This window comes from Amborella trichopoda, chromosome 3, assembly GCF_054954075.1.
Source record: "Amborella trichopoda isolate Santa Cruz 75 chromosome 3, AtrichopodaSantaCruz75HAP2 v2.0, whole genome shotgun sequence".
Lineage (NCBI taxonomy): Eukaryota > Viridiplantae > Streptophyta > Magnoliopsida > Amborellales > Amborellaceae > Amborella > Amborella trichopoda.
In genome coordinates, this window is record NC_142338.1 from 8,656,933 (window position 1) to 8,729,021 (window position 72,089).

Sequence of the window (72,089 nt, forward strand, 5' to 3'; positions counted from 1 at the left end):
GAAGAAGAAGATGACGAGGAAGATGAGACAGTGAGAATTCCATCAAGTCACAGGAAACCAGCAAAGATCTCAAAGCCTCAATGGAAGGTCCCCGATGAGATGATTGGCGTTCCTGTACCCCGAAAGGCTCGGTCTGGTAAAAACACCATCACTTCTCTACCTACTCCACTTCTTCTTTTCATCCGATTCCGAGCTTCTGATCTTTCTTTCTCTAAAACTTTCTATGTTCTTGTTGCAGCATGTATTAAGAGGTCACATGAGACTTGGGCCTCAGGGTGTGGAGGAGGAGGTGGTGTGGTTTCCGACCATATCCATCGCCAGTCTTCAACTTCTCCTTCTCCAGGAGGAGCTGCTTCAGTTTCTCCTTCTGAATCTAATGCCTCTAATATGAGGAAGAGAATGGTGGGTGCATGGTTTGGAGACCTGTAAATTTTTGGGTTTTTGATTATTTGGCTTGATCTGAACTGGCCTTTTTCTTGTTTGGTTTCTAATGCAGAAACCCATGGGGACCAAGCATCGCCCACCTAAGACCTCCAAGGTCTCCCCCCCCCCCCCCTTCTCTCTCTCTCTCTCTCTCTCTCTCTCTCTCTCTCTCTTTCTCTCTGGTTTCTTTCCTGTTGATGGAGATTTGGGGCCTGAAAGGGAAGCTTTATTTTATGCAGGCTTCTATCCAGGAGATCGAGGTCGAGGTTGCAGAGGTCCTGTTCGGATTAACAAGGCAAATCGTGAACAGTAATAACCACTGTAATAATGTCTCTTCTAGAACTGATTTCTACAAGGACAATGGATCCAACCAAGAGGCTTCAAAAGTATCTTCTTCTTCCATGGCCTCTTCTCCGATTTCCCCTCCTTTGCCTTCTCAGCCCATCTCCATCACTCAGAATTCTACTTCAAATGCACATTCTCCGGCTGTTGGTGTGTTGCTTCTCTCCCTAAAACAGATACACACTCTCTCTCATTTAAACTTAATGGGTTGCAAGATCTTGGGTTCTTAACTTGAATTTGTATTTGTTTGCAGCCCCAAAGAGGAAGCGACCAAGACCGGTGAAACAAGAGGACGAGAGTCATGCGGTTACTGGTAGTTCACCATTTGATTCAGGCAATAATGTTGGGACTTTTAATACCCAGAATCCCCCTTGTACACCTGCAACCAAGCTTGTTGAGGAGCAAGGACCTCAGCCTGTAGTCGCAAAATCGGAGGCTTTGTCTCCTAAATCAGATGCAGGGCTTGGTGATAATCTGGGGGTTTCTCAAATGGCTACCAAGCCAATAGATCCGGATACCAAACCTCCCCCATCGCCTGAGAAGAAGCCTTCTGTTGATGAAAAAGATGCTAAGGCTTCAGAGAAGCCAATTAAAGAACGGATTGACTTGAAGGATGCAGATACAGTTGTGAAGGACTCCCCTTCTTCAGCTAAACCAGAGGATGAATCAATAAACAGGTAAGCTTATAAGCTTCTTGCATGCATTGGTGATTGGCATTTTGGGCCATCCTTGTTTTTCCTTTTTGGTGGGATCGAATAATATGGATGTTCTGTTCTTATTGAGATTTTACAGGGTTTCTTCGAGTAATCCTGGTTGTGAGAGCTTGAGGGAGGAGAAATTCAAGATTGACCTGATGGTATGCTTTTCATGCGCTGCACGTTAGAGAGATATTCATATTTGGTTTCATGGTGAAGTAATTCATAGAGTGAGAGAATTGCCATTTGATTGCAGGCTCCTCCTGCAAGATCTTTGCTGGACGTGGAAAGTGATGGGGTGACAGATCTACCACAAGAAGATCCTCAACCACCCCAAGCTCCTGAAAAGGAAAAGGTAAAGGTAAAAGCAATTCAAGTAAATATTAGACATCGATATATTTTTGGCTTTAATCTGAGGAATCGGCAATATACAATTGATGGTTTTTTTTTTCATATGCAGGTTGTGGAATCTGTGGTGGAAGCACGGACAAACGCAAAGAAGGAAAGTTCTCCAGAGGAGAAAGATTTGGAATCAGTGAATAAGGCAAATGTAGAGGAACGGGAAGAGAAGAAGCTACAAGTGGTCAAGGAGAGGATCCCTGATCTCCATTTAGATGCAGAGAGATTATCAGATAAAGATTATAGCAGCAAGCAACAGCTTCAGAAGCAGGGCAAAGTGATGAAAAATGAGATAAAAGTTCCAAAGCAACCAGAGAAAATTGGTACTAATTCAATGCTCTTTGCTCATATGAATATCTGTGTGTGTTGGCTACAATGAGTTCTGTCTATGAATTTCATTTTTCTCCATTTCTTTACTTTTCAGGTCAATCTTCGTCTTCTGGTATCAATGCCGCTGTCACAACTTCCACCTCAATGGCGTTGCCCATGACAGTTGCAGGCTGGCCTGGTGGCATTCCTCCTCTTGGGTATGCTCTCTCTCTCTCTGGCAGGGGGGACCGCTTTCTCTCTCTCTCTCTCTCTCTTTCTCCCTTCTCCCCCCTCTCTCTGACACACATGCACACACACGCCTGCATGCAAGCACACCCCAAAAGGAGAGGTCTTTGCAGTAGTCCAGTAGCCTGAGTAGAACTAATTTTAGCAGGTACCTGGGTCAAGCCCCTGCTAATTGGTCTGGAGTTTCATCTCTTCAAGCAGTTGTGTCCATGGAGGCGAACACAGCAACCCCAACCTTACAGGTGCCTCTCTCTCTCACTCTGTGTGTGTGTGTGTCTAATCCCCCCCTCTCCCCCCCCCCAAACACACACACACTCACAAATAAGAGACCCACATTTGGCGTTTTCCACATTTGAAACTGATTATGGAAGTTGTCTTTTGGTGTTGAAGCCACAGCCACCCTTAGTTTTGCCCCAACCGAGACCAAAACGCTGTGCTACGCATTTCTACATTGCCCAAATCATACACTATCACCAACAACTGGCTCGAATGAATCCTTTTTGGGCAGGCTCTGCACCTGTGTATGGCACCAAGCCTTACAATCTTAACATTTTGCCTCCCACTGAGGGTGTGATCCTTGGTGGACCTTTGCCTGGACCCTTTGCTTCTGCTACTGGTAGAAACATGAACCCATTGCAAGATAAGGGGCAGGCACCACCTTCTGTTGCTGCATTTTCAGGCAATGGCCATGGTTCTAAAGAGAAACCCGCTGCAATGTTCATAGACTCTCAGAGAAAACCTCCCCTTATTCAGCAGGCACCTCCCCAACCTGCTTCTGCAACTAGTATGCAGGTACAGGTCTTGTGTTCTTTTTGGCAACAAGAAGCAATCTTTGCTTTGTGGATCTGATTTTCATGGAAATTCCAACTTTTTTTTCCATCATAAAAAATGTAGGTTTTTTTTAAACCATAAACAAGTGGGTTTTCTTGTCACTGTAGATATTTTGCAGAGCAATGTTCTTTGCTAACTTGCTTCTTATTTTAAATTTTTTTTTATTTGAAATTTTGATTTTTTTTTTCCAGCATGGGCCTGCAATTATCTTCCCTTTGAACCAGGCAGCTGCTGCTGCTGCAGCTGCTAGACCAGCAGGATCGAAGCCTAATTCAACTACCAACGTTGGGAGCTCTGCAACTTCAGTGGGTGGTTCCAATTCAGTTTTGGGACCAGCAGGGACATCCCCCTCTATGAGCTATAGCTTTGCAAACTTGGGCGCCAATGAAGCTCAATATCTTGCCATGTTACAGAGTGGGGGCTATTCATTTCCTATCCCAACCCATGTAGGAGCTGCAGTTGCAGCTGCATATAGAGGAAGCCATGCCCATATGGGTCAACAAGCAACACCCTTCTTCAATGGCTCCTTCTATTCATCACAAATGCTCCACCCCCCTCAAGTCCATCCTCAACCTCAACAAACTCATCCTCAACGTCCCCCTCCTCAACAGGCTACACAGCAAAACCCCAGCACCTCAAGTGGCTCCTCCTCATCGCAAAAGCATCAGCAACAACACAGGCTCCAAGGCACCTCTCATGGCTTCTCAACCTCAAAGCAACAGAGACCATCATCCCCTTCTCCCTCTAATTCACACCACCACTCTAACCTTCACCTACCCCCTCAAGCACGACAGCTCGAGAACAATGAAGCAGGGGGAGAGAGCCCCTCTAGTGCAGATAGCAGGGTCTCACTTGTTCAAAGGGGTTTCTTTAACCAGAACAACACGAACCCCACCTTCAATGTCATGCCCATTCACCCACAAAGCTTTGCCCTGATGTCTTCGGCTTTAGGACCCAACAAACCTGGTGAAAAGCCACAACAATCAGGTGACCAACATCTCCAGTTTGGTTTGAAGGGTATGGAGCTCACTGCATCTCAGGCATTTGCCATGTCCTTTGGCCCAGACTTCTCATCAATGGCACAAGGCCACACGGTGTTCCAAACCCTGCCTGAAGCTGCCAGGCACCATTACCAGCTTGCCCATAGGCAGGCTATGCCTCCCCAAAAGCATCACCAATCTGTTAATGCTGCTACTACACAAGAAGAAGGCAAGACCCCAAGTGATTCAATCACAACTGGTGCTAGCGAAGATGACCGAAAAGCCCCTGTAAAAGGCCCACCAGCTCCTCTCCAACCACACCATTCATTGAACTTCTCAAGGGCAGATGACTCATCCCCAACTCACTTGTCTAGTTCAAGCGTCGGTGACAGCTCATCTCGCACCCTAAACCTAATCCCGGCACCCTCAAATGGCTCTCGAGCCTCTTCCACTCGTTCAACCCCAACTTCCCAAAAGCACCAGCACCCTCAACCTCAAACCCAAACTCAACCTCAAACCCAAACTCAACCTCAGATGATTACACGCAACAAACAACAGGCGAGCAATGTGGGTGCTAGTAGTGGTGTTGTTTCTTACAGTGATAGGCCTTCTCCTAGTGTAACCAAGCTCCCTGCTACCCTTTCAAGCTTCCCTCAGGGCCTTATGCAAAGTGGAGGAGGGGCAGGGACCCCGCAGTCTCCTCAGTGGAAGACGGCAGCTCGAACCACTCAGGCTCCTATCTTGTTGCCTTCACCTTCGCCTTCGACTACTGTAACAAGGAACCTACACCCTCAGTCAAGGGCCTCACAAGGAGGGCCCACACCTGCCACCACATCAGCAGCCTCGCAGATATCATTTGGAGTGAAGTCAGTGGGGCCAATGGTGAGTCCTAGCCCTTGCCCTATTCCGAGCCCTGTGGTCACTGGGTCCCCTTCGTCTTCCTCAGTCTCAAAGGGGGGGAGCCCATCGTCTAGGGCTAAGGCAGTGGGCCCACCTCCTCAAGTTAAGAGCAACACATCATCCATCGGCACGGTCGCTGGGTCGGGCTCAGGCTCAAGTTCGGCCTTGGGCAGTCGCAAGTTACCATCGCCTGTTGGTTCCATATTGGGCCATCCCCATATTGGGTCTGGACCGGGGCCTGGACCTGGACCTGGACCAGGCTCGGTTAGGCCTCAAACACCTGTGTTGGCAGGCCTGAAGACACAAGGCCAGCCCACCCCAACTCAAAAACAGGCTTTACAACATGCACAGCTTTTCTTCTCCAACTCTTACTTACCGGGACAATCTTCTCAATTATCTCACCAGAGCACCTCAGCTGCCACCTCTGGTTATATTCCAAAGTCGTCAGCTTCTCCACAAGCTCCTTTTGGCAATAGTAATAATAACCCGAATCAGAGGAGGGCCGGTGAGCAACAAACTACCCCTTCTCCAAACCCTTCAGTCACTGGTGCACTATCTCTTGGCCCTCCAACCCTAACCCTGGCTGCTGCTGCTGCTGATCCTACGAAGGCAGCAGCCCCTATGAAGAATTCACCTGTGTTGCATACGCAGTACAAGAGCTTGGCTGGCATTCCTTCTTCTCATCCGGCCATGGCTTTTCCTTATTTTTATCCTCACACTCAAACTCACACAGGCCACACAGTTATGCCTGTGAAATCGACTGAGCAGAAGCCTACAGCAAGTAAACATTGAAAGTGACTTATGGGGTGGCTATGAAATTGGGTTGGCTAGACCTCCAACCAATGCCATGAGAAAATAGATATTCATATAATCATATGAAGAAATGGACCCATTCTTCTCATGCCTCGTGGATAGAGTGGAGAGAAATAGAGGACTCGAGTCAGGGAAACAGGGGGGTTTCTCTTAAGAGAAGGGGAGATTGCCCAAGTACAGAATGTGGGGTGGTCTCAATTCGGTGCGTGAGAGCTTTGTGATGAGGCCATGGTGTTTTGGAGCTTCCATGGCTGCAATTTAGAGTCACGCCACCATTTAAAATGATCCAATTGAAGAAGATGCTGTCCTGAGAGCTGAAGGGGTTTGCAAGGGATTTCAGTTACATAGAAGCAGAGATAGAGAGTAGAGGATGATTGCCGTTGCCATAATTTTTGGTATATATTTCCTTAACCGTCTTCCCTTTTGTTCCTTTTTCCTCTTAGAAATTTTTTGTATGATATACTCAAAACTACCCTGGCCCTGAAGCTAATTTTAACTGTAGATTCGCCATAACTACTATATATATATATATATATAGATATCTCTCTCTCTCTGCTTCCCTTAAATGTGATTCACAGGATTTTTTTGGGCTTACTTTATTTGTCAGGAACAGGTGGTATATATATATATATATATACACCTTGCAGGCTTTTGATTTTGATAAAGTCAAATATGGAAAGGCAGCATATGGGGCCTGTCTCCCTCAGGGTACTATCTGCTTTTATCCTTCAATCTTTTCCACCACCCCACTTCTCTCATGTTTTGTTTTCAAGAATCTTCAATGACATTGAATGTGAAAACAAGGCTCTTCTTTTTTACTGGCATATGTCCACTGTAATGTGAAAAAGGTAGTAAAGACGCTCAAAGGTGGCTCTTTGTCTGGTCATAAAAGAGAATGTGAGGGCGGGAGGGGAAAAATGGGTTTGCAGAGTGTGGAGCCGCCCTCACCTCCTTGTGGTAGTTGAGACCCCTCACTGTTGCGACCGACCACCTAGGGTTTATGCATACGTACCATGCCATGCCATGCCATGCATGTCAACCAATGAGTTGGCTTCTTGGGTCCTTGGGATTGGTGGGTGGGTTTGTGGAATGTATGTATGTATGTATCTATGCATGGGCGTGGCATTATACGCGTGGAGATAGATTTTGGTGGGGCAGCTGACTTAAGTGGGGACCCACATAAAAACTAGGCCTTTGAACTACAATAATAAGAAAAGGTGGACTCTATGTGAAGGGCCCCCACCATTCATCTAGCCCACTCTTAAAGACTTTCTCGTGTCACGTGCTCTTAAACAAATAAGAACTTGTTTGGGGAGAGAAATACAAATCAACAAAATACTTTCCAAAACGTCCTTGAAAGGTGTAACCAGCTTGCCTTTGGAAAAACAAAAACAAAGCAAAGCAAAATTCTTGCTACTATGACCGTCGTACGGTCAACCTGCTTTTTGGCCCCTGTTCCATGGTCCACCTATGCCTATGGTTCCAACTTGCAAGCAAAATTCAACAAAAATCCAGTGGAATTGAACAGAGGACTAAATGGTGGTTTTATCATAATGGTACATCATCATTAACCATTCCCTTTTTTTTCTTTTATGTTTCAGTGAGGACTCGAACCTAAGAGGTGTATATATGTAATATGGGCATGTATACTATGCTATGCTCCCTCGGGAACATAACTTACTTCTATTCCCCTGGTGAGAAGACCTATTTGGGTGGATATTTTCAATTTGAAATTATGGGAAGCGCATGTGGTTACTAAATGATTATTCTAAAAAAACAATTTGTAATTTGAGTTTTTTAATACTTAGATCTCACCATCTTGAAATAAATTTGATGGTCTCTATTCAATCTAGAGACATTACTTTTTTTCAAGTGCATAGAGGACATAATTAGAAAAATGTTGTCTTATTGAGGTAATCTATAGGTTGACAATGTTACATCTGCAAAATTTGGGGTTTAAGATGGGTTTTACTCAAGGGAGTAAATGTACAAAAAACTCGTTAGAATATCTTTTGGCAATATATATCTATAGAGGAATGATTTTATGCAAACGTTGTATAGTAGTATAATGCAACCATGTTAAAAAATTATGTTAGAGATATTTGTTTGACATGAATTTTTAAATGGACACTCTTTTCATTTTGAAGAACAATCACAAAATTATTTTTTTAAAAAAATACTCTAGAAAGTTTTCATTTTAGTCCAATAAATATAAGCTTTTATTTTATTGAGATCGTTAGAAATAGGCTTCAAAAGCATATGTTTATTCCTAAAGTTTTTATATAGCATTATCATCATTAGATTAATATTGTTAAAAAAGAAAAAGTGATTTTGAATTTATTAAGGCTTAAATCTTGAAATCTTCCAAATGGATGGTCGAGATTTATTGTTGGATGGGTACTAATTTTGACCATATCTAGAGCGTAAATAGAATTTTTATTTTGTAGGATTGATTATGAGGATGAAGAGAAAGCGTGTGCAAAATTTGAGGTCATACAAATACTAAAAATATGATTTTCTAGAAATGTGGTTGCATTATACAACTATAGTTGTATTGGATCATTTCCCTAGTTTGATAGTCAACGTACAACACTCTCACCCTATGTTTTTCATTTCAAAGTGGACTCAAAACTGAGGCCATGGTGCTTGGGCATGTGAATCCATGGCTCTACGGTAAAATATGTGATGAGAGAGACAGATGATGTTTTCTCAAAAAAAAAAAAAAGAGAGAGAAATGATGCTCTGCCCTTTATGTTTTCTTAATTCCAGAGAGAGAGAGAGAGAGAGAGAGATAAAATGCTCTGCCCTTTATGTTTTCTTAATTCCTCTTGAATATATCTGATATGAACCTTCTACCAACAGTAGTCAATACAAGGGTCATTTCTAAAATATCTGAGTTATCGTGTTTATTCTTCTTTTAAACCCCAAAAAGTATGGTTGCTCAACTATTCCTGTTCAACCTCTTATAATAGATGTACAACCCCATTTGCATCTCAATTACACACACAACCACCATAACCATAGTTGGAAAGTTCAAAACTCCAAAATAATTCATCATCCCAACTGAGAAATTTTCAAATATTTGAAATTTAACCCCACTGTTTTTACTCTCTTTCCATGTCTTAACTCTCATTGCAAGATTTCAGCTTTTCAACCATCCAAAGATTACAGCCTTCTTTTTCAATACCCAACCACTTGTGCCGCCAAGACAGCGACCTTGTGGAGAGGATTCTTCTGCATGGTCCAATACTGTGCAACACTTGGCTTTGCATGCTGATAGCCCAAAATTGGCAGTCCACTTCATTACAAATTAATTTTATTTGGCTTATTGTATATTAGTGTAACATTATTTTCGGAAACTAACACATGCCCTAATTTTGAAAAGAAAGCGCCAAGAAGCTTCCTCCGTCTTCCTGGATGCCAGCTGAGTTAAGCGTTCAATAATTAGTTGTTTGGGGCCCAAAAAAAATCGTCAGCATAAATTAGGCCACACTGCGCGATTTCCATAAATAAATTCATCGATTTTGCTTTTGTTGTTTCTAAAGTAAAGAAAATGTATGGCAAGCTTTTGGACAAATGTTAGTTGGAGCTCCATAATGCTAAAAATCTTTCTAATTTAGAAGCAACAGTTTTGCTTTATCGTCGGCATGCATCCAGAACTCTTGAGACTGGCCCCAGCACCATATCCATTAGGAATCTTATGATAACTCATGAAATGAATTTTAAATGTGTTGCTTCATAAAGCAGCAAGATAAAAGTCAGTAGGAAGGTCCACTAGGCCTCTGTTTCTTATTTTGGGTTTTTATGAAGGCCTAGGTTCATGTCCACTCCCACCAAAATTTTCCTATAATGTGATACACACCCGTGCGCGCACACACAAGTACATATATATGCATGTATATAGTGCCATACACATACAAATGCATTACCTATATATCTGTGTCTGATGGGATTCTCCAATTGTGGTTGCCACACAGATGAATCACCATCCACCCAATTCCACTAGTCGTTATCTGTAATCAAATACATTATTTAGACACACTTGTATGAATATGTGTATGCATGGATTTGTCCTGCATATCTATAAAACTAAGAGATCAAATCTGAGCTGATGAATAAGGACTGAAACCTTCATCGCTTATCTTGCGTTGCTGAGATTGTCACTTGCTGAGGAGTGCATGGAGGTCCTAACGAATGTAAAGTCAAGGAATTAGAGTTAAAGAAGGATGTTAAAAGCACAGAGAAACTTGTCTTTATGATGCTGTGAATAAGAAAAAGTGTGAACGCAAGCAACAGCTCACAAAAGGAGGCAACCTATAACAAGGGTGCCCTGTACAACAACCCACCAAGGGCCCAAAAAATGCTCTACAGCAAGAAAGGAAAAAGCAAGATACAATAAATGTGGAAGAAAAAAAAAGGGGTGGGACTAAGAGCTCAAAAAGTCGCCAAAATTCCCCATGGTAGTATTGGATTGGGCTCCTTCCCTAGCTAGAGCGTCGGCTGCTGCGTTGGCTTCCTTGATGATATATGCCTCCATGAGATGCATACTCTTGCAAATGAGCGAAATTTCGTCAAAAATATGGTCGAGTCTCCAAGGGTAGGAACCATATTCAGAGGCCCAGGCGATGACGTTCCTAGAATCCCCTTCGACTATCAACTCGGAACTCCAGCTAGGATTGGATTTCCAAAGGCACTCCAAACGAACGAGAGCCTCTGCTAGGGTGGAATCTGCAGTTGCAATGGGGAGGGAGAAGCCTGTAAAGAGCTTGTGGTTTTCGGCCTAAAAGACCAAGGTTCGGACTCTGTCAGTCAGTGTGCCCACTATGGTTCTCTCACCCCTAAAGATTCTATCGTTTCTTTCTATTCAAATGACCCATTGCATGGCAGCCATCGCGGCCCTACATAGGAGATTTGCCTGACCTAGGCCAGGGGGTGTGAAGGAAGGCTGCGTAGAGGTGAGGAACCGATTGCGGTGTTACCCACAACCAATTGAACAGTTGAAGGTTGCTCCACAGGGCTCTTGCAATATCACAATGGATGAATAGATGTGCGTTAGTTTCTTTGGCCTCCAAACACATTAACATCTATTGGGTAATGGGAGACCCCTTCTTGATATGGTCGATCGTCAAAGCTATTTCATGGAGAGCGATCCAGCTGAAGTCCTGGATCCTGGGTGGAATGAAGAGAAACCAGGCTTTAGTCGCTATGGAAGGAGGGGTTGCTGTTTGGGCTGCTGGTACGGTGATAGTGCGGAAAAGGGACAAAATCCCTGATGCAGCCGATGTTCAAATGATCTTGTCAGCCCCATTAGGGGGAACGAACACGGCATAGGAGCTCTGCCATTGCCAAAAACTCCTCCAATTCATTGCCAGCAACGGGCCTTCTAAAGTTGGGAGTCTAAGATCTAGCTGGACCCGAGGTGCTGAAATTGTTGGCCACAGTAGTGTGGGCGCCACGAGCAAGAAGGAAGAAGTTGGGAAACTGGTACCTAAGCGGAGCATGGCCTATCCAGAGATCGGAACATAACTTCACCCTATTGTCCTCCCTCGGACAAAAGTGAATGTGTTGTAGGAAGAGATTGCGGTAATGGAGTAGGGACCTCCAAAGACCCAAGATGCTGCCACTATTCCTGTATGTAGGGAGCCAGGTTTCGACTCTGTGGAAATATTTGTGGCGTATAACTTCCCTCCACGGTTGGGTTGAGTGGCATAACGCCACCACCACCTGCCAAGAAGTGAAATCTGAGGCTGTGGATACCCAATCCATCTTGGACCTTCAGCATGCACACCTTGGGCCACGATAAGAGGTGATACTTGTAGCATCATTCTCCCAACCAAAGCCCTCATCAGCTTCTCTAAGCGAGAAGCTACAGAGGTAGGGATATAAAAAAGGGACATTTGAAAACTAAGAGAGGGCGGCCTTTATGAGGGTGAGTCTGCCAGCCAAAGATAGGCACCTTTCTTTCCAACCTGCCAGCCTCTGAACAAATTTGTCAATTATGTGACTCCATCGAGTGAGTCTAGGCATGCCAAGGCATAGTGGAGGCCCAAGTAGGTGGAACGGAGGTCATCGAGCGAGTAGAGCCTCAAAGTTCTCCTATTGTTATTAAACTTGCATTCCATATATTGTGTCTTAGTCTGGCTAAGTTTAAAACATTTAGATTCTAGAGCATCCCTCCAATCAAAACTATGTTGTCCACGAACAATATACACCACGATACTTCATCCTGTAGGTGCCTGGTTAAGTCATCCATAACTAAGACAAAAGTGGTATGAGCTCAACACTAACCCCTGATGTAGACCTATTGTCATTGAAAACTCACTCTTCTCTCCATTAGTTGTCTGCACACTAGTTAATGCTCCCTCGTATATATCTCTCACCAAATCGATATAGTATCAAGCGACTTTTCTTTTCCAACACCTACCAAATTAAATCTCGATGTACTCTTCTATAAGATTTCTCTATATGAAGAAAGGCCAGGTGGGAGTCCTTTCCCTTCACCCTAAAATTCTCAACCAGCTGCATAAGTAGGAAAATGGCCTTAATTGTTGACCTCCTGGCATAAACTGAATTGGTTTTTTGATACACTTATTCATGCCTAAGCCGTTGCTCAATTACTCTCTCTCACAACTTCATAGTATGGCTCACACGTTTAATCCCTTCGATAGTTCACACAATTTTGGATGTCTCCTTTGCTCTTGTAAATAGGTACCACAGTACATTTCTTCCATTCGTCTGACATTTTCTTTGTTCTCAATACCTTGTTGAACACAGCTTGGTCAGCCAATCAATGCCAATCTCCCTCATGCACTTCCAAACCTCTATTAGGATACCATCTGGCCCTAAAGTCTTTCCTATCTTCATCCTTTTCAAAGCTTCTTTCAGTTCTGACATCTTAATCTTACGAATATATCTATTTATGCTGATGGTTTGGAGGACCCATTGATGAGCACATAAAAGATGGAACTAGAGATCTAACCCCGAATCCACTTCCTCCATTGGGGCCAAAGCCCATTCACATAAGGATCTCATCTAGTATGGTCTAGTCTACATGGTCGTAGGCTTTCTCTCAGTCAAGCTTAATGATTAGACAGGGAGTTTTGGAGTTGGGGGCGTGAGAAAAGGCTGGTATACAAAGTTTGTTGCTATTGATAAATCTACTACAGATCAATAGGAAAACCCAAGATCAATTTGCCAATCAAATGGTTAAAAAGCATTCGCAAGACCTTTCAAGAATTGCTCTCTTGCAAAACAGACTTCAATTCTGAATAATAACCTTTACAATCCATCATCTTTATAGACACAACATCAAATTTCATGTTTTTTAGATACTTCAGGATGATCATGAAAGCCTCAGTGCAAGTAGAACCAAGCAATGTTTAACTTTGACCAACCAATCCGGCATAATTATAGAGGCTCGGAAACAGCTTCTTCTCGGCATAAACAAGTCAGCAAGGAGACTCAGGAATTCACCATATTGTTGAGGCTCATAGAAAAGAAAACCATCATTCTAATTTGCTTACATAAGCACGGAATGACATGAGTGCAACAAACCAATAACAAAAACTCGAAATTTTTTTACTCTTATAGGCAGCGGAACTTCGCTAGACCAAAAACTGGGGTATGGGACTCAGGGCTACGACATGGCAACAAAAACAAACGAGAGATACCAATGAGATGATGGAGCAATAACCTTGTTACAAGCAAATCATCCTACACTGATAGATTTGAACCCCTTCCATGTCCGAGGAAATGGGACAAAGAAATAAATGAAGTCACATAAAGACTAAATGAAGTCAAATAAAGACTATAACAACCCTACAAACAACTTAAAAGAAAATTCAAAAACCCATCTGATCATGTTGAAACAATTTCCCTACCAAGAAATGGGTGACTGAACCAGGGGACAAATCTTAAGGCCAGTAGGAAGCTCCCACACTTTGGTCCTCATGGAATCACATGAGCTCAACACACCAAAGAAATGCTCAACCATCCTTCATTTGCATGCTGGAAATGATTCCAAGCTCACCACGACCAAGGTTTCCCAGTGAGCAACAATCAAATTTAAAATTCAACTGCCTCCTAGGGACTTGGATAAACTTCAGTTAGGATGAAAGAATTTGGTGGAGAAAAAGCCACTAAGAAGAGGCCTAAAGGGCTAAAAAATATGATTCCGCAATAAGTCACCACTTCCAATCCTTCAATAGGTAACCCACAAAGGCAAGGCCGCTCAATGCATCGGAGATAACAGAGGTCTAAAACCCTATTTTGACTTGCACATTCACCCAAATGGATATAGATTCAACAGTTTTTGTTGATGTAATGGAAGGAAAATAAGTATGATTTACAAGGTCACACACCTCACCTTCCCCCTATGCCATTCTGGAAGCATTACATCCCATGCTTCAAAAGAGGATCAAGCAATGTTCCTTGGCACTTTTATTCAAAGCAACTCAAATTTGGAGTCATTACTATCCAATACATATCAACAATCATAATCTTATAAATTTCAGGGTGAAGGGGATATCTACACTAAATTTATTCCTCATGGATAAACCACTGCTGCTTGACCATGCATCAACATTTTGGATGTTCAAGTTCATTTCTGTGTTATGAGATAACAAGGACTACATTGCAACACTGTATAATTTTTTTTAGCTAATGCCTACATCAGTCCAATGACATGCAGAGTCGTTGGCTGATTGACTAGAGAAGGGACCACTAGATCAAAATTGGGGGGCATCAGTTTTGAACCAAAGAAGAAAAGAATTAGGAGTTTTTGTGATCTGGAAAGATGTAAAGCAACTATACTTGAAAATTTTGATATGATTAATAAAGTAAACTATAAAAAAGAAATCATACAAGAGTCATTCATGTAAAGGTAAGAAGACATCTTGGCCACTTTGTTTGGACAAGTAACCTTGTAATATTAATAAATGAAGATTGCCTCATAATTTTCATTTATATGTATCAAGTTATAAATGTGTTAGTGCATATTCATACAATGTCTTCTTAAAAAAAAAAAAGAGATATTCATACAACGTCTTAATAATGGATGAAATAAATTGTTTCAAAAAATACAACCACATTGCGCACTGGATCTCACAGTTGTTTACATGTGAAGCATTTGTCTTACGTCTTATGGATGATTTCCAGACAAACATAGTCATACATCAGGGGCAAAAAAGGCATTCAATTAATCAACTATTGAATAATTAACCCAATAACACAGTTAGAGTTACACTTTAGTTTCCATTTATTGACTTGCTTTTAACAAAAATGCTAGTACACATGATGGTCAATTTAAATTTTTCTAATTTTTTACGTATCTACAGTTCTAGAAAAAATGCACAAGGATGAATGTATTTTGGGTGCCTGCATGTATCCTGAACTAAAAATTGACAAAGTCGAGCAAATGAGAACACCATCACTGTTTAGGAATAGGCTGTGTATTATCCCAAAGCCACTGACGTGCGGCTCCATTCACCAGGGGGGAAACCTGCAGAAGAAGGGTTTGCCATGAGATTGGGTATTTCATTATAAAATTGAGGTTGTCTATTTGGAATCATATTATAATCAAATTGGAAACCATCAATATTCAATAGGTATAGGCAATGGATATGAAAACAGTATCTTTTTTGTAGGAAGAAAAAATATTTTTGTCCTAGAGATTGAGGGTTTGAGGGTGGATACATAAAACAAAGAGTGTTTTCCTTCATACTTTAGTGATGATAGTTATTTTTTGGATGCTTTCAAATGGGCCAGGCCAGCAAATAAAGGTAATCCACATGGTGAAAGGGGTTATATTTAAAAATATTATAGACAGGACAGGTGAGATCCAGGGTTCAATTGTTGAGACTTCGTGGATTGTTTTGCAAATTTGAGTGGTGGATATTAAAGAATGATATAGCATTTTGAAATTTTCCAGTAAATTTTTAATAGGTCAAAGATTAGAGAGATTCTAGCAGTAACATACCTTAATAACCCATCTATACCAGGCATCATGCATAAACTGTATATAAAAGCTTTCCATACATACGCTTATATGCTCACAAACACAAAGAAGATATGAAAACTTGACAATATAAACTGTGATTTCCCTTGGTAAATGACTAAATATACTTTAACATATCTATCTATATTCATATATCTTTGCATGCTGCTAATTTTTAAATTCTGAACTAATTATTTAAACATGAAAGATTCTTAGTTATTTCAAAGTTATTTCATGTAGGAAAGCTTCCTAGATCTCAAGGAACATCCAAAACATCTCAAATGGTAAATAACATGTCAAATAGAGGTCGGAATTGATATAGAAAGTAAATACAGACCTTCTCCCACACTTGTGAGTGGTAGTCGTTCAACCAGTTGATCTCCAAAATTGATAATGAAGAAATGTCAATTAACTTGGCCTACACAAATAACAAAAACATAAAGGAATTTGTTTAGCATGTTTCAAATGCAAGCAAGCAACAGAATTGGCAAAGATCATAAAAAACACTACGTCTCAAAGTGTAACCAACTTCCATTTCTGTAGTCATGTTTGAAGGCAAATAGATAAAATCGTGTCTAGATACCAATGAAGTGTGGCCCTTTGTCCTTACTAGTGTTGATGATATAGATTAGAGAAATTATACATATCAACGGTTAAATAAAATTGGCATAAATTGCCGCGTCAACTAAGAATTACCCGAGCCAAATTGGGCCGTGGGTACCGGTTTGAGTAGAACCTCATTTTGATTTGAAAAAACATGTAGACAAACTTTATATTTTTCTGTTTTTCTCAACCAATAATCTATATCTAAAACCCATTTTGATTGATTTAGACACATATCAATCCCTTCTAGCCCCAACAATATTGTTTGGATCAAAATTTGCATTCGGGCAAGATTTGTTTCATAAAAATATCACCATTGTTAAGCCCTAATATCTAATCCACCTTTCTTGCAATTTCTCGTATTTCTCAACTAAATCATCTACAATTTGATTCAGAATGTTGGTATTGGAGTCCTCTAACAAACCTCATAACAATTTGTTGCGTTAAAAGGCAAAAGAGACGAAAAGGAGAGTCCAAATTCTGAGGGCATTGTGAATCCCAAATCGAAAATGTTCAATTTCTTTCTCATTTTTCACCGTATTTATTCAAGTATGTCTCAAAATGTTCCGAAGATATTGATCTACAAAAGCCCTAATGATTTTTTAGAATCAAAACCAAAAATCTCTAAGATCAATTTTTGGTGTCTTTCGGCCTTTCTTTTTGTGCCATTTTCTTATTAAAGTGTTTTCATTTTAATTTTTTATTTGATTTTGATTTATAGCTCCTATTATATGGAATCAAACATTTCATTTTGTACCTTTGATTATCTATTTTTGAGAATTGTATGCATCAGTTATCGAACATTATAGGGATTACATAACTAAAAGTCTACTAATTGGCTAGGCATGTGTGTACTTACATTAATAACAATTTCATCAACTTCAAGTGGCTATATGAAATTAATAATTCAGTTTTGGACGTTCCTTGTACATTTCTAAGGGTATGGTGTACATGGTAGACTAGGGGATATGGGACCGTATTTGGGTGTCATCCATCCAAATGACAGAAGTACATAAATCAAGGCCAGTGCTAGATTTTCCTTTTGTTAATGGTAATTTTCATCCTGCATATGTGAGAATCCCAATCAGCTTGGTCCTTCAAAAAAAAATATCAAAATTATAAAAATGATTTCCTGTGATTTAATAGGAAATCTTGAAGATTAGTTCTCGCAATCACAGAGACACATGGAATTTTCAGGAAAAGGTTATCACCTATGGCTAGACTTCCTGTTATTTTACAGGAATTCTTGCCGATTAATTCTCCCAATTTTAGAGCCGCACCTTTTCTTATTTGAATGTTATTTTACTGGAATTCTTGCATATTAGTTCTCCCAATTTTGAAGCCATATATGGACAAATCACCTTGATCTTATACAGTTCTGTTACCTCGAATAGATCAAAAAAATGCATGTTCTTTGTGCGGAAATACAGATGGCCTTAGAGCTTGGCCCCCTAATTGGGTTCCAGCTATCCAAATTTATTCATCAATTCGCTGGTAGGGATCGCTTCTGTCCCCACAACAGAGTTTGAGAGGAGCATCACATTTGCAAATTATTCTTTTGTTTGGATTGAAAAGAAAAGAATGCTCCTCACATTCTTAGGAAACCCACCTAGGATGGTTCATGCTACACATGCAAGATCCCTGCTCCTCATGCTTCTGAACCGCCTGCTCAGTAGATCCATGTTCCAATTTTCTGATCTAGTTCAATATCTCCAATGTGAACTCAAGCTACACTCATTTTTTCTAGTTCCATCCCAATTTGCTAAAAATTTATTAATTAAAAATAAAAGTAAAATAAGAGTTACCTCTAAATTTTTCTTTTTCTTTTATCAAGGTACCTCTGAGATGCGTATAAGTTTTCTTTATACCTAAATCATGTGCTGATATTTAGCTCTCACTTCACATCCTCATCTACTTCTCCTAAATCATGTGCTGATATTTAGCTCTCACTTCACATCCTTATCTACTTCTCCTAAATCATGTGCTGATATTTAGCTCTCACTTCACATCCTCATGTACTTCTTCTAAATCATGTGCTGATATTTAGCTCTCACTTCACATCCTCATCTACTTCTCCCTACCCACACGTCCCATTAAGGAAACAACTCACCCATAAAAATAGCAACTAACTAAATTTTAACTAAAAACCCCTTTTACCCATCATGCCTTAAGTCACATTTCAACCAATAAATAAAGAAATTACACCCATACCCCCAATAAAAATAAAAATAAAATAAAATAAAATAAAACTCTAATTAGCCCTATTCTTGAACATCCCAAATGCGATTTGCATCATTCCAGCAGTCATGCTCATGAAAGAAACATGTGGTTTCCCAGTGTCAAGGACATATCAAAATGTGTGTTTTTAAACTCGTTTGACCTGGAAGTTGACTTCGCTCAGTTGAAATAAACCTTCTGGTTAACTTCTCTTTCTCCAATGATTAATATCGCTAATCATAATACAGGACTCTCATTTACTAACAATAAGTACTAACAGTACAGCACTCAAAGTGATGTTAGGTAGTACTTCTCACGACCCAAGAAATGAAAGAAAAGGAACTAACAGGACTTAGTGCATTTACATCACCAGGGTCACATAATATTATAATGACAATAATCATCACAATGATGATGATGATGATGATGATGATGATGATGCTAATAGAGTAATAGGCAAGTTCTAGCAGTGGTAGCATTTATAACGATAAGTCTTCTCTTCTTGATGGGCTATTCTAAAATTAGGTTCATAAGGCTCTTTGTTTAGTAATATACAACTATGACTACAATGTGAAATGAAGTTCAAAATGACACATTGACACAAAAGAATAAAAGAAAACGTGACATGAGCTAACATACAATATTACAATACAAACTGAATATGTCTTGTCTGAGACGGTATTGTCCTCTGAACAATCACAATACAATGGAAAATATAAATTACAGCAAGTAGTAATATAATTCAATACTACCTACTCATGGCAAATGATAAAGAAGAAACCCCAGATACATGGATGTCGTTGATGTGCAACTCAATAATCCAAGAACTAAGTATGAATGAAAACAATTAAAGAAGAAAGAAGTAGCTATAAAACTATCTCAGTTGTATGACAGATAATTTCTCAGAACCATTCAGATGCGACAAAGAAGAAAAAGGATCCAACATTACCTGGATGGGAACGTAAGTGAGCCTCTCAAATCCAAGATACCCCATACCTCCAAAACAGTTAGGTGTGTCCACCTCCCTGACACAAAGCAGATTCTACAATATCCAAAGCTCAGGAAAATATAACAACATCTCAGGCAATAAAATACTAAGTATGCTAGCAGATTAGTTATTGAGTTCATTTAAATATGCATTCATAGTCATAGGCAAGCAATAAGCTACAAAAGTTGACAATAAGTCAGAAAAAAATTAGCATCAACCTTCAGCCCACATGTTTTAATTTTGTATGAATAATTTGAGAAACAAACTAAATACAGTAGCATACCTCCTGTAAAGAAAGAAATAGAAGACTTTGGGAGCATATTTAGACAAGAAAAGAATAACACAACCAATTCAGCTATAGATAAGATTAACAATTTCTTCAGAATAACTAAATCAGTAAATTTTGATAGTATTTATATATTGAGCACGCATGTGAATTCCCACTGGAGCATACTGTATACTTACTTCCTCGGGCAAAAGAATTAATTCGGAGGATTTTTTTGAACTGCAATATTGGGTTCCACTTTGGAATTACCGGATGAGTATTTTCAGAAAAAAGAGTTGAATTTTGAGTTTGTTCTGACCATCTGAAAATTGGATGTCTCTGTTCAATCTTTTGGCATTCTTCCTTTTAGGCACATACAAAACACAAATGATTTTCGTTGTTTTTAATTTTTTTAGGTTTGTCACCAGGTTGAACGGGTTACATCCCAAAACATGGGTTCCTAGAAACTTTCCTAGATAGGGTTTCATCAGAGGGAGTGAATGAACAATATGCTGCCCTGGGGAAATCTTTCGGCATATATATTTTTAGAAGACATTTAGTTCCAGCACTGCTCATAACAAACCCTTGGAAGTTCTACTTCAGTAAGATAATGAATCGCTATTGGGATTTGTGGCCTTTAAAGTCCTTGGCACTCAGTCTTTGGCTTTTAGCTTTAGTATATTCCCATGTCTATAAAAGAATACTCTTGGTGGATGAAATAGGCCATGTGAGTGGGCTTTGTGTGACTAGTTTCGGCCATAGTGCTGGGTTCTATGGATGAAACAGGCCATTAGAGCATTTGCCCTCATCTCGGTCTGCGGCATAGCCTAGCCTAAATTGAGAGGAAATCCTGCATTCTGGCCTGGAGGCTTTGTGCCTAGATGCATCACCTGAATGGGCGGTGGTGCCTTGACGCGCTAGGTTGCAGTCAAGTGGTATATCATTATTTAGCCAGGAGATGAAATAGGCCCCTATGCTGGAGGATGGTGGCCTGGGAGGACAAGAGTTTTAAAGCCTTGACAATATATCCTTCACAACATGCACGTCGATAGGCACAGACCTGTGCGGTCCCCACGCTAATAGCCGTGTTATTTACAGACCTTTGTGGTCTGTGAGACCTGTAGGGTCCATGTTATTTCCAGACCTATGTAGTCGGTGAGACCAGTGGGGTCTTAGTGTTGCCATTTGTGAAGCCCATGTGGTTCACATTTTCTCCAAAAGTTCTATGTGATCCATGAATCTGATCCGTGAGTGTGCATGTACTTGTGTCTTGTTTGTGTGACTTGACTGGATCACTGTGACCTGGAGAGTGGATCCCCTATGTCCATGTGATGGCGGTCTTATCTTTGTGACTTGACTAGTCTTTGAGATTGACTTCTCCTTGGGGAAGCACCTATAATCTATGGCTACACTTTGGTCCCTCTATGTCTTATGCAGCTTTGATATGTCAACTATAAGCCTCTTGTGGAGAGACATGCAGGACATGGGTCAGTTTGGTTGATTTGAGGTTTAGGTTATAACTGTGGGGTAGTCATGGAGTGCCTTAATTAAGAGTTTTGTCCCATTGCTAGCACACTCTTCCAGTAGTGTTTTCCTATGGCTCTTCAAGGTTGTTTTAGAAACATAAAAAATATTTTCTTTCTCAAATTAGTCACCCTAATTTTGTGAAGTAAATTTGCTTAATTTTAAAATAAATTTATTGTCATAAAGAAGGGATAATTGTTATAAATAATTGCTCTCATGGAGGTCAATACAAGGGTGTTTTTGGAAATTTTAGTGGTCCTTTACTGGTTCAAGTAAATTTCAGATAGGAGCCACATGGATCCCACTGGTCATGTGGGCCAAATGGCCCTCAAATCCTCATGAAAAGTGCGTGAATTGAAAATGCTTTCTTCTCATGGGAGGTACGCACCACAGAAAACAGACTTCTAGATGGAGTTTAATTTCACGAGTACCTAATGTTTTCCTAAGGTGACTATGATTCAGTTTATTAGGATTTTGAAAAGTCAAAGATGGATTAGATCCTTGGAAGATTTGTAATTTGATTTGGAAAATTAGTTACGTGAAATCCAATTTGAATAAGAGAATCTAGTGGGCGGACCATATGGAATCCTACAAGGATTGGAAGTGTGATGGAAAAAATCTAGAAAAGATAATGGTGAATATTGGCCCTTTATCCATGAGGCCAGCCAATGATAATGGCTAGGAGTTGGGCACGCTTGCCCCTTAGATTCTGAATCATAGTGGAAGAAAAATTACCTAATACCAAATCTATACCTAGACACCTCCATATAAAAACCAACCCTTCTCTTCATATCTATCCTGGATCGTAAAGATCCAAGACAGAATCAACAACCATGCTGGTTTCAGGATGGACCAAATTGGAACCTGGATCAGAAAGATGTAAGACCGATTCAGCAACCACAAGATAGTTGATCATGAATCAGTTGCTCAATATTTGAAAGGAGAACACTTCAAGATTTCTTGATCGCCATCCTTATCACCCAATAAACGACTTCAATCACCATCAAAGGAAGGAAAGAAGGTCCCACCAGCCTACCATGCCACTACACTGAGTGGGTTTGTCCCAGAACACCAAGTAGGGTCATCTCAACCATACAATGTAGGAGGGAAGTTTCATTTCATTAATCAAAAGCATCAAGAACTAACTTTCCTCTACGGCAAAGAGATCCCAAGCTAAAACTGAAAAGAAAATGACTAAATTGATCCTCTGAGAAAATAGAAATGCCTAAACCACTCTAATACACCAAATTCCCTCGCACCAACTCCCCATGCATGAAACCCTCAGGCAAACATATTCCCATGCTCCAAGTCTCCATGCAAGCAGTCAATTTCACATGCATTGGAACCCTCCATTTTTTTGACCTAGGAACTCTACATCTTCATTGATGCACAAATCATATTGCCTTGTTGACCACATGGGGACTCCATGCCACACTGTTTACCCTTAACTTTAAACACAAATTGACCCTTAATGACAAATTACAATAGCGTACTTGACAGTGAAGATAATTCCAACATGCCCTTATTTCAAAGTAAAATTCAGTCTAGCCATCCTAGATGTAATTTGCATCATTATCATTTCATGTGTACAGCCTCTAGCCCTAGGCTTTTACATAAGTTTTGAAAAAGGACAGGGAGTGGGAGAGAAGGGGGGGGGGGGAGAGAGAGAGAGAGAGAGAGAGAGAGAGAGCATTGTGTGAGAACTAGGTTTTTTGGGAGAGAGGAAAATAAAGATAGAAAGTGCATGGGGGTTAGAGAGACATCTTGAGAGAGTTTTCTTTCTTGTGTTTGAGAAACCTAGATGAAAGGTCTGAAAACAGAGACTCCCAGCCTACAAGTTCATCTCAAAACAGATAGAAGGCGATGGTAGTCTTCCAAGCAGTACAACATTATTCCAGGGGATCATAACCGGTGTATGAAATGCTAGAGGGTGACTCTAGGTGATTTTCAGGCTAGTTTCGCTCAGTGTTTTTGAACTGTTTTTATGAACATGACAACAATCATATCTACCGGTTTTCTAGTCACTAGTCAGCTCTCCTTTTCGTCTTCTCTTTGCCTTGAGTTTAATTGTAGAAAAATACATGAGCAACATATATAAGATAGGTGTGTGGTAGGCTGCAATAAAAAGTAGTTGAAATTTGTTGGAAAAGATTTAAAATTTGCACCTCCATGCCCCTATCATTAGTTGCTTGCAATCTGAAGACTTAAGACTACCTATGATATCAAAGGCTGTGAAACAAAGCCTGAACAAGAGATCAAAGCTTACTCGATTGACAAGGTATTTATGCTGTGAAACAAAGCGCCTGAACAAGACATCAAAGCTTACTTGATTGACAAGGTATTTATGTTAGGGTTATTGGAAATATGGCCTATCAAGGCCTAAATTCCAGTAGTATCTCATTCAGTGGGAGCCATTGAGAGATTGAAATCTTCGTGTCTTGTGAAATGGAGCCCAAATTCTTTTACCGCTAGTACGCATGAAGCATCAAGAGTTCACGTGTTGAGAAAGCAATTTCTCAAGGAGGTGTGAGGGTCACCTCCTAGTAAGGATTTTATAAGTTAGCCTCATGTTTAGCTGCAATTGGCCAAGGCTTGGAGAATCCAAATGAGAAAAATAGAACCCAAGTACTTATTGAGTATTCGCCCTGTATGGAATGGTCAAGACTTATTGGACATAAGTTCGTATCCTGACATGAGACCATTGCATGGTATGTGCATTTTCATTTCGTACGGGAAGCCACTCTTCCAAATGCATTATCCAAGTTTGTATTATCCAAATGCACATGTGCTTTGAGAGGACCCCTGTAATAGAGTTGGATCATGTCCCACAAGGGTACCACCTGTAATCCATTGAGAGCCGAATGATCGAAAGTTCTGGCTCAGTAGCTTTGATATGGCCAATTATGTGTCTCTGCTTTAGACTATGGAACGTAGGTCTATTGGATCGATCTGAGACTCGGTGGAACATCATTCGGGACTAGCTCAATGGAGTATTCTGATACCTATAATTATTAGCCTGAGATCTCACTATACATTTTGTCCTATTTTATAACGATGAGAAAAACCTAATAATTGCTCAAAAATACTTTAAATATTTATTGTGAATTTTAGAGAATTTTTTGAAATTTTATTTGCTAAAAAAATGAGGGTTTTCATATTGTTTAGCTCAAATTCCACTTTAGTCCTGACCTGGTAATGCCATGTGGCGTCTGAGTGGCCATAGGGCTGCCACATGACACCCTACACCTCACTCTAGGATCACTGTCTAGCTGGGCACTGATCCCTAGGCGGGGGACTAGATTGGCATTTGGTTGCTTGTTTAATAAGGGGTTGTGTTATGGTGTCTTGTTATATTTTGTTATATAATGTTATAAATTAAGGCCCCTTTTTTATCACATGTCTTAATTAACTCACACATGGGTTATGCATGGCATGTGTGAAGTTTAATTAATTTATTTATTTGATATTAAAGAGAAAATGCATTTTCAAATTTGAGTTGAAAAATATCTCCACACACGTGTGAAGGGGACATTATCTTTAAATTGATTAGTTTGAAATTTTAGATCTACAAAGTGATTGGCTGTGATAAAGTCGAATATCTCCACATGTGTGAGCTTTGTCATTTACTTCTTTGCCCTTTAGCCTTTGTGGTTATCTACTCTAATACATTATTAAAAAAAACTAAGGGTATTTTTGTAAGGCCATATTGGATACAATTGGAACAAAAACATGGGCCAAGGACCAAATGGTAAAGTGGTATAACTTAGGGTTAGGGTGAGTGATAATGGTGTGAAATCCCATCCTTTCATCCTAGTGGTTGGATGGGGATGGGTGGCTAGGTACATTAGCCTCTCATGTGCCTTTGGATTAGTGCATCAAAGGTGTTGATTGAATCCAAAGTTACATCCATGTTATAAAAGCACATCATGAGATCTCAAACCCTAACTATCTCAACTCTTGAACCATTTTGGAAAATTGTTGCTCCCCTCCTTCTTCTAAGGTTTTGTGAGAGAAAATTGAATAGAGAGAGCTTTTAGAGTTCCATTAATGGTGATCTTGATGGTGGTCCTCCTTTCTTATGCTTAAGTCCATAGTGTGCATTTATCAAGGTAAACTCTATTGAATTTTCTTTTCTCATAAGATCATATCCTTGGCATCTATAGTTGCTGGAGTTTTGAATTTAGAAAAGTTTCATTGATCTTAGAATCCCCATTTGATCATCTTTTTCATCATGCTTATTCATAGTGTGGTCCTTCATGAGTTATAGCCTATATGCATGAGAATCCATGATCATGCATAGTATCCATTAAGTACTTTGCTTCAAACCCATCAAATAATTTAGTCTCAAAATCTCACTCCATTTTCAGAACTTTTTCATCACGTTTTTACCTATGGGGGTTCATAATCTTTCCATACAAGACTGTTTTGGTGGTCCGAGGGACCACCGTGTGTAGTTTGGCCATAACTCTATTATTCTTTATCCGATTCGATTCAAACCTTTTTCATTTTGTTTTGGATGATAATGCCAGTGTGTTGAGATCTTAAGAAGTGATTTTAAGGTGTGTAATTTCTTCCTATTTGGATTAGACACTCTTGTGAGATTGAACCACTTTTGTACAATCCGAAGGGACAAAATTAAGTCCTTATAGGGCCCGATTGCGTGGCCCCGGCACAAGGGGTTCAAAACATGGCTTCCCTATTTTAATTTGGCATTCTAATTCACTGTTTAGTTGATTTTATTCTTTAGAATTTTGTTTAGATTAGTTGCATGATGTATTTAAGCTTTGGGACGTAGTTTATGTAATTTGTGTTATGAAAGTGTAATCATAAGCTAGTCTTGCTTTATATGTAATTGCCCCATAAGGGGTTGATATTTGAGTTTATTTACAGTGGTCATACAAGGCTAGAAATGGTTGTAATTGTTATGTAAAAAGATTGTAACTTATTCACTTAGCTTGGTTTTTAGCAAGTAGTTTGTTGAAGGTGTCCATTTTGCCTTGTTTTTCGGCTTGAAAATTTGCTCTAGTCTTTATATCCACTTTCAAGGGTTTGTAGCCTTTAAAATACTTGAGAGCATAAAAAGATAAATAATATTATACTGGAAGTTTACACTCCAGTGGGAGTGTTGGTTGACTAACCTTGGGTTGGGAGTATTTCAGGCCAGATCATGTATAAAAACCCTTGACCCTGGGCATGGGCACCACTATTGAGGTTTCAGTTGATCATCCCTTATTGAGGTGGGAGAGATGCTTAGGGATGATGACGAGAGCCAAGAAGTAGTCGGGCTTCCTACGTGCGGGTGTGGGCCTGTGAAGGCAAGGGTCAATTCCTTAACAACCATTGCACGACATATACACATGACAACGACATTCTGGGAAGCAGCTCTATAGATAGGGAATTGTGTACATGTGTATAAGAGAGGGTCTCCCTTGCATGACTTGCTCTTGGGGGGGGGGGGACATGTAATCCACACACTAGATTTGTGGTTCCGTCATTTATTGACTAGCTTTGATGGTCCAATCATGAGCTCCGGCGATTGATTGTGGGTCATGGGTTCTGTTGTGTTAATTTGAGAAGATAGTTGTGGATCAAAGTTTTTAGTATAGATGGAATGGCTCAGGATCTCACATAATCCTGACCTATTGGTATCAATCCACCTCTATATCTATTTTAAATGCAATTTGGAATTTTTTGGAATTTCAAACATATTATTTTCAAACTTTATTTATGATAATGTGATTTTTTAAATATTTTTTAATCGGATGTGAGGTCTGCTAAGACCAATAGGGGTGACCAGAAGCAAAGTTCAGACAAGTCTTCTCAGCTTTATCTCTCAGTTTATATTCAGTTTATTGTTCTTGATTCGTATTTGTATTAAATTCCAGTTTAAACTAGGATTCCTATTTGAACTGGGATCCCTATTTGAATGAGTCCTATTTGCTCAGGATTCATAGATTTTAGTAGGTTTTATTTTATGCTTCTGACGTCATTTTGGAATTGTAAGTAGAACTACCTGGTTGGTGATAAAAGAAAAAGAGAAAATGTTTGATTTTACACCACGGGCACTACTTTCAATTTATAGCATTTGTAAAGTTAATAAAAAACAAAGTTACACAAGTTTAAAGCATTCACCAATAAAGATCCATTCAAATATCTAATACCCTATCTATGTTTCCCAAAATATATTGTAAGCAATACCTCGATCCGAATACCAAAAGAGTGGTCTTCATAGTATCCAGGTTCATTGCTAACAATCATGCCCTTCTGCAATCCAGTCAAGTTCCCATATCGGTAGCTTATACTTTGAGGTCCTTCATGAACATTTAGTGCAGCTCCCACACCATGGCCAGTACCTAGAAGCCAAAACGTTTAAGCCAATCTGTAAGGAACTGATGAGAAATCAGAGTATATTAAACACAAACAAGATGAATAATTAGCAAAAAGGAGATGTTTCTGGCAGCTGAATGAAATATACCATGTCGATAATCAAGTCCAATCTTCCAAAGGAAGGAGCGAGCAAATACATCAAGAACAAAACCAGGAGTATTATCCGGGAATATTGCTTGATCAAGTGCTATATGGCCCTGTTGTTCACATCAACTGTAAAGTCTGTAAAAACATATGCACTAAAAGTCTAAAACGATACGAATCAGAAGCCAGGAGAATTCAATGCAAAGATTCAAATGGAACCTCTGTGGATTATTCTTGGCACTACAGAAGTAACTTGCACATCTTACTGGCTCTCAATACCTAACTCCATGAAGTTTTAATGAGCAATTCAAAGATCAGCAGACAAAATTTATGCATCGTGACAGAGGCACACTTACATTAAAGTCTGCAAATCAACTGATGCTTTGTTGAGAATAAGCATGAAGTTTATATTCACTTTATCAATCTTCACCAGGCTTATAACTAGAGATCATCATTACTGAGTGATACAGAAATTCCTTTCTTAGCTCTCTCTAGTTCTCTAATTTGAGGAAGCCTTTGTGACCACTTGTGAAGGAAAAGAAAGTTCCATGGACGAATAATGTCAAAATTGCACTACATGAAAACACTACCCAAAGTTATGTTTAGCATGTTATTTCATTTCAATAATGATGTTTGACATACATGACAGCATTTCAGAACATAATTGATCTTAAAAAGGTCAGTGATGCATCTCATCGGCTCAGGATGCACACCATGTCAAAAAAGGTATGTCAGCAGCTGGCTGCTACTGCGTGAATGGTTGAGCTGCTAGCAATTACGAATTAATAAGACCGAAAGTCATTCTCAAGATGTGTTAAAATAAGCCCCTTAGGACACTGCAAAGGTGGTCTCCCGAGACCACCAAAAACAAAGGCCTCTATCCCAAAACGCAAAAGGGGATATTTTTTATTTAAAATATCCAGATCATCTTCAATTCCCTTTTGAACAATTTCAAAGGAATAAAAGATGATTTTGAGATCTTATGACCTTAAATCTGATTTCACTTCAAATGGAACGTTTAGTGTCAATCTTTTAAGGGCAATCAATTTGGAGCTTTTTTTTTTTTGAGCTCCAATTTTAACTTTAGATTTGATATTAGGGCTTAACAAAAATGATAAAAAAAAAAAAAAATCATATAAAACAAACCCCTATCTATGTTTTTCGGTGAGGAATCATGTGTTTTTTGGTGGTCTAACCAGACCAACAAACTTTTCCCTTAAGATAAACGCAAAACTTTGATTAACAGATCAATCTTGGTCCATGCAAGAATCATCCAAGAGTTCCATACAATCCAATGAATATCCAAATATTTTCCCAAGTGGAACATCTAAATTGAAATAGAATCTCATCTGCTGAAAAACATTGAATTCATATCAGATAGATGTAGCAAATAACTAACACAAAAGCTAATATGCATGCAGCTAGATATTTACTAAAAATAATATGTATGCATCTAGAGAATATCCTATCCAATTTTAAAGATCAAATTCAGCTTTAGAATCACTGGATTTTCTACTCATCACCAACTAACCCCCAACTTGGTCCCTTGATATGCATGATATGGCACAGACAGCATTTAAGCTGCAACTAATCCTGTCCCATAAATAATAACTGTCATAGGCGCATAGCTCAGTTCTCTATCTTTAGAAAACAAGAGCACCTGTAATACTCTGGTGAAGCAGTCTTTCTGTTGCAAAGTAGGTTCCCCAAAATGCACAGTCCTTGTCACATCAGTTGTTCCGTCAACATATTGACCGCCACTATCAAGTAGAAAAAGTTGCTTGTCATCCACGACACTGCAGCTCTCTGGTTCAGGTTTATAATGAATAATGGCACCATTTGCACCATAACCTGAAACATTGATTAAGCACCTAGACAAGTGAAAATCTTACAATGATACTACAAGATCAACAACCCATGCAGATCGCAGCAGATACTACTGTAAACAAGCACAGCAAGAATGAAGTAGTAATTAAAAAAAACTAAATCTGAGGATATATTCTAGAAATGAGGCTCTAGGGTAGAAAATTTGTATATTAATAGGCCAATGATAAAGCATATACCAGTAACTATCAAATATTTTCCACAAACCCACTGCAATGGTTGATTACCTTATCCACATAAAAATAATTTGCACAGTACTTCTGTTCTTCATTAGCATGCATCAATTTTGTCATTGCTCAACATTTATTCTTCCATCTTATCTAAAAGCATAAATAAAAAAAGAAAATGAAAAACCATGTGGCACACAAAATTGTATGAAACGTCGAAGATTAAGAGAGAGTGAATGATATGCATTTCAAAATAGAAAATGAGAGAGAGAGAGAGAGAGAGAGAGAGAGAGAGAGAGAGAGAGAGCGATCGACCTTCATAGTCAAGAGAAAATGTTCGCTACGATTTGCATAAAAAAAGTGAAGTGGGATCAAGACTAAATTAAACAAAATAAGGAATATGCCAAAAGCAATCATGCAATGGAGATAAAGAAAAAGGAAGATTCTTTTTTTCCTTTATTTGTTGGTTTGGGGGGAGGAGAATGGAGGAAGAAAATGGAAAATTCTGCAGCGTTAAAGTATATCAATCAAAGAATGATGAAACTAAAATAGTAAAAGAAATTTGGTGCACCATGAATGCTTTAGACAAACACTAAGCAAGACACAATTAGACAAAGTTTGTCACATGAACACCTTTGCCAGGTAAACAATTATATTATGGCACACTTATCTACAGCAGCCATCTTAAGAATGCTTTCAATAGGGCTCAAGCAACCAACAAGAAAAGAACAATGAAGAGGTCAAAGGATAGATAAGCACTTTATCACCAAGGATTGAGCACTAGTTCCAAGAAAAATTTATATAAATTGCCAACTTTTAAAACACAGTCTCTACTAGAGAACTTAGATATAGGCTGGAACTTTTAATGCTGTCTTTTTCTCTCCTATCTTCAAAGGCAATTGATCCAAATAATTTAATGGGAGCTACTTTTGCAGAATAGGATGACATCATTAATGACAGACAAAATGCAACAAATAAGGAACAGCAAAGCACTGTTTGCTTTCAAAAGAAGAATCGTAAAATTACATAAAACATAACACATGGACATCCAGTCCATGGGTTAGTTGTGGACTGGAGGGCTTGTTGGGATCTGCATAAAAGAATCATCATCTTGGTTGTTCAGAGGATCCTTTTCCCCTAAAGCAAGTGCCTCTCTAAGGAGTTCATACCGTACATTGGAAATAATTTCCTCAAAAAAAGAAAAAACAGCTCCAGTATTATTTTGAGTGGCCCCATATTCCGATAAATTCTGAGAATTTTACTTAATTTCTGGTGGACCTGAGTTGAATTCATGAAAAGTTTCAAAATTTTAGAATTAGATATCAAAAAGAACTTTTAAAGAAGAGTGAAATGGTTATTATCAAAAAAAAGAAGAGTGAAGTGGTTGCTTTTAAAATCACTACGAAATTCATAATGTAGATCCACTGATGATTGTGTGCCTCTCCTGCCTGGCTTCTACACATGATCGCTCTTTTTTCTTTATTTGTCCTTTGTCAATCTCCTTGTTGTTGCAGTTTCTCTTTTTGTGTCGAAATTTAAATATACCTCTTTGTTGGTCTGGAAACCATAGATGCAACAATATGTATACATTTTTCCCATGAGTAAAATACCATTACCCATAAAATAAAAAAATAAAAAAAATAAAAAGAAAAAAAAAAACTAAATGGCTAATCACAAATAACTCAAGGAAGAAATGCTAACAGAGTCATACCACTGATCGTATCAAAACTGGAATCGAGAAAACCATCCTGCTTTGCACGAAACGCGAGCAATCTATCCGCAATTTCAACCTCTGTAAGTCTCTCTTTTTTAGATATGCTGTCTTCTAGCCATGCCCAAAACTCAACCAGGGCAGCTGCATCCCTGGAAAGCAAAAGAATAGTACAACTTGTTGAAAATGAGGTGTTCCTTGCCTTTTTATCTACAAAGATAACTGTTATTCCATGTAAGCTTCAACAAAAGCTTCATGATCTGGACATCATATGAATTCAGAAGATCCAACTATAGTACCTTATGGCCAAACAAAGGTGTTTCCATCCAATAAATTGAATCGTTTCGAGGGTCTTTCACATGACAAAGCTTCTGGTGTGTGATGCATGTATGTGTGATTTATGTATGTCTAAATATGTTGTGTTTTATGTACACATGGACATAACATATATATGTATGAATGGAATGTATATCGACGAATGCATGTTTATGATGTGTAAGAACATGCTCATGTAGCTATGTGTGTGTGTGTCATTATAGGGGTGGCAACATCAGGTAAGGTCAAGGCACCCCGACCCAGACCCCCGTGGGTCCAAGTGACTTGGACCTGGACCCAGACCCAGGTCTAGAAATTAAAAAATAAAAATAAATAAAAATTTATGATTTGGACCCGTATCCAACCTGCCTGGTGCAAAACATGGACCTGGACCCAGCTCTGGTTCGAGTCAACCCAAACCGATTGACACCCCTATGTCTTTATGTATGCATGTCCATGTAGTTGTGCATATCGAGTGAGGGAGAGAGAGAGAGAGAGAGAGAGAGAGAGAGAGAGAGAGAGAGAGAGAGAGAGCTCATCACACATTAATAGAAATTGCAGCAAAAAACATATTCACCTCAAATGTGATTGTCTCATTCCCTCAAGCTCTGCATGATTTTTTATTGATTTTGCAAAGGTTACAGGAGATGCTCTGTATATTACAGATGGTCCATCTATATGAGAAGTAGATCCTTCTTTAGTCTGCAGTCCTACAGATATTTCTCTGGCAACCCTTCTTTTGTTTTTCTTCCCAAAACTTTCATAGTATCTATTGCAAGCAGCACTAAAAGCATTGACAACTGCAGCATTAATAGAAGATGTATCCAACCAAAGCTTGGCGTCTTGCTCTGCCAACCTGAATATAAACTCAGATTCATGGAAATGATATTTAATAGTACCCAGTCAATCACAATTAAAGGAAAAGGTGCGTGGACACTAATTTAAGAAGGCATGAGAAACTCGCAGCTCATCCTGAAAGAACTAGAAAGTTACCAGCCTATAAATGAAAATTTTGTTGCAATCAGGAAAGGCATATGTTAATATATTCCTAGAGTATAACTCATCTTTAAATGGGTGTACCCGGAAAAAACACAGCTCCAAATCATTCTTGAATGCCAATAATAATATATTTCAAATATAGATTAACTATTTCAAATTTTCAATCACATATAACCACTCAAACATTCTTCACGTACGAATAAGAATATATAGAGGATATAAAATGGCAAAATTCTAATGCATAAAAAGAAGGTAATATTGGCGCCATGAAGGGAATCCATCACGAAATATATGCATATATGCATGCATATCAGAATCATAGCTGTAAGATATCAACATCATTTGCTCTTTGCGAATTTGGTGTATGCTTAAATGGTAAAACTTATAAATGCATGATTATAACTTTTGGCTCCAATACCTAAATCTGATTGAAGATTTCAAAGCACACATCAAGGTGAAAAATGACGTACTTAGAATCCTGAATGGGACTACTTGGGGAGAAACTTTTTTAATAAATTACTGAGGGTGAAATGAGACTGAAATTTTCAAGGCAACCTTGATGGAAAACAGGGTCTAGTGATTTATAATGGTCTTAACGGAAGAGTAAAGAACAACCATAAAGTGATATACTGGGCCTACTTCCTGCTCTTATTTGGAAAGTAAGGAAGTAAGACATGAGATGGACAACAGTTCTAATGATAACAATTGCATATAGAACACGGCCAAACAGTGACATGCATACACTTATAACAATACCAAACATATAATTTCTCTCAAAAAGATATGTATCATCTGCATGTGCTGCGCACAGTAATACAAGAAAATTGGAAATATAGCAGTTAAGTAAAATGAGTAAGTACACAAGATCATTAGCTTTTGGTACAAGGTGGTCACAGTTGCTTTAGACCATTACATGTTAATATCGGGCTACTTAAAATGTGTTGTTGAATGACCTCAAAGTTCACATCTGATGGCATTGGGTGGTTGAGACCTTCTCATAACAAATATAAACAGTCTTAGAGCATACAATACCTTTCTATCTCAGAAATTAGGGCATCATACGGTTGCAACGTCACTCCTGATTTCTTCAAATGGAACATCACTTCATTTGGGACTTTCGATTTTTCCATGAATAGTTTTGCACCATCGACTTCCACAATCAAGTATGCATAGGCCACAGGAGAATGAGGTACATCATCTCCTCTCTGCAGAAGAGAACAAAAACATGCAATGCATTGAATCAATTGATGCACAAATTTAATAACTACATTTATATGTTATGCATATAAAATGAAATCTGGAAACCATTCAATGCAATGTATGGAATAAAATAAAACTACATACGTATTTAATGTCATTTGAATTCAAATAAAACATTCAGAAGTGAACTAGTTAAGATGTTTACCAAGTTCAATAGCCATGCAATCTCATCGAGCATAGAAATAACAATTACATTTGCACCAGCTTCAACCAGCTCAGATCTTAAAGAAGACAGTTTTGAGGATGCATCCACACCAGCATATTTGATATCATGCACTCTAGTTGGGTTCATGGGAGGCTTTGGCCTTGATTCTTTCCAAATCTCATCCACAAGATTGAAATTAGATAAATATACTAATTCATTGCTCTTTTTAGATAAGGTCTCTTTCAATTCCTCTGCAGCATCAGAAGAAAAAAGAAACTGTTCACATCACAACATCAAGACAATACATAAGGTTTTGTACTTATGCAAAAAGTGCAACAATTGTACAATAGTTAATTTCTTTAAGCTATCACACCACATAGGCCAGAGTAAGAAGACAAAAAAGTTATTGAAAACATGACTGCAAATGATGCAAACATAAATAAGCAACAAAACTAGAGAAAATAAAGGAATCACACTCCCTATAATCGACGCATATATCATAATAAAAAAGTTACTGATAATAATAATTCTTTTCCAAGTGAAATGAAACATTCTTAGCTAAAGATATGAGGAGCACATAGTTGAATATGTTGTGAGCTAGTGTTCCTTCAGAAAAAAACATAAGAATAGATCGAATGTTTAACTGACGGAGCTAAAAGCATTTGACGCTTCAAAGTAATATGCAATAAATTTTTCACGAACCACGCTCCTCTCTTGTGTTTTTCCCTCTTCGAAATTTCACTTAGATTCCAAAATGGTACAAAAGCAAGTTTAATTAGATCAAGCACATAGATTTTCAATAACATGGTAGCAAAGCAATTTTAAGTAGATCAAGCATCTAGCTATATAAAGAATCCCTAGTAGGATAAAGAAAACCCTAAAGATACTTTAGCACGATTTTGAGCTCATTTATATGCCAGCCACACACTCTAAACTTGCAATATTCTTGTCTCACAAGTGCCACACGTGGAAGACCTGATATATTTCCAGGAAATGTTTGCCTTATCATTCCAGCTTTGTTTGTTTTACTGCACTGCGTACTTATCTTTAAGCGTGTAGTAGACATTTGCTGATTTTTGTCCCACCATAACTACAGTTATTAGTTACCACTGATGGGTTTGAGTCTCTTTTGTTCATGACACTGTTCCAGGTTCCCTTTTGGGCAGGCACTTACAGATCTTACTAACATGAAGAGACTTATGGAGATATGTTTGGAGTATTTCCAAAACCCAGTTATGATAAACACCTTGGAAACTGAATTGCCAATAATTCTTTGGATAGTGGATTTTAAAATGTAGAATGTGACTATAGCCACAATGCATACAGATTACTTTATCAAGATATCATCAACATGACAATTCTCATTTAACCAAGTTGAGAAATGACCATTACCAAGGGGAAGAATCTCTACACAAATTCTTTGATTCTCAGTACTCAGCATGCAGCAAGAAGGACATGATGGGGCCATCCTAACCTCCTAATGTGACCAATATCCTATTAGAGGCAACACGGCAAGAACAGAAATGTATTAATTCTGTTGCAGCCAGATTTTAGAGTATGATGTTACACAGGTCTAATTGTCTAATTGTCCTTCATTGGACAGGGACTTACCTATGTTACTAGTCAAAAAGACCCACTTAAATAATGTAGCAGTTCAATTGCCTGTCTTTTCTTTCTTAAACTTTGCTTTGATTACTGCTACATTCAAGCATCTAGGAGGGACTTTTCTAAGATCGGTTATTGTACATGTAGGGAGGTGGACAGATCTTCTCACAGCAAGATAAGAAGATTAGATATTATTATTGAAAGGAGAGGCAAGACACCTCATTTCAAATTGAAGAAGAGGACAAGAAAATCAACAAAGATCCATTAGACATCCCTTCTTTCCACGGACAACTCTATCCATGATTCCTCCACCAGTAAGAATGGATATAGAGCTAAAAGCAATCCTTCAAATGGATGACTATGAGCCCTATTGGTTTATCTATTACATTTATGTTTATCAAAAGAGACAAAAGAGACATCCTCGAAGGTAGGTTAACAGCAGCCATATATCCTCGGAAACAAATTCATAACAGGCCATAAATCCAAAAGGATCTCATATGAATGCATGAATGCCACATTCTGAAAGTATGGAACTTGCCATTCATTTTAGATCCTCTTTATGAGGAAGGCAGTTAGGATTTCCTACTGCTCACCAAAAGCAATATATCTTCAGATCTACCGAACAGATATCCTTCTTTTCAGTGTTGCTCATTAGATAAAGGCTAATTGAAATGATAATCCAAAATGGGACCAACAGATGTGGATGATCAATATCCATTTCACAGTCCGACAGAACAAGCCTCCTCATGAATGCACTCATCCTATTTATTGAATATTGTAACGGACTGCCCAATTGTATCAATAAAAGAAATGAGGAAAGAAACTCTGAGGAAAAGACCCATGTCCTTTCAATGGTGGAAACTATGGTAAGTCCTTACAATAACGAGAATCAGTAATAAGAACAATATATTCAACAGCCTACGTGTGAATTCATTTGGAGACTCATACTATACTGGTCAAGATTCAATTAAAAATGAAATGGGCCTACGTCAGAAAGATGTTGCAACTGACTCCTAAAATTGTAATTTCACCGAGAAATATGAGATCAAATGACTCACTGGGTCAATTCCAATCTTGCTGCCAGGCTTCAGCACATCATTAAGCCATTCACCATAAGATGGAACCCCAGGAGTACCAGCTCGCATAAGAATCCAATCAGAGCTTAACTGTTTCTCTGCCTGGCCTCAATAAAGGAAAGCGTTAGCCAAAAACAACTCTTCGACGTGAAGGTATTAATTATTGTACAAGTTCAAATAGAAATATTTCACTAAATTGGGTGAAGTTTGGGGCATAAACCAAAAGAATAAATGTTGGAAGGGGAGAATACCTGAAGAAAATAACGGCCATCAGTCCACAAAGCAGCTTTCTCCTTTGTGACAACAGCAGTTCCAGCACTACCAGTGAATCCTGATATATAAGCTCGCCGCATAAAACACTCAGCAATAAACTCGCTCTGGGAAACAAAATCAAAAGTAAGACAACAGTGATCCTGAGGGATGGAATATAGTTCCAATCCAAGGGTTTGCAAGACATCATGAAGGGAAAACCATGCAATTCTTTTTTCTTTTATTTTTTATATATTTTATTGGTAAAACCACATAAAATTACGCAAAAGATGGGGGTATGTGAGGCCCAAATGATTTCCAAAGAGAGGCACAGAATAAGCATGAAAGTAATTTGTAAGACATATCACATTGCCCCTGACTCTAGAGAATAAAGCTCCGTGCCAATGTACAAAAACCTTCTCATAAAATGGCCTCTTAAATATAGGTTGAAGTCTGCCGGTAGTATGAACAATGAAATAAAGAATTTGGACAGTTGAAATAACGTAATACGGAAGCTCCAAGCCATGCCTGTAGTTTTTTTGGGGTAAATTCCATGCCATGCTTCTAGGTTTTCTGGGGTAAATTCCATCCATGCTTCAAGTTACGTCATGCTAAGTATAAAACGCATGTACAAATAAGATAAATAAACAAGCAAAGCTTTTGCCTAAAGTATGACATACAAGATGTATAGATATAAGAAAATTCTACAGTATGTTGGAATGGCATGCTAGGGCTTCAACCTCATTTTCCAGGACAATCACTTTTTACAGTTTTAAAAATGTCACTGTTAATCCTCTCCATTTTTTCCTTTCAAGTAAAAATAGAGAATTCTTCATAAAACAAATTTTGGAAGCAAGAATAGCTATCTGGTTTAAGGTGTCACTTTGGATATTTACTCGACCAAGTTAGGGGTAGCTCATGAAATTTACATATAAATGGGCAAGAAGAAAAAAAGTCTAATGAGATATCCCAATGTAAAATTATCTGAAGTAACACAAAGTCACAAATGACCATGTTAACTAATGTTCATGGGAAATCCTAAAAAAGGGAAAAATGATTATAGGATTGTAGCCAAACGATTCTTTTGTGAGCTGATTTACTTCTAGAACAAAACAGAGCTAATCCAGAAAGGCCACATGGCTTGCAAGAGAATGCAACTTTGAATTATTTACTCAGTTGAGAGGTGTGTGTGTGTGTGTATGTGTGTGTGTGTGCGTGTGTGTGTGTGTGTGTGTGTGTGTACAAAGGGACCATTCACTTTTAGCACAAGGAGATCACAATTACTCTTGTTCTTTAGATTTCAAATCGAGTGGTTGTGAGCATGTTATTGACTAGACTCAAAATTCCAAAAAACATTTCTCGAACTTCGTGACACATCCCAGGCATAGCACATGAGAGAGAGAGAGAGAGAGAGGGTAGAGATCAATAAGAGTCCTTGGGCTATTCTTCCTTGAGGCAATCTTTTTCTCTGCAAATTGACTAGGGCTCCAACAATTGAACTTTTCATATGATACCTATACTTTTACAAGTTGTGTGAAACTCTGAAGCCAATTATTTGAGCATCTCTCAACAGCCTCGAAAATTACAAAGTTGTTGTCATATGTGCAACAGGTTGAAATGTCTTCTACATGTATCAGATTCTAGTCAAGTAGAAGCATCTTCAACCAAGTTCGTTGAAACAGCATTGAGAATTTTTTTCTGAATTCTGTTACTTTCTTATATTACTCAATCCTCATAAACCACAAACCATTTTCAGGTTAAATGATGAGATTACTCACATCATAGGTGGTACCAAATTACTAATTGATTTCCATTGCCGATTTCACTCTTAAACTACAGTAAATGTCACCCTTTCTTTCTTGCAATAGTGTTCCAGATTATAAAACAAGTTTGGCTATGCCTCCAAAACAGTTACATATCCTTCCCACTAAATGAACATATCGCAAAAACTTCAGACCACATCATACACCCTGGAGCATTCAAAATCCTCGATTTCCCAAGTGCAGCCAGTAAGATTCAAACATACATGGCACAAGGTGGATTCGGCTACCAACACCTTAGCAAAGAAAGGGCTAGTAGGAACACCTTTGTAATTGACTGGCCTCCTTCCCAACCAGGACATCTTTTTCTGGTTTATATTGTAAAATTTCTGGTCATTTGTTTTTGCTGCTGCTTGGACAAAGATTATGCTATACGCAGTTTTGTTTATCTCTTTACTAGCAATATAGGAGTCATTTATTCTCGGAAAAGAAAAACAGAACTTCAGACCATGTTTTCTAAAACAACGGATTTCATAAAAAAAACTCAGTGGGGAGAGAGGGATTAGCGCAATTAAGAGTTTTGGATGGAGAAATACAATCAACAATAGCCCATCCCGAAGAAACATGCAGGATGTGAAAAAACGAAAAAGAGAAAGGAACTTTAGAACAAAGAGAAAGCAGCAAAATTAATAAGTAAAAATGCAAAATTACAAATAGATAACCAATATGAACAAGACATGAGTGAGAAAGGATAGAAACCTGATGTGGGTCTTGAGAAGGAACGATGTAAGCATCGACACCCACTCCTGGTTTACAAAATTGCTCTCTCAGTGCACTCAACTTCTTATCGGGAACCAAAGAATCAGAATGCTTCTTTCTGAGCTCATAGGAAGGTCGAGCTTTGATAACCCCACTTGAGACCCCATTCATTGAGTTCTTAGCCACCATTAGTGAATGAAGAGCTCGAGAATGCGCAGGCGAAATGGAGAGAGGCCTCTGATTCCTAAAAAACAGTCTGGCCCCTATGGTCTGTCGCCATGAAAAGGGGGTGGAGAATTGGAGGCGCCTATGGAGAGAGGAAGGGATTTTCATGGGCGAGGATCTTAGAGCAGCAAGACAAGGGCGAGCAAGAGCAGAGGCCACTGAAACTGAAGCAGCTTCCATCTTTGCTCAGAGCACTCTTACCAGAATAAAATGAAAAGGAGTATGAGGTGTTTTATACCTTCTGACGGAATATACTCCACACCCAATCTCCGTGGGGACGGTATGGAGGTGAAACACGGACCAGTGACGTGACTACGTCAGTACATTGAGTGCACGTTTGGTTAGTCTGTAAATGTTTTTCACCCATCATTTTTACAATTTTATGGGGAAACATTATTTGTTCTTCTAGTTTGATACGTGGACCCATTATTTATTATTTACTAGTTATAATTTATATTATTTTATTTTATATTTATAATATAAGTAAAACCCTTTCGAACTCATGTATATAAGATTTCAAATGATCATCATTAAATTTGACATAAATCTTTTTATAAATATATAGTAATGATCCTATGAGATCTTTTTACACTGATGCGTGTAGTACCCTAAATGATTATCATTAAATTTGACATAGATCTCTAAAAAAGTTACCACATAGATGTGGGACTTAACTTTTCTAAAGATATGTACTAAATTTACTGATCCTTTGAGGTCCTACGCACATGGGTGGGAAGGGTCCTATATATATATATATATTATAGGGTACAGTTTGTATAGAGCTTAGGCTCTAAACAATCAAATTAGAGCCTATCTTCAAATAGTATTGAGAAATGTAGTTTCAATACTGAAAACTTTTGTAATAGCCTTCAAATATATTTTTATTTTTATTTATAAAGTTTAAAGCTTCAAAACTAGTGTCGATCGAGGGATTTATGAAAACTTGGAAATCTTGAAAATCTTGAAAATTGACTATCCAAAAATGCATTATAAAATACACATTTTCCAAAACTTGAAATCCATTTTTTTGTCATGTCCATGCATCTTGATTTTGTGATAATCAATTTGAGGATATTTGAGCATCAAAGCAACCTCTTCTAGTGAAATTTTTGAGGTAGGTTGTAATTTGATTGTTTAGAGCCTTGGTTTTATATAAACTTTTCTTTATTTTATATTATATTTTATATAGAAACATAATTTGTTTCATGCTGGACCGCATTTCTACATATATGTCTAGAAAGTGTAAAGCATCAATCTTAAAGATTGATGCAAGTACGTGTTCCATCTAAAAACAATCGAAACTAACCGTTCAAATATTTTCTTATTACAATTATTATTTAGTGTTTTAAATTTATTTATTTATTTATATTCATGACCTCCATGTTACCAATGAGAACGATTTCTATGCTTCCCCTACAACATAGAAATTATATCCTCCCCCTACCATCCAACCGTCTAATTTTGATCAAGAGAGCCACTCATTGTTTGATCTTAGATCCGACGTCTCAAAATATTTTATTTTTAGTTTTTTTTTATAAAAATTGTATGACCATGGAATTTGGTATGTGCCATTTTCTCGTTGGGGCGCACCTATAAAAAATAGTAAAAATAAATTTTTGATAAAATATAATGACCGAAATACCCCTTTAAACTTTCAAAGGTATTTTGGTCATTTTATTTTATTAAAAATATATTTTTTATAATTTTTGCTAGTGCCAGCTTAATAGAGGAACGGACGTCCAAAATTTGGTATCAAAATAGCTTATAGAAAAGAATTAAAAATAAAATAATGTAGAGACATGATATTGTGATTGGGGCAATCTTAGCCCTCCATTCAGAATGGACGGTTGGATAAAGGGGAGGATATAACTTCTATGTTGTAGGGGAAACATCGAAAGCTTACCCGTTAGAGATTACATATCCTTAAAAATCAAATCCTAAAATCCATTTCAAAAATAAATTTATTAAGAGGGCCGTATTTCTATATGTACAAGCTTCGCCGCATAAAAACTAGGTCATTTTTTTTTGGCTATATGTATTTTGGGTGTGGTTTCAATAAGGTTGCAACCTTAAACCATCTAATTAAAATGCACCTCCAAATTTTATCATATCATATAATTTTGGTGTAAAAAATTCTTAGGATTACCTTAAAATCTATGTTCTTATCTAATTATAAAATTTGAAACTCTAAAAATAGTTAAAATCAAGTAGATCTATAAACATATAAAAATCTTGAAAATTGAATGGTCTAAAATAATGTGTTGCAAGATGCAATATTTTTGGGTCCAAAATCTTTTTCTTTTTTCACATTCATACATATCGATGTCGAGATGATCGATTAGAGGATTTTTCAACATTAAAACAACCTTTTTTCGATGGATTTTTTAGGTGCATTTGTAATTCCACGTTTTAAGGTTGCAACCTTATATAAACTCTTTCTATGTATTTTTTAGGGAAGATTGCTTAAAAGCCCCAAATATAAGCTTTCTACGCATTTTATGGAGCCTAACTTTTCTCAACATTTTTTTCCCTAAAATTAACTTTCTTTTAGCTAATACCTCCAATACAAAAAGTTATTTTTTTTGACAAAAATACCCTTTATGGATATAAAAAATCATTTTCGGATCCCAATAAAAAGAAAAGCTGGACCGCACTTGTATATTGTCGAACTGTTCACTTCAAAACGTCGAACCGCGCCTTCAAAATGCCGTAGCGCCACTAACGCTGGATTGCCTTTCAAAATGCTTGACCGCTATTTCAAAATGCCGGATTATCCATTTCTCCAATCCCCATACCGTCACAATGAAATGCCGGACTACCCATTCCAACAAAATAATGGCTGGACCGCCTCTTTTAAACGCCCGGCTGCTCTCTCTAACGAAAATAATTGGTCAGGGAAAAGAAGGGTATTTTCGTAAACAAAAAAAAAAAGAAAAAAAAAAAGAAAAAAGAAGTGAACTTTTTGTATTAAGGGCATTAACCAGAAAAATTGATTTTTGAGAAAAATATGTTAAAAAAAAAGTTGGGTTGAGGTAAACGGCTTGGAAAGTCCATATTTGATGTTTTAAGCTATTTTTTACCCGACTTTTCCTCCAATTTTTTAAAATAAAATTTTTTACCGATATTTTGGTTGGCCGATATATTACATTCTCTGACTCGCTAACTAGCGCAATTCATGCTGCGGGAGCTCGACTCTCGAAAAGGAGAGCACCTTTCACCGGAAGAAAAAGAGAAATAAATGTCCAGAAATGGCGGAAAATCAAACCAAGAAGGCGAAAACATAACTCCAGATCCAAATATGGCCGAAAATCAACAAAAACAGGAAAAAGATTCGGCCTCCAATCCTAAAAGTGGTGAGCTCTCTGCAAATGTATTCACTTTCTGGGCTTATTTCACTGCAGTAGTGTCTCTTATCACTGTAGTCTTCATAGCTTTGAGCTTCCTTGTCCAGGAAGATGATAAGTCCTGGTTTCTCAGTCTGTCTCCTGATCTTCGCTCTCACTTCACAAGTGGTAAACTGATTAAGGCCCAAATAGGCTCTGATCAACAATCAATCCAGGTTTTTGTGGTTGAAGATGGCCCTAGAGATGGAGAAACCGTAGTTTTACTCCATGGATTAGGGTGCAGTTCTTATTCGTTTCGTCGCATTATAGCTTCGCTGGCCTTGAAAGGATTTCATGTGATAGCGATTGATCTTCCTGGTTCAGGGTTCTCTGATAAGACCATCTTGGTAGAAGAGGAGTTCACACCTGGTGTCTTTTCTAAGGTCATGGAAGTGTACGATAAAATCAAAGAAAAGGGCTTGTTTTGGGGTTTTGATCAACTCATTGAGACTGGAGGGCTTCCATACGTGGAGAATGAAATTAGGGTCTATAAGACATTGAGATTGAAGCCTTTAGGTTTGAGTTCCGAAGAAGTGGGTCAAATTATAGGGCAGGTGATCGATTGTCTAGGTCTAGCTCCGGTTCATGTGGTTCTCCATGATTCAGCCCTAGAATCGGGAGCAATTTGGGTATCAGGTAATTTAAAATTGGTGCGAAGCATTACACTTATTGATGCGTCAGAGACTGCCCCTTCTCTGCCAATTTGGGCTCTAAAAATACCACTGATAAGAGAATTGGTATTAGGTTCATCAACTGCCTTTTCAATGTTTGTTAGGTTATGTTGTTCACGGTCGATGGAGAAGTCAGTTGCAGAGGCTCATAGGGTTCTTTTGAAGGGTAGAGATGGGAGGAGAGCAGTTGTGGAAGCTGGTGATGGCCTGAATTCGAGCTTTGGTTTCACAGCATGGGCAGGTTCTGATATGATGAGAGAAATTCCTGTTCATATATTGTGGTCACGGGATTGGTCGAGAGAATGGACAGAAAAGGGGAGACAGGTTGCTTCAGTTTTTCCACAGGCTGGTTTTGTCACTCATTCTGGTGGGAGGTGGCCTCAGGTAATGGCTTACTTGAATTAATAGCGAATAGCTTAAGTGTTTTTTTTTTTTTTCTTAATTGGAAATTTAATTGATAATCTGAGCTCTACCCATTTCTTATATGCATCTAGTTATGAAATGCTGCTTGTTGCAGTGAAGAAAACTGTTTCATTTGGATACTGTTTATTCTTTGACTGTTTAGACTTCCATTTTGGGTGTTGTGCAATAATAGACCTTAGTGGAATGTTAATCTGTAGAAGACATCATTGTTACAGGGTCTTAGTGGTCAGGGCGGGAATAGAATAATCTACATCTATAGTTCTATACTACATTGTAAAGCATGGTGAATATCTGTTCAACCACACATGCCACACTTAAATCACAACCTTGTGTAATAGATGAGGTTGTTGGCTATGTGGCCTTTCAAGGCCTTAAAGTCAAGAGTCTTATGTTCAGTAGGACTTAGAGAGAGACTGAATCTGGGTGCTTGATGCACTGGGGCCCATATTCATATACCCCGAGTATTTAAGGCATTAAGAGTATGCATTTGGAGAGTGAACTACGGGGAGGTGTGAGGCTTATCTCCCAGTCAGAACTATATTGATTATAATGCCTCATAGTTGATGTGATAAGCCAAGGCTTGGAGAATCCAATCGAGAATAATAGAACACGAGTATTTAAAAGAATATTCGCCTTGTATGGAATGATCGGCTCATGGGACATGAGCCCGTATCCTGACACGAAACCGTTTCATGGCATGTGCACCCACAGTCGTATGGGGAAGCCACTCTTCTAGAGTATTATCCGACTTAGAAGAGCTAGTGCACATGTAGTTTGAGAGGACCCCTGTATTTGAGTAAGAGTATGTCTCACAGGGGTGTACCAGTAATCCATTGAACCCTCGGTGACGGGAAGCTCTGGTTAAGCAACTTTGATGTGATCACTTATGTGTCATTTCCATAAACTGTAGAGCATAGGTCTGTTGGGTCGGCTTGAGACACCGGTAGAACGTCATTCGGGTTAGCCCAATGGAAGACTCTGACTAGTGTTATAAGTTTAGAGATCTCATTTATCTTTGACCCAAATTAATCTAAAATTGATGAGAAAAGATTTTATATTGATGATAAAAATGTGTAATAATATTGAAAAATCATTCGGAGAATTTTTGGGATTTTTGGAAAAAATTTCAGAATTTTTAAATCATCAAAAGTGTGATTTTTAAATTTGTTTTACATAAATGCCAAACAAGGACATCCTATGGGATGCCACATGGATCCCAAGTGGCCATAGGGATGCCATGTGGCACCCCCACCTCCCCACTAGTGGATGACATCAAGCTGATGTCATACTCATATCCATGTGGGGACCTATTTGTCATTAATTCTTTTTACATGTTATCTTGTTATTTAAAGTGTTATATATTATTATGACTTAAGTTTGATTTAAGTCGCATATTTTTTTTTCTCACATGTGCCATTTTTAGCATATGTGAAGTCATGGGATTTTAAAAATTAAGTTGATTTATATTATTATCCACATGATTTTGTGGCAAATGGATATTTCTTATGTGACACCACCTTATGGGCTTGACTCATGTGAAATTTTAGTGTTGTTGAAATCTTATTGGTGATTTTATAAGATATTTTATTCACATGTGTGGATGTCCCATATTACCTTTATGTCCATGTCTTTGGCTTTTATTGACTCTCACAAATTATTCAAAAACTATTGGCATAAGTGTAAATATGAATTTGGATTTAATGGAAAATAATACATGGAGCTAGGGTCTTTAAGGTAAAATGACTATAAACCTAGGTTTTAAGGAGTGCAGGGTGTCAAAAGCTCATCCATTGATCTTGGTGATAAGATATGGATAAGTGGTTTGGATAAAAGCCTCTCATGTGCCATTGATCTAAGGCATCAAGGACCAAGATCAAATCCATCTTGATTTAAGTATAAAAGTAACTTGTAGGATCAATTATAACCCTAATTTGAGTATTCACTTCAAAGAGAGAGAGAAAGCCCCCTTAACAAAAACGTGGCCACCCATGAGACTATCTTATTCCTTGAGCTTTCATTTGAAACCCTTTTATAGAATAGTCCCTCATGTGTGATCAAGTCCATACTATTGCTTCACTAAGGTATTGATTTTTCTTCTTATATTTCAATTCCTACTTCATTTTCATTATCAAAGCATGCTGTAATTCTTAATTTACAGTAACTTTCTTCATCTTTTGGTCATGAAAACTTGATATTTGAAGAGTCTTAAAGCAATAGTGTACTCCATACACGTGGTATGTGTATATTAGTTTGCTTATTTCATGATCTTGAGTAGTTTCACATTGATTTTCTTGATCTTATTTTTCTAAAATTTTTACTGATAATATACAACTGATGAGAGGTTTATTTCATCATATTTGAGCATATGAAATAGTCCCTTGAGTTCCTTTTTTAATGTTGAAACGTTCATGTGTTCCCTTATGGACCACATAGTGTAGTTTTACTATAACTCCCTTATTTTGTATAATCTCTCTCTCAAACTCTGAATGACTGTTTTGATACATGTCTCTCTCATGATTTGATCCTCATTAAGTGAAATAAAAGTGATCATTTGTTTTCCATTAGATTGATCTCCTTGAGTTATTATTATCACCCCTGCCTTGGACAATGAGACAAACTTAAGTCCTCAGAAGACTCTTTAGTCCCCCGGAACAAAGGGTTCAAACCATGACTTCCTCCATGTATGTTTGCCTATTAATTTGATGTATTTACAGTTATTAAGTGATTCATGGTCGGTTAAATTGAGTATATTATGTGAATATTGAGATTGTTCTTTAATCTTGCAGTATGAGCTTTCATGCTATGTTTTATTGTTTATGTGAATTGAAATCTCATTGGATTATTATGATTAAGTGTATGATGTGTATGAGACATTTGATATATGATGAGGATGAAGAATGAAGATGGAATTATCATATAATTTTGATATAATGAGGAATTGTGAGTGCAAGTCATGTAATATTTTGTAGAGATGTACATTGTGAGTGTTTGAATATTGTATTGAGTTTAATTGTATTTTTGAGTAAGGGATCTGTAAAGGATCTATTAGGGTTGAATTTTTATTATTTAAATATGTATAAACCATGTTTGTAGGTTGGAATATATGTATTATGGTTTTGTATTAAGATATTCATGCATTTAAACCCTTGAGTTTAAATACAATAGAAATTTTTTAAAATATTGCATTTCTAACCCCTTGGTCTTATACTACCAACAGAGGTTTCCTATAAAAATTTAAGAAACTCTTAAGAAAATATGGAGAGTAAAACTTGAGGGCCAGTCTTCCCAGCCAAGGGGAGATTGTTGCAAGAAGCTTCCAAAAAGCAAAGCTTAACTTCATGTGAGGTTTACCCTAGTTGAGGAGCCCCACCTTTTAGCTCTATTGTTGGATGTTCATCGTCATGAGGATGGACACCTACCTATAACACTATTAGTTATGGGTGTCCTTTTTTGGATATATGTAGGTCTTTAAAGGCATATCTATTTGATTGTACTTACCAATTTTAGAAAATTGATAAAAAAACCCACTTGTATAAAATTTGCACTTTGGACTTTCTCCAAAGTGTGAGAGGTAAGCAAAGCCGACCAAACCTTTGGGTGTTTGAGCCTTGCTCTAAGGCTTCTGGAGAGAGAAGATAAGAGAAAGCGTGAACCCTTCAAGAGAGCCTCTCTTTATGGTTTCTAGGGAGAGAAGGAAAGAGAAAAATAGGAACACACAAATTTACATCGAAAACCTCTCAATATGAAGGGAAAAACTATGGGGCAATCTATAATCCATTATGCAAGAAAAAAGACTCCTCATCTTCCCAAGCTGATATTTCCCTTGGCTTGACGCTCTCTTCCTTTCTTGTTCTCTCCCTAGAAACTCTAGAAAAATACTCTTTTATGAAAGGCTTCCTTCTTCTCTCTTAAGTAACTCTAGAGAAGAACTCTTTATGAGAAGAATTCTTAATCCTTCTTCCATTTCTTCTGCTCTCTCTAGAAACTCTAGAGAAAGACTCTTTATGAGAAGAGTTATTTATCCTTCTTCCATTTCTTCTGCTCTCTCTAGAAACTCTAGAGAAAGGTTATTTGTGAAAGGCTTCCTTTTTCCCTTTCTTATTCTCTCTTTAGACCCTAGAGAATGGTTCTCTGTGAAATGGGGTTTCTCATTTCTCTCTTCTCTCATTCTCGTCCTTGAAATCTTGAGGGAAGCTCTCAGTGAAAGTGGGTTTCCTTATTCTCTCTTTTTCTCCTCTTTCTAGGAAGCTTTGAGAGAGGCTCTCTATGAATGGCTTCTCTATTTCTCGTATCTTCTCTTTGGAAACCGTAGAGAGAAGCGACCACAACTAAAGGTTTGGTCACCTTTCCTTCCCTTTCACACTCTAAAGATACCGCAAAGCACCTTTTTCAGTATGTGGGTTTGCTCATCAATTTTCTTTCTTTAAAAAATCAGTACACCTAAATAGAATCCCCTATAGGGACCCATGTATAATCCCAAAATAAGGACACCATTCTCATGAGGATGAAGACACCCTACAATCTTGCCCCTCGACTTATGAGGAGGGCTCCTCTTTGTGAATCTTGCCCATAACACTTGTTACTCAAGTATTCCTGCTAAGCTCTCATGAGCTTCTGCTCATTCTTCAAAGGGACTTTCTCATCAAACCTGATGGTATTACCTATAGTATGAACTTTTCTAGTTGCATGTTGGCATCTGTGGATCTCCCTATCTTAGGTTTAAATTTCCAATGCTCCAACCTATTTTGAAAGAACCTCTGAGATGCTTAAGATTCCATGATATTGCTAAATATTGCTCTCTTACCCTGACTTTCTAGAAACCCTCTCATCTTGTCTGCTTGACGTGTAGTGGAGATACATCTCCCTATAGCCAATCCAATGGGGGATTATCCAAACCCTTCTCCTTCACAACTAAAGGGGTCTTCGTGACACTCAACTTGAAGAATATGCATGTGGCTTGATGACTGGTTTAGCTCTCAGATGCATTCATCTGTCTTTGTCTTTACCTTGAAAACTAATCCATATTCATTTTATTTCCTTTTGACACCCATGCCAATTTATAAGTGTGTTCCTTATGCAAGGAACTCCTTCCCTCTTGCATAGCTTGCTTCCACCCTTCCTCTTTAGATGGTTTACATCCCTTTGTACCTCTTATCAATTGAGGCAATGGTGGTTATTTCTGCTAACTCCCCATTGTCGGTCCCAAGCCCGGATGAGAAAAGAGGAGGGTTGTGTTAGGTTGGCAGTGTAAAACTTTTGCTGCATCTCTATCATGAATTCTGATCCGATGATAATGATGGTTCTTTCTGCTTCCCCTATCTTTCATTATCTTGCACTTGGTTGACTTTCAAGCCGTGAATCCCTCTTCTCTGCGAAGATCTTCTCTATCTTCCCATTCCGGTCACCGTGCTTATGCTACAAAATTGATGGGAAATGCTTGACAGCTGTGTTTGTCTCTGTCTCTGTCTTGGATAACCTTGTTTACAAGGCATAAAGGGCATCACACTTTAGCGCTTGCCCACCACAAGTGAACCCATCATCAACTTCCCAGCTTGCCTCATGAAATGTGGTGCATATTTGTAGAGATTAAATTTATGGGATGATCTGGGGTATGTCTTACTTTGAGAACCAACTTGATGCCATGATTCGTTTGGAGGCATGAACCTCCTTACCCTCAGAATACTCAAAAGTATTTTTATCATCCATGTGAAGAAACCTAAAGTCTCCCAAATTGTATGATGTAAACAAATTTCTAAATGGGATTGCATGGTAAGAGACTCTTGAATCAATGATCCAAACATTGTTATTATCTACCGAGACAATTTCCATCACCAGCTAGAACCATACCAATATCACATTCCATAGAAGTACTTGTGGTTTCTTTATCTCCATCATTGTTTAGTTCTTTGTGGTCTCAATTACACTTCCATCACTCTCCCTTCATCTGTCGTTTGATGCCACAATCATAGCAAGTGACTTGCAATGTTGCTCCCCATGACTTGATAGTATCTACCTATGAATTTGTGACGATCTCCATTTGCCAATGCTTTTCTCTTCTTGGCTTTCTTCCTTCCAAAGAGATTATAAATAGTGGAAAATTATACATATATCCATTAGTTTTATTGATATTAGAATATCACCTTAAATTTTCTATTATTACAACTCTACCCGTTTTATATCCATTATTACAACATTTTCTCGGCATTTTTAAAAATGACCAAATTGCCCTTTTCAGATTTTCAAGATCCGAAATTTTCATTTTCTCTAAGTGACAAATTACAGTTTTCAGATTATCAATATTCGAAAAATTTTAAGGAATCAAGCTTTGGGTCAAGACGGTAGAGGCTTGGTTTTCATAGCCTGACGTCTCAAGTTCCATTCCTATATAACTTTGTCAAAAAAAAAAACCCCTGAATAGTTTAATAATTTCAGACCTTCAAGGTACGAATTCTATTTTATTCATCCAAATGAAACCCAACCAAAAGAAAAGCCAAAAAACTTCTTACTCCCGTAGGAGTATATTGTCCATTTACTCTCTCCGGCAAATCATATATTAGGGATGCTTATTAGATCTCAAAATTTGGGGATGTAATCTCTACAACTCATAAACTAATCTCAATTAATAAAATATCCGAAATAGACTCTCTTTGCACTAAAAAAACTAGTGCCTCAGGATTGAATTGAGAACGTCCAAATTTTGAAGATCTAGATCTAATTGTCACAAAACTCAAAATTAAAGTTTGTTTCTTTTGAAAATAATCATCAAATAATTATTGTGGTTCCCAAGAGTTTTAAATAAAAAATTTCATAAATAAGCCTTTTTGGTGAGGGAGTAGACACAGTATATTCATATGGGAACAACTATAGGTGCCCACTTTTAAAAACTTGTGGAGAATAGCATAGTTCCCCTTGTCATATTATTATGAAAAATTTATTTATTCTCACCCAATAGAAAATAAAAAAGTACTAAAATTTTAAATTTAAATGCTCAAAACTCTTGAATGCAAAAGTACTCCACGTCTATCCATAATTTCGGACCTTGGAGGTCCAAAATCTTTTAGGGTCCAATTTTTTGTTTTTTAATTTCAGATCTTGAAGATCGGAAAACATGGCAATTGCAAACTTTGAAGGTCCGAAGATTATTTCGAACCTTGGATATCCAAAATTTTTTTTGGACCTTGGAAGTCCAAATTTTTTTTATTCGGATCCTGAAGATCCGAAAATAATGCAATATTGGAAAAAAATTTCGGGGCTTCTAAGAAAGAGTATGCATGTAATATCCAAAATTTTGAATGCATGAGTAAGAATTCTAGGTGAACCGTGAAATTGTAATAATGCTTAAAATAGCGGATATATGTGTAATTTTCCCTTATAAAATTATTTTGCTTCCTCCTTCCAAAGACATAATGCAATTATGCTGCTTCCTCCACACAGATTGTGTAGATATTTCACCAAACACATGGTATAATACTTCATAATCCAACGGTCCTTGAACAGATGAAAGGGTCATTCTCTCCAATTTCTTCCATTCATCATCTCACATATCACTTGGTTTGTGATTTTTCATGCCATGGGTACACAGATTTTTACCATGTAAAAGATCCATGTTGCCCAGTTGTCCTTGTTGAGATAAATTATCTTCCGACACTAGAAGCCATCATATCATAAAAAACGTATGAAATACCAAAACACTATATATTTGCTACCAGTTGTTGTCGTAGAAACAAGTCATACATTGGATCAATCAGATACTTGGTTGAGAAATTATGCTTCTCAAAAGCATCCTGCATCAATCTTCGTTAGTTCATTCCTGAGTTCAATTGTCCACTTTTTTGGGACGGATCTTCATGACGTTTCCATTATGATTCTTCCCCTTTAACGCTTTTTATTAATTGTTGGTGTAACTTTACTATTCGGCTCAGTAGAGTTAGGGCTTGAATAAGATTAGTACTAGTAAGATGCACCTTCTTCACAGGTTTAATTAAAATGTTATAGCCAAAAGGACAAAATTTGAATAAATTGATAATGAGGAATAAGGAGGAAACCATCTTGCTTAATATATAAAAATAGATTATATGAGTATCATATATTCATGTCATAAACATATAATTCAAATTACAGTTTTTTTTTTCTCTTTTTTTTTTTTAAGAATGTTAACATTGTATTAAGATGAAGAGAGTTTACAAAAAGAGGCAGTCCACCAAGTGGCTGCTCTATACAAAATATCGCATGCCCTCCACTATGGAGAGGAGGAGGGTATACCAATTTGAAATTGATCGAAGCATTCAGTGTTGTTGATGGTTAGTCCTTTGAGATAGGATTGGTCAGTTTAAGGGGATTGAGTGCTAGGAAAAATTGGTCGAAAGACAAGGTTTGCAATTTGGCATCAAGAAGCTAAAGTGATCCTATACATGTTTGGGACGCTTTGTGTTACCTCCTGTATTCAAGGCCCAAGAACTGTTAGACATGGTTTGGGCACATTACTTTCACTTACAGATCTGATTATCTGAGAAAGTATTATCATGAACGATCCAAATACAAAGTTTAGAATAGTCTATTTTGAACTTCACAATCCTTTTTTTTTTTCTTTCAAATTCATGATCGTAATGGTCGAGGTTATCGGCCTGTGAAAATTTACATAACAAAACTATCTCAAAAATAGTTTTTTGGAAGGAGATCTCATTTGGATAGGTGCATTGGCTGACGCGCCAAAACCCCATCCACAAAAATCTATGAGAAATGTACTTAAAAAGATGATAGAAAGTGTGGAATTCAAACTCATGATGTAAGGTGGGACTGGGATTCAAACACATGACATAAGGTCAACAAGTTAAATGTCAGAATCAATAAGCAAACAACCAACATCCGCCTTATCCTTAGCAGGTTGTGCCATGTGCATTGTTTCACGTTTCAAAATGTTTGAAATTGTGATATGGCGGCCAAGTTGCATTTCTTGGTACATAACTGGCCCGTGGCAGTTGTTGTATGGAAACACAAGAACAGGAATGGCACTAGAATGAATTGTTTTTGAAATAAAATTTGAGTAAAAGCACGACAAGCATGGAGAATTAAAAAACACCTAAAATAACTAATTATATTGTGAAATACGAGATTCCTAGGTTCTTGTGAACAGATTTGGGAATTGGAATCATTAAGTTACTATCATATAAGAGGATATTTTTATGGGTAGCTAATTGTTTTTGTCGGTTCTGAGTTGTAGGATCAGTATGCTCATTTTTTCAAATAAATTGAGTTTTATGCATCCTAGTTCAAGTTATTCCAACATATGGGGTATCTCGTTGGGGTCTAAGGTATTTGACATCATCATGTGAAGTGACTCTTGTCGGTACTGGTGCCTAATTGGATTCCAACTAATTTTGAAAACTTTGGGCAGGTCATATATTTGAAAATATGGATTTATGCCATTCCAAATGTCAGGGGACTTAATTGGTCTTTTATAAGTGAATGTGGGGATTTTAGCTCATTTAATCAATGTTATGTCTTTCTGGTCATTTAAAAATTGGGGTTAATTTGAAATTTTTTAGATAATATGGAATTTCTTTTTTACTGAATCAACTGCAATATCTAATTGACTATCTTCCGTAAAAGTTAGCAGGTTCGGACCTCTACAACTTGTAACTTGTGAATATGATCCAAAGATCTTACAAATGAAAAGTCGGCCAGATCCACTCTTCTAAACCTCATTGCTTAATCTAATGGTCTGATGTTTCTCTCTGAATTGTTTCTCCAGGAAGATGTACCAGACGAGATAAGTGAAGCCATTGCAGATTTTGTGTCTTCTTTGCCGAAATCTATTAGAGAGATGAAGGAAGACCCTATACCTGAGCATATTCGGAAAATGTTTGACGAGGCAAAGGATTCCTCTAATCACCATCATCATGGGGGTGATTTTCATGGTCATCAAGCTGGTTACATGGATGCATATGGTCTTGGACATGGTGGTTGAGGGTGATCTGTGGTGAAGCTGCTCGATGGTCATTCTGTTTTTCTTACATAAGTTTCAACAATCACCTTCTGCTTACTGCTCAAATGATGTTCTAATTTACCATTTGAGCTCGATCGGTACTTCCATTTCAGGCTCAACTCAAGCATACCAGTGATACAATGGTGATGGTGTAATGCATCATCTGCTGGACATTATGCAAGACAAGTTCTTACAAAGGCTGTTTGCTTCATTAGTTTTTTTCCTTGAGAAGTGCTGTAATGTATGCTGTTATGTATATTCTTTTAGTAGGATCGCTTCATTTATGCGTGCTATGCTTGCTATACTTGCAGAGAACTAGTTACCTCTGAAGGCTATTAACTTTCCTGGACGCTTTTTAGATTTTATTTTCCCAAATAAAAAGTGAACACAAAAAAAGAAAAAGGGTTCTTGTTCCAGAGATTCCAAGAGCTTGATAAGAGTTTACAACCATTTTCAATTCAGTTGTTCTACTTTTAAATTTGATAATTTCATTTTATAAGCCTCTTGAGTTTCTGAACACTGATTATGGCACTGACTTTGCAAGTTCTTTTATCTCATTGACATGAGCTCCGGAGAAACTCTTATGCAGTGTACCGTGACATGGCTGAGTCCACTCAGACTTGGCTGAGTAACATGGTCTCGCCCTAGTAACACGGCGAGTCCCCAACCAAAAACCCCATAAGAAATTAAAAATAAATAAAAAACCAAAAAATAGAAATTCAAAATAAGAAAAGAAAGAAAAGAAGAACGGGCCAACTACTTTCTTCCCAAAAAATAGAAATCCTAAACTTTGGCAAGAATCAGGAGAGCTTTCTCACCCATCAATCTTTCATCTGGTCACATATTCACTTTGTATGGTATGGGTTCTAGAAGGAGAGGTTTCCTAAAATTTTGGTGAGAATAGATTATTTCGCCCTGATTCCTGGTAAAAGTTCACAAGAAATCAACAATCATGCAAGATTCAGGGCCTTGATTGTAAACAACGAAACAGCGGGTGCCATTTTTGATAGACGGCCTTTGATTGTAAAAAAATCAATGGCAGTCTCCCTCTCTCTCTACCTCTTCCTTCTTCCGCAGAGCTTTCTCTTCCGCATTGCATCTTCCAATCTTCGTCCACCTTCTTCCTAACGAATCGGAACGGATATGGGCCGGTTCAATCGGCTTAATTGGGCAAGTCCAAGGCAATTAAAAAAAAATTTTAAAAAAAATTTAAAATTAATAATTAAATCTAATAAAATATAAAGGATTTGGTTTGTATAGAATCTAGGCTTTAAACAATCAAATTAGAGCCTATCTTCCAATAGTACCAAAAAATGTAGTTTCAATACTGAAAATACTTGGGATAGCCATAAAATATGTTTTCATCTTTATTTATAAAGTTTAAAGCTTCAAAAATAGTGTAGATCGGCAGATCTATGAAAACTTGAAATTTTTGAAAATTGATGGTCCAAAAATGCGTTATAAAATATACTATTTCCAAAAATTGAAATCCATTTTTTTTCTCATGTTCATGCATATTGATGTTGAGATGATCAATTTGAGGATATTTAGACATCAAAACAACCACTTCTAGTGAAATTTTCGAGGTCGGCTCAAATTTGATTGTTTAGAGCTTCGGCTCTATATAAACTTTTCCCACATATAAAAAGTATATTTAAAACAATGATTAAAAAAACACATCCATATAAAAAGTATATTTAAAACAATGATTAAAAAAACACATCCAAATGAAGTTGAAACTTAATGAAAAAATTTGATTTTAAAGAATCAATTTGCAAGGGTGAGAATTGACCCAATTTGGATATGAAACTTGGAATTCAGACCCTATTAGGATCCAATATGGACTCCAAATTTGAATCCGAAATCCAGATCCGGACCCAAAAGTCATGTCCGAATTAAAATTTGAATCGGATTCGGGTGCAGGTGGATCCAATCCGGATCTGACCTAGATCCGAATCTAGATCCAACCTGATCGGATATTTGTATTTTATATATATAATTTTTTTAAATACTATGTATATATATAAATATATTTATTTATTTATTTATATAGTAATCCGGATCTCGATATGATGTATACTATTTGGATCCGACCCATTTGATTTGTGCCCAGGGTTGTTTTTTAAAATTTTCAAAAAACGATGGAAAAATATAAAAATAAATATTAATAACTAAAACAATTTCGAATCTTTGCAAAATTGATGAAAAATGTTAAAAATACATTACAAGCAAAATATTTTTTTATTTTATATAATTATTTTAATTTATTTTAAAATATCCGACCGATTCACTAAAACTGCCTTAAACCGAAACTGGTTAGTGGCCGGTCCTACCTAACCATGCAGTTAGAATTTGAATCGCCCGTTTCCTACCCGGATACGAGAAGTATGAGAGCGAAAGCATGAGGCAAGGACTAGAGGCAGAAGCGTGTTGAGAAAGGTTTTTCTCCTCAATTTTTTCTTTTTTTTGAATTTTCTTATTTTCACCTATGTGTATTGGGGGCATCGAGCAAAGCAGGAGAGCTGCGCAAAGAGTTTTTGTTCTTCTTTTTTTCACTTTTTCGATATTTTTATTTCCTAAATTATGTGCACTTAACTCGGACGAGTCAAACAATCCAATTGGACTCGCCAAGTAGCTCGGCTACGTCCAAAGACAAGTATGTGGGGTGAGTAAATTTTCCTATTTTACCTTTGAGTATAGGAAGTGTATACTATGAGACCGCTTACTTTTTGTACAATGAGGTCACAATGTTTTTTGGCTATTGGATGTGAAATTTAATAGATGAAAGTGCGTGACGACATTTGAGAATTTTTGTTTTGGAACGGTTCAAATGTTTTCTTACTATAATTATTATTTTTTATTTTTAAAATTTATTTATTTATTCATATTTGTGATCTCCATTTTAGAGATTACATGTCCTTAAAAAGTAAGTTTTAAAATCCATCTCAAAAATAGATTTATCAAGAGGCCCGCACTTCTACATATGTGGGCTTGGCCACATAGAAATCGGGTCCATAAATAAATCGAGCCAAATTACAAAAAATTCCTCTATTTGTTTAGGATTTAAAAAGAAAACAATCAAAACCCGAATAGAAATTAGAAAATAAACCATTGTGTTTGTTGTATCTTTGCTCAAGTCCAACGTGCTAACAGCATGTCAACTTCTTTGAATTTATCTAATTTTATTTATACGGGAATGAGCTGAAATTTGAGGTATCTATTTTTCTATCCACCATGCACCTAAAAAAATACAAAAAGATATTTTAAAACTAAAACAATCAAAATGCACTCTAATTGTTTGTATTATACATTTTTACATATGCACTCCAATGAGGCGTACAAATCCTCTGGGTCTTAGTTCTCATCATCATCATTCAAACTTTATCTCAATTATTTGAGGTCAGCTCTAGTTTAGATCTTATTTTAAAATATTATAAAATGTCACACTAGTCCAAACTATGAGAGAGGCGACCTCCTGCATGAAGCCTCTCCGAAGGGAGCAGATGCCTTCATACTTCATTTTCTAAGAATGCATGCTCCCAGCTTGCCCCTCATCGGGCAATTCCTAGTTGACAAACTCAATAACATTGATGAAGTAGCAATTAATGCAAAAATAGCCAATTAGAAAGCAATAGTTATGGTTGTAATCCTCCAAGCTACGAACAAATGAACTTATACCATTTGATCGGTCGAAATTGTAATATAATGGATTCGATCATGAGGGGATTTAATCATGAATTTGTTAATCTTTTAGAACTCATTAATACCTATTCAAACTCTTCTTTACTGGGCATGCCTGGATCATGTAGTAGAACTACTGCAATTACCAAGAACTTTTAGTGACTGCAGCCGTCAAACTCTAGCTTTTTTTTTAAACCAAAGTTCTTACTTTTTATTAATAAATACTAAAAAGAAATTACATCATCATAAATAGTAAAGGAGGAAAGAGACGCCCCACCCTTGGCTAAAGCATCAACTACACCATTTGCTTCACGATAGACATTGGAAAAAGAGGCAGATAACGGCACAATCGCATCCATAATCTGTAACCATAAGGACCGAAGTTCCCACGGCACCCTCTGCTCCTTATTGCACCGTCTAATCACATTCAAAGCGTCCCCTTCGATCAAGCAACTAGTTCCCAACGTTTTTCCAATGAAAATTTTCACTCCCCTAAGCAAGGCACTCAGTTCAGCAAAATTGGCCGTAGCAGTGCCTATCGGGCTAGCATATGTAAATACAATGCTTCCAAAACAATCACGTAAAACACCACCAATTTTAGCTTGACCAGGATTACCGAAAGAACTTTCATCAATATTAAGCTTTAGACAGCCTAAAGGAGGAGCAAACCACAAACCCTTTGGCCTACATCTACCAATACCCATAGAGAAAGGTTAGAGAGATTGACCATAACATCTACCCTAGATATACCCTATCCTTCCTTGGTAACACTGAGAGGCAAGACCAAATAGAGAGCTTGATAATATGAATAACCTTGCGAAAGGCATAACCGTCCCATCAAAGGTCCTTATATTTCTCTCCTTCCACACCTCCCAAAGAATCATACATTTTGCTATCTTCTATATCACACTCCCAATCTTGGGTAGAAAGGGAAGAGCAAACTATTATACAATCCCAACCACGATCAGTGGAAGCACCATCGAGACTCCTACCACTCCCAACAACCAATGCCAATTCTTAAAGTAAAAAGGCAATGAATAAATAAATGCGTAGTTGATTCACCATCTTGTTTGCAAAGCAAACAAGCATTGGGCAAAATATTACCCCTTTTAACTAAATTATCAATGGTCAATACTTTATCATGCGTAGACCTGTACTTTATGAAGAATTGGCCATTTCCAAATTTGAACAATGTTACAGCAGGACCATCTCCATCGATCATGGAAGAGAAGATTATAACAAGATTTAACAGAAAATATATCATCACTTTCAATCTCCCATACCAACACATCTTCAGCATTCTCTGAAATATAGACTTTATCCAAAAGTTCCATAAATGAACACCATTGAGACAACGGTAAATTATTCAAACACCTCTAAATAAGGGGAATATTCCATGAAAACAACTGGCCTCTACGCTCAATAGCTTCACATATAGGAAAGCAGATTTGAGGGGAAAATCCCCAATCCACTTGTGATGCCAAAACAAAACCTGACTTCCACATTCAATATTCCATCTAAAATAGCTCGAGTTCATAGGTCTGCAATTTGATATAGCCATCCATACATAAAACGTCTCTTTCCCTCTACCACCTCCAAGCTATAGTTCATATCTATCCATACCATATATTGGCAATAGGACTTGAAACCATAGATGATCTTTCAAATGAAGACTTTGTCACCACCATTTACACATCAAAGCTTGATTAAACCTTCTAGCATTACGAATACCCAGACCACTTTCATGCTTAGGAGTACAAACTCTATCTTATCTTAACAAATGGACATTTCTAATCTCTCCACCATAACCCTTTATTTCTTTCAAACACCATGATATATTTTTTCTCAAAAAAGGAGCATATAAACCAGATAAACCAATTATTTCCATATGGCACAAGGAAAAATAAAATTAAAAATGATCCAAAAAAATTAGAAATGTAAATATCTATATAAAGAAAAAAAATCCATCCAAGCAACTCTGATGTTGCTAAAGTTGTTTGTCCTATTTCTAGCCTTTAACTAAAAGAAAATTGTTTCATGCGAGCTGGACAACAATTCTACATATGCGGTCCATAAAGCGTAAAGCATCTATCTTAAAGATGGATACAAGTAGGTGATCCATATGAAAACAATGGAAACTAACTGTCGAAATATTTTTTTACTAGAAATATTATTTTTAGTTTTTAAAATTTTATTTATTTTTTCATGTCTATGATCTCTATGTTAGAGATTACATATCCTTAAAAATTAAGTCTTAAAATCCATCTCAAAGATAGATTTATTAAGAAGCCTGCATAACTACATATACCGGTTTGGCCTTGTAGAAATCGGGTCCTTGACCAAGTTGTACTCTCTCTCTCTCTCTCATTTAGTGCCACATCAATGAGTGATGAGAGTTTCATAGTATGGAAAAGCTATAAAAAATGGGTGAAGAGAACGTTGTAAAGCACGGAGCCGCGTGGTGAGCACAAGGCGAACTATTCTTTCGCCTTTTACTAAAGAATACCGTGTGCTCGCCACTTTAAAGCGGCATACGCCTATTTTTGGCAGGGGCCTCTTCTCTAGAGCCCCCACAACGCAAAACAATAATTTGTCCTCATAGCTGTCCCTTGCGGGAAAATTATTTAAGGAAGAAGTTTACGTACTTTAAAAAATGGTGAATTAAATATAGAATTAAAATGCACTTGAAAATTCATTTCAAAGTTCAAAAATTTATTAATTGATTGATCGATATGAGAAAAAGAAAAGAAAGGACAAACAGATTTTGAGATCAAAAACTAGTGCGTATTATATGGAGCGTTTATTTTCTACTATGTGTATGTGTTTATAGATGTACTTGATTTTATTTTTTTAGTCTATAGATGTACTTGATTTAAACTATTTTTTTAGTCTATAGATGTACATGATTTGAACTATTTTTTTAGTCTAAAATTTTATAATTCAAGATGATAATATATTGTCCGGCCAAACCAAAGAATTTTTGTCAATTAAATCTTATGATAAATTTTGGTAGTGCACTTTACTTTGATTGTTCAAGGTTGCAATATGATGCAAACCATACATATTATTTAATTTCTACGTTATGACTTTTTATTAAAGTTGTAGCAGTTTATGCAGGTAGGGGTGGCAATGGGTTGGGTTAAAAACAATAGAAATTAGTTTGCTTACAATAATTTTTTATACCGGTCTGGTCGACCTGAACCTGAACACGATCCGACCCAATAGGGTCCATGCTGACCCTAACCCGATTCGGGTGACTCACCAGGTCTGTGGGCGACCCGACCCGATTGCCACCCCTATGTGAGGTCAAGGCTGGCAATGGACAAATTCAACCTTCGCCCTAGTCCCTACAAGGCTGGCTGAAGCCTAGTATGAACCCTCAATTGCGGTTGCTCAGCAAGCAGCATGCCAAACCCTAGTATCACAACCCTATCTGGCCCTAATAGGGCCGGGCTATCCAAGCTCATTGCCACCCCGTATGATGCAAGTGAAAAAACTTCTTGATAAGTCTTCCAATTGATCAAGTTGAAAAACCCTCCAATTGATTATCTCAACCTTGACATAGATCGTCTATGATTGTTGCAACTGTTACATAGACCATCTTTAGTTCAATTCTTACTAAGGGGGAGGAGGAATCCTTTTCCCACTTATCTACCCAAAAAAAAAAAAAAAAAAAATTGGACCATCCACTTGAAAAATCTCCAATTAAAACCCATGATCATCTCAACCTTAACATATAACCTCTATTTGAACAGCACTCCAATTAAAACATCCAAAGGGTCACGTCAACCTTAATATATTATTTACATCGTTATCAAAATTTTAACATATTATTTAGACCATCCACTTGAATTATCAAAAAAATAAAATAAAATAGAGGTGACTTACTTTGATTGTTTACCGTGTTATTTACAGGTGTGTCTTGCTTGGACTGCACCCTTCTATTAATGATACAAGAGTATAATATATTTTTTTGGCATGATTGAAGAATATGTACACTATGCTCCCTTGGGAGTATCACTTACTTCTAATCCCTTGGTCAGAATACCTACTTAGTATAATTTTTCAAACTGAAATTTTGGTAACCACTTAAGAATTACTAGATTACTCTAAAAAACACATTGAAACTTGAGTTTTTTTCACTTAGATCTGACCATCTCAAATTGGATGGTCTTCATTCAATGTCGAGATATTATTTTTTTTCAAGTCCATAGAAGATAGAATTAAGATTTTTTTTAATAAGGTTAATCCACGAGTTGAAGAGGTTAAAACTCCAAAATTTGAGATCCAAAAATTAATTCTAAATAGCATTTTAGCTGCTGGAGTAAATAGACATTGTAATCCTGCTAGAGTGGAATATCTTTCGGCGATCTCCACACTTTTATTCATGTGTGGAGGCTCCAAATTCTATGGTGGAGTTTGTAATCCACAAAATATAAACCGACAAGTAGATAGCAGAATTCGTTTTCTTTTTTGATAAGTCCAGATCAAAATTTTAGTTGAAAGATACATCATATCAAGGTTGAGTTGAAATAATTATTTGATATTTTTTAGGAAAGGAACTACATTGGTATCAACATCACTTTAAATAGGACATGTGGGCCGAACCTATCGCTCAATGGTTCCGAGTTGAATCAGTCGAGTCCGGCTCTATAAATTTAGATAATTTAAAAAATAAAATAAAAATAAACACAAAATATATAAAGACTAATATGTTTAAATGGAGTTTAAGACTTAAATCATTCTAAAAATTAATAGTGTATAATAAAACAACAGAGTTATAAACAAGTATTAGGCCCAAATGGCCAAGTCTTGAGTCGGCAATAAAATCGGACGGGCTACGGGTCCTAGTTCGACTCAAGCGGCTCTAAGTCAAACCGCTTACATCTTGTAGGTCTATGAAACAAATCTGTTTTTCTTAGAAATGGCGACGAATATATGGACCTGGTTTTTATGTCGCCACACGCAAATGTAGAAATACAGGCCTCTTAATAAATCTAAATCTAAGTTTTAGATAGATTTGAAGACTTGATTTTTAAATACATGTAATATCTAACATGAAATCATGAATATGAAAACATAAATAAATTTTAAAAATTAAAAATAATAAGTTTAAAAATTAAAAATAATAATTTTAACAAGAAAATACTCGCACTATTAATTTCCATTATTTTTAGATGGAACACCGTTTTACACTTTTCAGGACCGCATATGTAGAAATGCGGTCCAGCCCGCATGAAACAACTTTTCCCAAATGTATTGAAATGTAACATTTTGTAGCACTTCTTTCTCTCTCTAAAAACCACTCCTTTTTCTAACATTTTGTGCCACCTCTCTCTCTAACTCTCTCTCTCTCTCTAACATCTTGTGGAACCTCTGTCTGTTTATCTCTCTCTAGCGTCTTGTGCCAACTCTCACTCTAACTCTCTCAGTCTCTCTTAAACGAAATGTCCATCTTCCAACCAAACCGCACTTGTTGAATGGTAGCTGCCGTCTCAATAATTGCAAAACCCAAAAACTCCAAATCTATCCAACCATGCACCAACCATTCAATCTCTCCCTCTCTCTCTAAAATCCAACCTCGGCTCTTTCTCTCTACAATGGGCTGCTGCGGCGATGAAGACGAGGACCTCCTCAAGCAGCTCCTCCCCGACCCACCCCAAAACCTAACCCTAATTCCATCCAGTTTGCTGGATTCCTCCCTAGAAGTTTCGCTTTCGGGCGATTGTGAGTCTGTAATTTCCCCCATGAATTCCCATTTCTACGCCTTGGCTTCAAGGGACATTCTAAGGTCCATCTTCGAGCTTCTTTCCATGTCCGACCTTGCTAGGGCTTCCTGTGTATGTCGCCTTTGGAACTCCGTGGCTTGTGAACCAGGCCTGAAAACTGCTGCCTTTCGAGCTCCATGGAAGCTCAGAGAGGTTCTCGGTCGACCCTCCTCTGCTGCGTTCTGGAGAGAGAACAGTCTTTCACGATTTGCCATCTCTCATATTTTGAATAAGGGTGATACTATACCAGGGCTTGCCCTAAGGTACTGTGTTCAGGTAAGGGTTTTTGGCGTCTGATTCGAATTCCTCTAGTTTCAGTTAGGTTTTATTTATTATGGCCTGGGGATTGAAATGGGGTCACGGGTGAATCTTGATAGGAACATAGGAGTTGTGTTTATGGGGTCCACTAATTGTAATTTTAGGGTTTGACATTACTGTTTTGGAAGGAGAATACTGATAAATTGGCAATTTTTCATGGAGATTTTTTAGTCTTGGGTTAGATGATAATCTGGCATCTTTATGCATTTTGCTTGCTTCTTTAGTCCAAAGATTCATATTTCTCCATAGGATCAAAACTCGTTTCGTAGTTATCTTTTATTTGTTTTACGCTTGCGTTCTTTTTCTTATGGATAGCATAACTTAATTCTATGGATACTGATTGACGTGCAGTGAATTTTTTGCACATTAAGACAGCTTAAATTTGAATGTTTTTGGAATCTGTTGAGTTTTAGCTTTTGTTCGTGTTCGTGGAGAATATGTCTTCTGTTCTGTGAGTATTTTAGAACCTCCATTTCAAGCTTGATGGGGACTTTTCGTGAGTTCTGTATTTGTGGCGTTGCTAAGTTTGTAATATAATCTTTCACATATAAATTTAATATAATCTTGCACAGATGAATGTTTTGTTATGCATGTCTCTGCCATCCCTACAGAGTTTTAGGCTAAACAATTCGGATTTATATTCTTTGGCAATGTAAAGTTGACGAATTTCCTTTGCTAATTTATTGTAAAGTTATTAATTTCTTGCCATCGGTCCTGTTGTTATACTAATATTTATGGCTGCAGTCTAGTTTTCTATTGGACAAACTCATAGTTGGTGGCATCTTCTAACTTAAGATTTAAGAAGCTCATTACATATTCTCTTCAAGTGTTCCATGTTTTAGAGTCTCAAATTTTGTTTGATTTTGTAAAATTTCGCTTCCAATTGTATTAGTAACTTATTGCCTGTTTCGTTTTGGATTGTAAATGTGCAAACATTGGTGCATTCACACATTTTCTGAAATGCTCAGTCTTGAGATTTTGCCTCTTTGCAGGCAACCAATTCTTGTCGTAGCTTTTTTTTCCCGTTAAATGCATTGACAATAATATATAATAGTATAAAATTTACAGCGTTTTCACAAGCACTGAGCATGAGGTAGCCGCAGTCTGGGTGCTCTATACAAAAGTTATGTTCAACAATACAACAATTGTTAGATTCAAGACACTGTTAAAACTTTTGTCTTATGGCTGCACACTACAAGTGGATGTTCTTTAGGGAATCCAGTGCATGGAATATATGCCTGCTTATTATATGAAGGACAAAGTTTATATAAGGTTGCAACCGTAAAATGTAGAATTACAGATGCACCTAAAAAATCTATCGAAAAAGGTTATTTTAATGTTGAAAAACCCTCCAATTGATCATCTCGACATCGAGATGTATGAATATGAAAATAAATAAATAAATAAATAAATATTTTGAGTCCTAGAAATAGTGCATCTTGCAACACATTATCTAGACCGTCCATTTTCAAGATTTTCATATGTTTATAGATCTACTTGATTTTAACCATTTTTTGAGTTTAAAATTTTATAATTAGATATGAAAATAGATTTTCAAATAATTCTAATAATTTTCTACTCCAAAATTACGTGCTGTGATAAAATTTGGAGGTGCGCCTTAATTGGATTGCTTAAGGTTGCAACCTTATCGAAACCACACCCTTATATGAATACCATCTCACTAAAAGGCGCCACCTAAGTTGATCCCATGAAGTATAACTCAAGTTTTTTGAGTTGCACCTTGGTCTTAGGCTTCCTTGAACTAAGACATGTCACAAAGTCGTAGTAGAAGGTTGTAAGCTTGATCGTATATAATGTGATATTTTCCTATGGGATTCTTGCTTATGCTCTGCACCTATAATGGTCTCTTTTGACCCTTCTTACCAGAAACACCAAGGGAAAGGAATGGCTATTAGAGTGTATCTCGAGTGGCGAGAGTTGGTTTTTATCAGTAAATACTAAGTAACTGCCATGAAAGGGTTAAATTCCTATTTATGAAAAAATGGAAGATTTAAATTGTTCCAGTAATGTCACCCTTGCACATTCGTTTTTAACTCAGCTTTTTGGTTTTTGTTGGTACTTCCCTATGACGAAACACAACATTAGGTGTGTCTGTAAATGATATGTCAACGTCCATTTTGTGCATTGGATCTGTTGTTTATTTAGATTTTCATGTGGCATGTAGAGATGCGTATAGCACATATTTGTTGGATTTGTACTTTGGGGTTTTTCATTTGCTAATGATATTGTTCATGGCATTGTGTACATCCATATAGCAGTGCACCTCTGTTGGAAGCCAATCAATCGGTGGACTTGGTTCTCCATGCATAACATTTAACCGAAACTTAATATAAAATGCTTGACTTGAAACCCAAAAAACGAAAAGTTGATTGGACCAATGTTATTGGACCTTGTCTCCTAGTGAGTTACACTAGAAACTTTACATAATTTTCAAGTTTATTTCCAGATCACCTCCATTCTGTTATGCACAAAAATTTTCCATCTGTAATTTGCTTATATTTTGCATGCTCTTGAATTTTGTGTGGACTAGTTTGCAAGAGATACAATTATCCATTACTTCTTGTGCATAGCACTTCTACATTGGCCGTCTTGTGTGCTCTCTTATATGCGATGCCCTTAGACAAATGTGAAGGGACTACCTACCTCTTTCTTATATATAATATCAAAATTTGGTCTCTGTTTTATGGTCAACAGGTGCGTCAATCGGCTCCAGACTTGGTCTGATTCCGGGTCTTGAGCGATCCACTAGACCCGCCAGTTAAGTCCAAGCCAGGCAGATCTGGACCCGGCTATGGTCAGGCCCGCGTCTGCCCCGGGGCCTAACCAGATTGGTTTCTAAGCAAGACAGATCTAGGTCCGGGTCTGGTCGACCCTACCTAAACCGGATTAGGTTTTTTTAAGGAAATTTGAGTAATTGGATCAGGTGCTGACCCATCCGGGATCTGGAATTGGATCCATGCCTGGGCCCGGTGGGTCTGGTTCAAGTCTAGCCAATCCGGAGCAATCCGGGTTTGAGTCTGGGTCTGGATTCAAGCTTGAGCTTTCTGATTTGGTCCTTGTCGGAGGCGACTTAAACCAGAGCAGGCCTGTTTACAATCCCATTGGTTAAGAAACTAGAGTTCGATGAATTTTTCCAAGAACCTTGAGCAGCCATGGAGCACAAGATGCTTTATGGCTTTCTTTTGAAGTAAATGCCATTTTAGGCTATGGGTGTGTACGGTGTCAAGGCTGATGAGATGTTCTTGAGTCCTAATCGAGCACGATTTCATGGTTATTCTATGAATGTTGGACATTGGTATTTTTTATTCAAAATGAAGCTGAGGTTTCATAGCTAACATGTTATGTCTTGCTCTATGTAATATGAATTTAGTTGCGTTGACTTTTTTTAATTCTTACTGTGTCTGTGTATCTTATGCAGGTAATGGACATCAAACGTTTGAATAATATGATGAGTGACCATGGAATGTACTCGAGAGAGAGATTGTTAATCCCCATTAGTGACCCAAAAGTCCTCCATGGTGGAACTTGCTACATAGAATTGGACTTGTATGCAAAGAGGGAAGTAGCAGTACTTTATCTTGATGGAGTTCCAGATGGGCATGCAAGCTATTTGATGAATGTCGAGGCAGTAGGGAGAAGCAAGAAGAGGCTACTTGACTCAATGAAGAGAAGCTTACATGCAGATGAAGGAACTGTAGAGTACTATTTATCCATCTCAAATGGTGACCCCAGGGCAGCATATTCACTCTATGCTCAAGATCTCACATGGGAACACCAGCAATCCTCCACAAGCTCTTCATAACAACTTGAGGCAATTTCTTGATAACAACTTGAGGCAATTCTTGATAAGAAAATGTGAGCATTGTTGGTTGTATATTCAGTCAAGGTGCTCTTGGGGAAGCATGTTACCCAAGTATCACCCCTTGAAGGTTGTTGGTTTCTTATTTTTCTTTTGAATTGTTTATCATTGTTTTACCTGAATTTGCAAGGTTAAATTGTGTATAGCAGCTATGTGATGATACCATTATGAGGGAGATATGTACGTGAGGAATGATCTCTTAAGCCGTGTAAACTGTTGCAGAAGAGAGATAAAAACTGATAAGTTCAAACTTCAAAGAAAACATTTGGATGGAAAAGATATTTGACGTTTATAATGAAAGAAAAAGAGCAATGTGGAATTTGCCTCGAGTTGTTATCAAGGCATTCAAAGAAAAAATATGTTGCGGCGAGCCTGCATCTCCACTGTAGAACTTCTTTCCTTGGGGGCCATGTGGGGTGCATCCCGCATGGAACCCCCAATCAGCAGAACAAATTGCAAAGTGCCGACCTATTTGAGGGAGTTGAGCACCTTCATCTACAGAACAAGTCATATATGGATTTGTGCTATTCTAGTGGATTTAGCCATTTAGACGGAGAAACCTCTATGAGGAACTTAAAGAGTACCTTAAGTGAGCATGAGGCGTGGCTATGTTGCATGGTACAGTGATGCATATACCCATTTGGAGTAGTAACTAGAGATTCTTGGTGCATGACTTTGGGCAAGTAGTATGGATGGATAGCTAAGTTGGTGGGACTTGATTGGACTACTATGACTTACAGGTGAAAACTTGGGCAAACCCCTAACTTGACGGGGCATGGGCATGGGCATGGGCATGGGCATGGGCATGGGCATGGACCATGTGTAAGAGGCGATTGGGTGTTGTCCATAACATGTGGGGCCTCGGGTTTAAAATGTGTTTGTTAACCATACCTGTAACGTGTACTGGCCATACTAAATTTTTTGATTAGGGGGTTGGGACTTGGGGTTGTTTGATTTATGTGTAAGTTGTCTCCAACAAAAATGTTTTTGGATGGTTAGCCCATGGGAAAGCAGGTCCGTTCCTCTGCGCATTTCTCCACAAAATAGCATTAATGGAGTGCTTTTAGGGAGTCCGCTTTCAAATGGGGCGATCCACTTTCTCCTGAACCAAACATGGAAAGTATTGGTCCGCTGGAAAAGAGAAGTATTCATGTTGCCGATATAGAACTCCATATTTTGAGTTCTTTTGCCCACTTTTTGTGATCTCCATGAACAGACTTCATCCCAAGGTCAAGCACCTAAAACCAAGAACCATACAAAGGACAGAGCTCTGTTCACCATAATTTAAGCATGAAATTTCGAACTTTTTGTTAACCACAGTATAATCCTGCTCCTCTCCTCTTTGGTCTCTCTCTGCTTTTTTTTGCAACAAACCTAGCTTCTCCATTTTTTTTTTAGCTATTATTTATTTCACCAAGAAGCATTAATTTTACAATTTTCACATGGCCAAAAAGCCAGGAATTTTTAGATGGAGTCAAAGCTCATGATCCGCATGAAGATATCTTGAGCTCCACCAGTTGATACCCCTGCTGAGAGAATAGTACAAAACGAAGGGCTGTTGTGAAAAGAATAAATGCTTCCATGGAAGCCATAAGAAGATTGTAATTGCAAGCAACTCAGCAAATGCAAAATATGATATGAAAAGTCACAGTAAATCAATGAAATTAAGGAAAGCATAAGAGGTACAGATGTGAGCTATCAAACAATAAATATAGAGAAGCCTGAAGCACGTCCATTGAGTAAGAGGGTGTATCAACATCGTCAAAGCTTTTTTTTACTTAACTGGGGTCGGCTACATCAATCATACTCTGTTATTTCATCGTACTCTGTTATTTCAAGATTCATGATACGTTTTGACAAAATTTTATGTTCGCTGTCTACCTAAAACAACCCAGCTCCTTTGCCGGGGCATGGAATGGGTTAAAAAAAGTTAAGTTAGTCATCCTTCTTAGACCAGAGCCTATTTAAATTGGTCTTGCAAGCAAGCCCACTATTGTCAGCCCTAAATTTACTACAAAAGACATTGATTTTATCCTTCATATGTTTAGTTGACTTGATTGGTTTATCATTTTGTAAAGGATAATGCATTGTTGTGGGCTTTGTTGCACCAATGGCCGCGTAGCTGCGAGACCATCATGTTTTTGGAGTGAAAACCCTAAAGCCTTTGGAATTATACTTACCCTCTAATATCAATACTTGCAAAATAAAAAAATAAAATAAAAAAAAATTGGAGCAATAGAAATACTCCATCACAATCAAATTTTTTTGCGTGAACTATTTTATTTTAGGATGCAGTTTTTATAAAGCTTAGGCTTTATGAAAATAAAGTAAAGCCTTATATCAAATCTTTATCCAAAAAGCACTTTGGGCATCGGAAATCCTTAGATAGCTCTAAAATCAATAATATGAAATTTGAAGCTTAAAATATAATATACCGATATGTAAACACTAGTTTGTAAAATGGACGGTCTAAATAATGTATTATAATATATACTATTTTTAAGGGCTTGAAATCCCAAATTTTTTCACAACCGTAATGATCAAGGCCAAGATGATCGACTTGAAGGTTTTTCGATACCAAAACTGCAATTTTCAATGAGTTTTGAGGCGATGCTTTATTTATTTTGATTTTGATAGGGCTGTAATCCTATCAAACTATTTTTTCTTCGATCTATTAAAAATACTTGAAAAGAAAATTTACTCTTATAGGAGTAAAATATACATTTGCTCGTTTGAACCTGGCTAGAATATTTTTAGGACCCACGATTTTGGGAAAATTCAATTTAGTTACTAACCTAAAAATGAAAAACACTTGTTGGAAATGAGCTCTGGATTATCCTGAAAAATCACGCCTTACGGTTGCACACAATTTTTTTACGGTCACATCTACATGCTCTAAATCCGTTTTTCAATTTGATGCTCATTTGTAGGGCTGAGAATGGGTCGGATCGAGTTTGGATCTGCTGGGATCCGAAAAGTATACATAGGATATGGATTTGGATCTGGACCCAACAAATCCATAATATTCAAATCCAGATTGATCCAAAAAGTATCATTGAGATTTGGATCTAGATCTGCACCTACTCAGATCCACAAACTATTTTATATATTATTTTATATCTATAAGATAATATAGAATAATCTATAACAAAAAAATATTATATGACATATATATATATATATATATATATATATATATATATATATATATATATATATATATATATATATATATATAGACTTAATATTATGATAATAATGAGAGATACAGGAGTAATATCAATAGTAATCCATGTATTATAAGTAGTTTGATGTATCTTTATGCTACATACAACACGTATTATCATAACAACAACTGTAAACTATTACAAACTTGAAGCAAACTGAAGCAAACTTAATACAGATTGAACTAAACTCGAAAATAACAAACTGTTACAGACTCATAAAATAAAAACTTACAATGTGCAGATACAGTAACTGCATAATAGTTTCCACTCGTCTGGGTAATAATCTGGTAAGGCTTTTACATTACAGTCACACATAAATGGTTTTGAAAGAGAAGAGAGATGAAAAAGAGAAGCGGGGTTGTTCTCTGAGAGGAGAGTGTGTTTCAATGTTTCTCTTCCTCCCTATTTATAGAGAAGTAAGAGATGTAAGTGGGTACCACGTGGTTGGTCCTTGTTGTAGGATTATCCATCCTTATCTTCGGGAATCTTGCTTTAGTTGTAAAAGACCAATTGATGAGATGGTTGGAGCATCTTTTGAGTAATTGTGGAGACAGGTGGAGCTTCGTCGGTAGTTGGAGCATCTTTATTTGGGTCATAT

The 72,089-nt window shown here is 37.5% G+C and overlaps 4 protein-coding genes and 1 non-coding gene across 29 annotated transcripts in view; 4 read left to right on the forward strand and 1 right to left on the reverse strand.

Annotated features, from left to right (window-relative positions):
* LOC18428903 (protein TIME FOR COFFEE) overlaps positions 1-6,451 on the forward strand; it is a 7,184-nt gene extending 733 nt beyond the window's left edge. The window contains exons 2-13 of one of the 16 annotated variants that reach the window (XM_088863245.1): positions 1-136; positions 239-402; positions 497-538; positions 663-915; positions 1,019-1,442; positions 1,549-1,621; positions 1,717-1,821; positions 1,921-2,182; positions 2,284-2,386; positions 2,560-2,656; positions 2,805-3,206; positions 3,437-6,451. The exon at positions 1-136 is cut by the window's left edge and continues 152 nt beyond it. In XM_088863245.1, coding sequence (XP_088719371.1) covers positions 1-136; positions 239-402; positions 497-538; positions 663-915; positions 1,019-1,442; positions 1,549-1,621; positions 1,717-1,821; positions 1,921-2,182; positions 2,284-2,386; positions 2,560-2,656; positions 2,805-3,206; positions 3,437-5,917 — 4,542 coding nt within the window. In that variant the 3' untranslated portion in view covers positions 5,918-6,451. The remainder of the gene's footprint in view (positions 137-238; positions 403-496; positions 539-662; positions 916-1,018; positions 1,443-1,548; positions 1,622-1,716; positions 1,822-1,920; positions 2,183-2,283; positions 2,387-2,559; positions 2,657-2,804; positions 3,207-3,436) is intronic. The other 15 variants (XM_088863248.1, XM_088863246.1, XM_088863250.1 and 12 more) reach the window with 15 other exon arrangements.
* A 3,164-nt stretch (positions 6,452-9,615) lies between these two features.
* On the reverse strand, positions 9,616-40,452 carry LOC18428902 (Metallopeptidase M24 family protein). Of its 10 annotated transcripts, XR_002280079.2 has the most exons (15): positions 39,931-40,449; positions 37,414-37,539; positions 37,145-37,264; positions 34,482-34,757; positions 34,109-34,281; positions 32,655-32,933; positions 31,763-31,914; positions 29,661-29,851; positions 28,005-28,113; positions 27,728-27,882; positions 19,702-19,794; positions 16,270-16,350; positions 15,364-15,437; positions 10,068-10,125; positions 9,616-9,951 (listed from the first exon to the last, which is right to left on the reverse strand). XR_002280079.2 is itself a non-coding variant. In XM_020664061.2 (13 exons), the coding sequence occupies exons 1-13, from the start codon at positions 40,333-40,335 to the stop codon at positions 15,366-15,368; spliced, it is 2,232 nt and encodes a 743-aa protein (XP_020519720.1). In that variant the 5' UTR covers positions 40,336-40,452; the 3' UTR covers positions 15,115-15,365. The 10 variants fall into 10 exon arrangements, 4 of the variants coding, with proteins under 4 accessions (XP_020519720.1, XP_020519721.1, XP_088719385.1 ...); XR_016052971.1 differs by lacking the exon at positions 37,145-37,264 and having other exon boundaries at positions 39,931-40,376; XR_016052972.1 differs by lacking the exons at positions 9,616-9,951; positions 10,068-10,125 and having other exon boundaries at positions 15,115-15,437; positions 27,728-27,908; positions 39,931-40,377.
* A 2,911-nt stretch (positions 40,453-43,363) lies between these two features.
* Positions 43,364-55,033, forward strand: AXR4 (alpha/beta-Hydrolases superfamily protein). Its single transcript, XM_006838198.4, has 2 exons — positions 43,364-44,593; positions 54,384-55,033. Exons 1-2 carry the CDS (start codon positions 43,394-43,396, stop codon positions 54,597-54,599), a joined length of 1,416 nt encoding a protein of 471 aa, XP_006838261.1. The 5' UTR covers positions 43,364-43,393; the 3' UTR covers positions 54,600-55,033.
* A 5,717-nt stretch (positions 55,034-60,750) lies between these two features.
* LOC148782718 (U5 spliceosomal RNA) lies at positions 60,751-60,869 on the forward strand. The gene has a single exon (XR_016053154.1). It is a non-coding gene; the product is annotated as a U5 spliceosomal RNA (small nuclear RNA).
* A 2,825-nt stretch (positions 60,870-63,694) lies between these two features.
* Positions 63,695-68,570, forward strand: LOC18428900 (peptidoglycan-binding LysM domain-containing protein). Its single transcript, XM_006838197.4, has 2 exons — positions 63,695-64,342; positions 67,824-68,570. Exons 1-2 carry the CDS (start codon positions 63,779-63,781, stop codon positions 68,205-68,207), a joined length of 948 nt encoding a protein of 315 aa, XP_006838260.2. The 5' UTR covers positions 63,695-63,778; the 3' UTR covers positions 68,208-68,570.
* Positions 68,571-72,089: the final 3,519 nt, after the last annotated feature.

What these genes read in the sequence shown, in the direction of transcription:
- LOC18428902 (XM_020664061.2), bottom strand. Translation starts at nt 40,335, where the DNA reads ATGGAAGCTGCTTCAGTTTCAGTGGCCTCTGCTCTTGCTCGCCCTTGT. An exon ending in ATGGCCGTTATTTTCTTCAG is followed by an intron (nt 37,265 to 37,413) that starts GTATTCTCCCCT and finishes TATTGAGGCCAG; the next exon opens with GCAGAGAAACAGTTAAGCTC. An exon ending in TTGCATGGCTATTGAACTTG is followed by an intron (nt 34,282 to 34,481) that starts GTAAACATCTTA and finishes TCTCTTCTGCAG; the next exon opens with AGAGGAGATGATGTACCTCA.
- AXR4 (XM_006838198.4), top strand. Translation starts at nt 43,394, where the DNA reads ATGTCCAGAAATGGCGGAAAATCAAACCAAGAAGGCGAAAACATAACT. An exon ending in CTGGTGGGAGGTGGCCTCAG is followed by an intron (nt 44,594 to 54,383) that starts GTAATGGCTTAC and finishes TTGTTTCTCCAG; the next exon opens with GAAGATGTACCAGACGAGAT.
- LOC18428900 (XM_006838197.4), top strand. Translation starts at nt 63,779, where the DNA reads ATGGTAGCTGCCGTCTCAATAATTGCAAAACCCAAAAACTCCAAATCT. An exon ending in CCCTAAGGTACTGTGTTCAG is followed by an intron (nt 64,343 to 67,823) that starts GTAAGGGTTTTT and finishes TATCTTATGCAG; the next exon opens with GTAATGGACATCAAACGTTT.